This window comes from Amblyomma maculatum, chromosome 4, assembly GCF_055883805.1.
Source record: "Amblyomma maculatum isolate TAMU_Amacu chromosome 4, ASM5588380v1, whole genome shotgun sequence".
Classification (NCBI taxonomy): Eukaryota; Metazoa; Arthropoda; class Arachnida; order Ixodida; family Ixodidae; genus Amblyomma; species Amblyomma maculatum.
In genome coordinates, this window is record NC_139347.1 from 192,508,492 (window position 1) to 192,580,580 (window position 72,089).

Genomic DNA, 72,089 nt, shown 5'->3' on the forward strand with positions numbered 1-72,089 from the left:
ACATGGAAACAATTTTAGATAGTAATTATTTTCCAACAAATCATCAGATCACAATGGTCAAAAATATCACAAACTATACTTTTATTAATTTACAATACTGTTGAGAGCCCAACAGACAGTGAAAATTATATCATGGACATGAGTGCAAACAAACACCGTGTTGTGGGAATGGTTTTGTCATTGTCAGAGAGTACCAAGCAAAGGTATGGTTTTTACAATGGGAGCGCACAAAAAATAGCATCTGCATTTTTCTTGACCGGTAAGCACACACATTTTGTACCAATTTCATTGATGCTCCACGTACTCAGACCCCGTGAAAGTCCTCGGGCTCTGTAAACACCTATGTCAACAGACCACAGCGTTGCATCATGAAAGTAACATCGGCATAGTGCTGCCCGAAAATAAGGACGTCACCTTCAGCTGCTATAAAATTTCTTATTAGGACAAAATTTCCACCCGTTATCCTCACACAGCTGTTTTTTGGCTTTGTAGAAAACACTTTTTTCCCAATCGTAGTCTTACTGAATCGCTGCCCCCGGAATGTTTCAGGGACTAGTCCATTCATGTGAATATTGGACAGCTTGATGCCATCACTTCTAGGAGTCACTGGTTGCTTGAACTGCTTTAGTTCAGCTGCTCGCATAAAAATTTGTTCCGTAAGAAGGGCATGGCCTCTGGCCAGTCGCTTCAGCTTTCCTAGAAAAGCTTCAAAAGGAAAGGCTGAAAATATGGCAATGTGGCAAAACCATCGCACATCATCTTCCAGATGCGAGAGGCTATGTATGCTAACATTTTAGATGCCACTGCCATAAAGCTTACCTGCCTCTGTAACGAAGCTAAGTAGCAGCTGCTCAGCATATTCACACAGGTATACAAAGATCGGGTGAGGCCAGTATTGTGATGGTAGAACTTAGCTTCAAAAAGTGCGTGTAAAATGGATGAGCAAGGTGTTGCTTCAGAACAATGGGGCCAAAGTAAACAAGGAAATTTCTATACTCGGATGCCTTCCAAAATTCTAGAACACTCAGGGTCCTTGGAATGCGCTAAAGCTCCTGTGGAGTGTTGACAGCCAAAGTAACTAAGTTCTCAGAAATGGCCCTACGTGCACTCAAAGGCAGCATTGACACTGATGGGGCAGTTGATGTCCAATACTGCACTAGAAGTCTTTTCATAACTCTTAAGCAAACCAAACGCATATAGTCTAGTGGGAACCAGTCTGATGCCCAGCTTGAGCAATGGTGATGTGCGATTGTGATGATCAGGCTGTGTCATGTTGAAGTTTTCACCTGTACGCGGAGGGGCCAACACATCAGGAGATATACCTTTCCTATGCTCTACAGAGTACATGCCTTTTTGCATGTACTTTTCACTTGCATAGTATGCTGCATGTCTCTTGGTACATTTAAGGAATGCCTGCGCAGGCATGTCGCAAACAAATGCATGAACAATCACTAGGGAACACAGCTTCACCATGGTGCAGTCCAAGCTCTAAAAGTGAACACTCTCGGGTTTTGAGTCCCCCATGTAGAGGGCTGCAAGGAAAGGCTCATTTCGCGAGCTTTCTTCGGCCCGCACAACCACAGGCCAGAACTGTTTCGACGAACTCCTAGATAAGGGCACACCATCGACGTTCATCGTCAGGGAAATCACTGAAGCGCTCACTGATATGGCTCCACTTTCTAGTTGCTGAATGAGGTTTCCAGTGACGCCAAAAAAGCAGTAAGTGCCACTTCCCATGCTGGTGACTACTGGCATGAGGCGTCCGCAGCAGTGTTCTGGCATCAGAAGGGAGGTCTGGGTGGTGCGGCTGCAGAATTTTCAGAAGCTTAGTGATGTGGGCGGCAAAAATGTTGTTATCTACAGCCCATGAACGAAGTGGGTCGTGCAAAGCCGGAGCTAAATCCACCTCACTCTCGCTTGACGAAAAATCGCGGAGCTCACTGCTGCATGAATACTGCTGTAGAATTTGTTCTTGAGACTCGGCAACTTCGCCAGTTGGCGGTGGATCAACGGGGCACAATGGAGAAACCAATTCTTCATCGTCATTGCTATAACTGGACTCACTGCTGTGAAACACCACCCTCTCAAAATGTTCCTCGGCAGTAGCTAAGTTTCAGCTTCTAAGGGACTGCTGTACAGTAGGGCTATCAGATTGGCAAAGTGCTGCTATTTTGGTTGCCCTGCGTCAGAATTTCTGTCTTCTTCCAACATCAATGATACACCACTATGTCCTCTCCATCGCCGATAGACACAGCTTTACTCGCAAACACGAGCGGTACGCATCATGGTGCACTGAAGGTCATCGACGAATGAGCAGTATGATCACTTGCTTCAGCTACGCACAAGTATCGGGGTTATAACAGCGCAAAGCTGATACAACATGATAAGGCGTGTTCAGGAGAAAAAAGCCACTTTTCCGCGCTGCTACACAAGCATTACCCATGAGATGTGAACACACACTGGCTGGGCTTGAGCTTGGCTCGACTACATCTCGTTTGTGTGCCATACATTGCTTGTCTTGGCCAACGAAAGCGTTTACGTAATAAATAACCATAAATAAACAATTTTTGCAAAGAAAAAAACTTTCACGCAGTAAATTATTAAGCTTGAACATTAGCACAAATTAACAAATATTTATTTCATATTATTTTGCTGCGTTCAGGCAGTTCAGGCTTGGTTCAGGCGGCACCACATTCAATATGGCGGGACAAAAGAAACACGGCGGCATGGCTCTTGTGGGGCTTTATGGAGCTTTTTCGCACGTTATGCCTTGTCTTGCCACTTGCCTGTGCTCGTGTGCATTTTGACTTTGAGTGCCTTCGTGCAGACTTCGCAGCCGCATTTCACGTGCGAACTCAATCTTCCGACTGCATGCACTGTTCATCGCTCACAGGTGAGTTGCTATTGCTTTGGTGACCTCCCTTTTAGCTTGTAGGCATATCTCAGACTGCCGCATCTGGAACCACATTGGATGCGCCACGCGTTTTCTGTTTATTCCTTGCTGCTTTGTTAATCATGAATTTCTTTGTCATTAACGACTGGCCATACATTTTCGCAGCAGAACAGTGCTGCGCTGCCCCGCATCACAGATGTTCAGCAGAGCTGCTTGTGTTCTGATCAGGAGACAAATGCTGAAATTATTTTGCCTCTTTGGCGGTGTGGTCACCGTGACAGTGTCACGCTAACGCCTAAGTTGTCACGCCCGTGGCAAGAGCCGCATCATTAGGTCTGTGTGACCGATTAGTGTCATTAATCGTTTGCTCGAAGTGTGACTAAAAATTCATCTAGTTTGATAGCCCACAGGCCGCCGGTTGGGGCCACCAGCCAGCCATCTCGCTAACTAACTTGCTCAGTGTATGTATGCGCCCTTTGTCATTCCGGTTTAGCATTTTGGCGCTTTCTGTGTGTGTGTGTGTGTGTGTGTGTGTGTGTGTGTGTGTGTGTGTGTGTGTGTGTGTGTGTGTGTGTGTGTGTGTGTGTGTGTGTGTGTGTGTGTGTGTGTGTGTGTGTGTGTGTGTGTGTGTGTGTGTGTGTGTGTGTGTGTGTGTGTGTGTGTGTGTGTGTGTGTGTGTGTGTGTGTGTGTGTGTGTGTGTGTGTGTGTGTGTGTGTGTGTGTGTGTGTGTGTGTGTGTGTGTGTGTGTGTGTGTGTGTGTGTGTGTGTGTGTGTGTGTGTGTGTGTGTGTGTGTGTGTGTGTGTGTGTGTGTGTGTGTGTGTGTGTGTGTGTGTGTGTGTGTGTGTGTGTGTGTGTGTGTGTGTGTGTGTGTGTGTGTGTGTGTGTGTGTGTGTGTGTGTGTGTGTGTGTGTGTGTGTGTGTGTGTGTGTGTGTGTGTGTGTGTGTGTGTGTGTGTGTGTGCGCGCGTGTGTGTGTGCGTGTGCGTGTGCGTGTGCGTGTGTGTGTGTGTGTGTGTGTGTGTGTGTGTGTGTGTGTGTGTGTGTGTGTGTGTGTGTGTGTGTGTGTGTGTGTGTGTGTGTGTGTGTGTGTGTGTGTGTGTGTGTGTGTGTGTGTGTGTGTGTGTGTGTGTGTGTGTGTGTGTGTGTGTGTGTGTGTGTCATCTGCGTGGACTGAACATAGTTGGAAGTTAAGTATGCTGAAATTCTTCGCCACGACTGTGTTGCGCTGTTTTTACTTTAGAGATCAGCAGTAAACTTCTTGTTGATGAAAATTTCTTGCACATGCCGAGTAGGAGATAGTGTTTGCAGCGATTTAATTTCCTGAAACGCCAGCAATAAGTGTGCAAAGAAAACTAGTTTCAATGGCATGCATCTCGCTCAGCTGCTGGCAAAATACACACTGACCATAAATTGACCCTCATTGATTGGAAACTTGAGCAGTGAAGTGCAACTCATTAGTGTCTCTTCAACAGAGGCACTTAGAAAATAATGCCTTTGACTTGGCACTAGTGCTTGTTATGCTAACTGCGCTGTATTCTTGCAGGATGTTCTACATCGTCGAATTCAGCAGTGCGGACGGAGTTGCTGCCGTCCCCAAAATTCTGGGTGTGGAATGGGGAAGCATTATGGCTGCCATACCAAACCCCGTCTCGTTGCCCAAGCGCTATAAAAGACTGCGAGGAGCCTGGAAAAGAATGGATTGCACACAAATGCCGAATCTTAGGCGAGACTAGTACGTCATTTTTTTTTTTTGTCACAAGATAGTATTGTGATTATAGGGTACTGTTGGAGCTTTAGGTTCTTGGTTGTGGCAGTGTATAAAGGCAACGATGCACATAAGTTAAGCACTGCCAGAGGGGAGAACTTTTGAGCCAAAATGGTGAAATAATCACACATCATCTTAATTCAATGACTCTTATCAGTAATCGTGTTTGTTGCTCATTGGCTCAAGGTTCCTGTTATAGTGATATTGTTATGCTCTTATTTCAGTAATATTGTTGCTAAGCAGTTGTGAACGTTGCCTTTTCACAGGTCTGCTTACTATTTTAATTCAGTTTCCCTTTAGCCGTGTCACTCAATCTTTCTACACTGAACTCTTTGCTTGCAGCAACATATGCTGACGCAAAAAGAAGAGAGAAGAAAGCTGAAGAGGTGTCAGATTTGACAGCTGATGAGGAACGGCTGACAAAAAGGCCGAGAAAGCCCACCAAGAAGACGTTGTATGGAAGTACGAGTCCAGTTTTGCTGCTAAAATGTTTTTGCCTGATATGTTTACACTTTCTATATTAATCATGCATATTCCATTTGCTTTGCTGCTATATTTGTGAATGTTACTTTAGCAAGCCACTATTGAAATAACTGAATTGAAACATTTTTAACTGCAGTGTCGGATGAAGACGGCAGCAACGTCCCAACAAAAAAAAAAGGAAACAGAAGGCTCTTTTTGTTTGTGAGGAAAGTGAAAGCGATGAAAGCTGCGATAATCATCGCCTACCATCTACAGTTCCTACACAACAAGCCAAGCAACTACCATTCGTTGGCCGTCCTCCACCGAGACCAGCACAAGCAGAAAGCGGCATCCAAGGTAAAAACTTGCCTTGTGCCTGTAGTGGGTGTTGTAAGCAACATTTTACTGTGTAGTGCATGTTATAGCTCTATATTTGTGGTTTTATTCTGGCACAAATATATATTTGGCTAGTTTTTAAATTCTGGCCAGCAGTCCATTTTTGCTGCTGCGTTCTAATGTATTTTCTAATTTTTTTTCTTTTGCTCATTTAAGGGCTTCTGAAGAACCTTGTGCAAAAGGTGTGGATTCGTTGAGTCGTATAATAGATTGAGATGCACAATTCAATGTATTCATAAGCGTGTTCACAGTTCATAACAGATGTAATGGGTTTTGTTAATTTGTAGTAAATATCAGTGTGTGTCTAGGTTTACTGCCCTAAGTCTGTGATATTGTTTTGTTTGCGCAGTGGCCCTCCGGCAGTCTTGCCTGTTGGGCAAGGAAGTGGACATGAGACATGACATTGGCGACCATTTTCGCTACGCACCAGCACGCTGCAAAAAAACGGTAGGTCTGTTATGCTGTGTACGGAAGCTGGACTATCATTTAGTCTACTTGTGCATCAAGCTGTGCAAAAACTGGACTTGTCACAGTCACTTAGCTTACCAGCATATCATATGGAACAGCATAGGCAAAACCTATGGGACATAAAAGTAAACTTCTGGGATATAGTGTAAGGCCATCAATGTTGCATCAGCTGTAATTTTGATGGTTTTAAAAGCGGAAATTCAGTGGGTGTCCTGGTGTTCTTTATTTTTGTACTATCTGTCCAATAAATATTGGCACGCTCCACACACAAGTAATTCTGGTCCTGCAAATTTAGTTTTAGATGTCTGATTACTTTGTAAGTGCTGTCTTGAATTTTGGCTGAATAATAATCTTTTTTGTGTTTTTGTTCTTTTAATTTAGTGGCCTAATTCAGGAATGGATGACCTGGCAGCTATGTGATTGCTCGTTTCTTCATGGAATTGCTGACTCAACAGATGTACAATCATGCCAAATAAATTGTGTAAATGATCTCACATGTGCACCTGACGTAATTTTTGCACTGGCTGTGTCATTCAAGTGACCGGTCAGCAGACCACGATTACTGCGTAACTGCCTTTTGGTGTGTGCCTTGTCGACATATAAGCATACATTAGTCACTTCAGGAAGGCAGAATGCACTCATGCACGATTCATCAGCTATGGCTGCACCTTGTCTAGTAGGAACAGATGGTGCGGGTTATGTAGCTTTTGCCTAGAAGCTCCTTGAGGAAGGTACCGCATGCATTGTTTAGAATACATTAAGGCAATGTACAGGCAACGTTTCTTTCGTCATTTTTTGTTGGTATAACGTTGAAATAACATAACGTCAACGTTTTCAGAACGTTGTAGAAACATTAGTGCATAACGTTATCTGGTGATCAAAAATAGTGACATTAGCAACAATCAGGCAACGTTGCTCTCTGACATTTGTGGCCATTCAGATAACGTTCCAGTGACATTTTGCGTTACCTGGGAATGCACGTCATGTGAAACCTTGAAAGGGGCAGATACAGCATGCGAATCCTAATACGTGTTTACCGCGGCGTCTTGTATCTCTCCGGCCTAACCGCTAGGTAGTTTGTGGTGAAACTGCACACGGAGCTTTGATATTGCGGTAACTTTTATTTGCTCGCAGTAAGTTAAATAAGGGTGCTTAATTCGTTGCTGCTGCGTACAATGCGAACCCGCAATCTGCGCCAGTATCAGGGGCCGAAAGCTGCCAACGCCGGCACATGATACCATGGGTTCGCGCATCGCGCACGGCCGAGCCAGGTAGGTAAAATTAATTGTCTTAGCTAATTTACTATACGACAAAAGTTCATACGCTACATACTTACTACGTGACAAAACAAGTTTGATGCAATCTAGTCAACAGTTGAAGCGGTAGGATTTTAAAAGCCGCCATCGTATTGATACATCAAAATAATGACTAACTCATTGCACCCGTGAAACCGTCGTTTATCTGTGCGCTGTATTCAGGCTAGTAAACACATTACTTACCAGCGTATGTTGTCGCCGTGACTCGATCCGAGGTGCGTATTTTGGTTTGGTGGACACGGGAACGGAGCGGTTGCCTCCGAAGTTTTGCTGCACTACGTACGGCGCGGTGCACTGGGGCACGGCATTTAAGGCACCTACCTAATGCTGGAGACCGGTAAGCCGATTTCGAAGTCCATTTCGCATAGGAGACACAAGAAACGAGAACATACACAGGTGGAAAGCGCCCCGCAGGGAACTGAAACGAGGTCTCCGCGCGCAACCGCGCCGTGGTTACCGTGGTTACCGCGGTGCCCGCGTGTCACCGGAAGTGCAAGGAAAAAAACTTTCAAAAAATGTTTCTGTCTACAAAACATTCTAATTTTCTTTCCTGATTACTAAAAGTTAAGCGTATTACAATTATTTTGGCATGCGTGGTAGTTTTATGGATGCGTGACGTCGCAAAGAAGCAGATCAATAGTCAATCGAAAACGCGTGTACGTAGACGCGTTGCACGGAGGAGGCGAGGAACCGCAAAAGTGGAAGGAAAGAGAGCGCCAACTTTCGAATAGGATTGCGGGACCTGTGCTGCGCGTAGACGTGTTTTATTACGTTCAGATGTGTATCACAGCATAACCTAGCGACAGAGATAGTTTGCGAGCAATGCTCGGGAGGTGTTTGTGGGCCCCTTTAAAGCTACCAGTGAACTTTTGTCAGTAGTGTATAGTGAGCGATAATCATAGTGGCAGTTAGTGACAGTGATGATGACACAGATGACTGTAATGTCATAACATGGTGACGTCACCAGTCGTGATGTTAAGTAATGCTTGGTGTAACGTAATCATGTCGTCACGTCCGCTCTTGTGTAATACTCGGAACTGACGTCATCGGTGCGCTACATCCAGTCATGACGTCATTCGCTCATATACAAAGCTGACCTCGCCTGGCGTCTGATCCTGACATCCATGCTGCGTCATTCATTTGGCGCTTCCTCGAACGCCACATCAAGCAAAGGGGTCAAGGGTGCTGCTGACGACTTACCCCCTTAACAGCCCAGTCAAATCTGTGTCTCCAAGGGATGTAAAATGGTCTATAGAAGAAGACGCAGTAAAGCAGGAATCAGCGGTGTTCCAAATTGCTTTAGAGGAATGAAAAGGCGCAGTATCGATCACAATTATTGGGCGAACACCTGACCGCACCTTAAGGGAAGGGAGTAAGGCGGAGTGGAAAAAAATGAAAGATGGCTTAGCTCTGCTGTGCCTCGATATACGTAGCGAAAAGCAGTGACTACCGCGGGATCAGAAGAAATAATTTCTCCAGTCTTCTGCGCCGTTCGCTAGCAGCTAAACTCTCCTTAATGCGGTGCTTTAGGATATCCTTGGCTTCAATGTTGAGCGCGTCTTAGGTAAGGCGCAGCATCTGTCACTCGCGAATGGCAAGAAGCGCCGCCGGGTGGCGTTGGAGCGCACTCGCTCTCGCTTGGTCCTCATAGCTGACGGCAGATGGGTGACGTTACATCATTGACGTCACCCTAATTGAGTGACTTAACTATTTGAGTCTTTGGTACTTTCAAAGTGCGCGCCAATCGCAGTATCTGTCACTCGCGGAATCCCACTACCATCCTCACGGTAGACAAGCGGAATTATTAATAGTGTTTCATGACCCGGGGCACAGCGGTAAAGCGCTCGGCTGGGGATCCACGAGATGGGGGTTCGATTGCCGGATGGAAGCTATTTTTTTTTTTAAGGAGGAGTCGCACGCCTCTTAGGCGTTGCTAGGCAACGCCAGCAGAGTTTGTCGAGGGGGCTGCGCAGCTGGCCTTGGCTGTGACGTCACGGCATACGGCATACGCGAAGCTCGGTTCTGACCCTCGTAGTAAAGCTTTTCGCTTCAAAAATAATGAGGTGCCGTAGTGGAGGGCTTCGGACCACCACGAAATACAGGCTTTCGTCTCATCGCACTTTAATAGTTTGGTTTGGTTTGTGGGATTTAACGTCCCAAAGCGACTAAGGCTATGAGAGACGCCGCAGTGGAGGTCTTCGGAAATTTCGACCACCTGGGGTTCTTTAACGTGCACCGACATCGCACAGCACACGGACAGTATTCCAGTATACGCTCCCGCAGGGAGCCCTGAGGGAGCATATACGGGAACACTACACTTTCGGGGCCCAAAGTGCGCCCTGGAATTTTGTTGCGAAAGCAACCTTACACCAGGTTTCAGCTCGTCGCGTATGCCGGGCTTGCCGGGGCCATGACTACGAATTACCTTAAACAGCCGCGCATAACAACCGCTTAGCCGAGCTCCGCCAGATGGGGCCGCAGTCGGCGCCGCTGCCGCTCGCTCCCGCCAGATATGTGCTCCGCGGGCAGAGAAGAGGCGGAGTCTGGTCGTTATGGAGAGCGCTAAAGGGAGGCAATAACGACAGAAAGAAGCTAGAAACAGACGACGCGCTCAATAGACAGCAGAAGAACGCGCTGCGCGACTCGAGAAGCGTCGTAATGAAGATGCAGCTAGAAGAAGTCGTTCTACTTCCCACAGTGACTCTACGACGACAGCGGAAGTATTTGGGTTGAGTTCCCAAGAGCGTCGGAATGAGACGAAATCCAAGCGACGTGCCGAAGAAACGAAGGAAGAATGTACAAGAAGTCTTGAGAAACGGCGGGCCGACGCTGCAGCTAAACGAGCCGATAGTGCGTCAGAAGAAGCCAGTCATAACAGTAACTAAACCCTCAAGAGAGAGCGTGCCGAAGAAACGGATCAAAAGCGGGTTGCATTTCTAGAGAAAATAACGAAGCGGTCTTCGGCCGCTGCCAGTTTAATCGTTGAGTCTGGAGACGTCGAAGATCGTAGACGTGCTGACCATGCTTCGCCTTCAATTGATATAGCCATAGTTGCCGTTATGAGACACCCACCAAAAGAACATTGACGTTGACTCCAACTAACCACATCCGCCGGGGTGGCGCAGAAACAGCACACAACCAGCCGCTGCTCAGTTCATTCATTTCCAGGCTTCTAGCCACGCTCGACTCGATAGGATGTACATATCTCTTGATCTGGTGCCTGTATGCCACGAATACCACGTTAAGCCGGTATCGTTCAGCGATCACGGCTTGGTCACCGTCACTATCGCTGGGAACAAAACTAAAAGTCAAGGATTTGACTGGCAAATGTGGAAGTTAAACTCAAAATTATTATCTGATGACAGTTTGCAAGCCGACGTTGAAAGGCATATAGCAAATATGAATGAGAAAGGCGTAACAAAGTTAGGGGCTAAATGGGAGGTTTTTAAACAGAATGTCAAAATGACAGCATTGGAAAGATCGACCGCTATAGCCAGACAAGAAAGGGCCGAAGAAAGGTCCCTTCACGTGAATCTACAGCGTCTAATCGATGTGGAAAGCAATAACCCCGGTTTGTTCATAGACGACATACGAGCCCTTAAGGGCAAGCTTGAACTACTCGACGCTGACCGACATCGCGGTGCCCTTGTCAGAGCTAGAGCCGAACTGCTGATAAGGGGGAAGGTCCGACAAAAAGGGCGTTAGGCACAGAAAAGTGGCATGCTCGAAGGAAGCAGATAGATGAAATTGAATACCAAGGGACCATTACCAACGAAAAGAAAGAAATCCAGCAAGCTTTCTTCGAGCATTATCGTCAGCAGTTCGCACGGCGTGCAGTTGATATTGAGAGTTTCAAGAGAGTTTATTTACCTTTAATGCCACAACTCGACGAAAAGACGACACGTGTGCTAGAGACCCCCATCACGGAGGACGAAGTGAAATGCGCTATTGGGAATTTGAACCCCGGCAAATCGCCTGGGCCTGATGGACTTAGCGCTGCATTTTATAAAGCTTTCCAGGATTTTCTCTCGCCGGTACTGAAAATAGTGTATAATGAAGCATATGAGCTTAATGTGCTGCCGCCGTCCTTTGCATCTTCTCATACTGTGCTAATTCCCAAAACGGAGGACCGAGGTCAATTACGCAGTGTTACCTCTTACCGACCGATTAGTTTAACCAATGTCGACTATAAAATTTTTATGAAAATACTAGCTAAAAGACTGCAAACAGTTATTAAAGATATTGTTGGAGACCACCAAACATGCGGTATTAAAGACAGGTCCATTTTTACGAACATTCACATCGCGAGGGCCATTCTTGAATGTTGCGATGCTGGTGGACTTGGAGTAGCAATGCTCCAAATAGATCTTGAAAAGGCTTTTGATAGAGTGCCCCACGACTTGCTTTTGTGTATATTAGACTATGTCAAGGTCGGATGCGTCATCAGAGAAGGAGTGGCTATGGCTTACAGTGCTTGTACAACTAGGCTAATTGTGAACAAATCTGTCGGTGACAGTATTGCTGTCCAACGCTCAGTTCGTCAAGGCTGCCCCCTTTCACCTCTTCTCTTTTGTATCTATCTTGAACCTTTATGTTTAAGCATTATCAAGCATGAGAAAATGCGGGGCTTCAAGCTGCATCAAGCAGAAGTGAAGCTTTTGGCTTATGCCGATGATGTCGCGATGTTTTGTGTAGACTACGAAAGCATCGTAGAAGTTGTGAAAACTAAAAGATTTTTGCGCTGTAAGCGGCAGTGCTGTTAACTGGGGCAAGTGCCTGGGCTTCTGGCACGGTGACTGGCCAGCGACCCCAGGCATTTTTGCTAACATGAAATTTGTTACCAACCCTGTCAGCTACCTTGGTGCCCCTCTTGAATCGTATCGGGACAGTGACCCATACTGGAAAAACCAAGTCGGTAAATTGAAAGATAGAGTGGACAAATGGAATGGATGGCAGTGGTCGGTGTTTGCTAAGGCCACGATTTGTAATTTGTTTTTAGTGACAAAAGTTTGGTATGTGCTTCAAGTGTTATATTGTTCAAGAGCTAATGTCCAAAAGATGCATCGTATCTTTGCCGTCTTTGTGTGGGGGTCTTCGTGGGAACGGACAAGTCGGACAAATATCTTCTGCCGGATGAAGGACGGCGGGCTTGGTTTGGCACATCTGTTTCTGCGCCAGTTAGTCAATCGTTTCATGTTTTTGAGGAATGTAAAAATTCCATTTCTTCGTACGGTTTGTCAGTTACGCCTGGGTCAAGCTCTCCCGGGAATTGTCGTTTCTTCTGACCGCATGTCAGGAGGTGTCCACGGGTATCTAAGGGAAGTGGTCTTGGCGTACAGGTTATTGATGGTGCGGTTTACTTTAGACTATTTGTGGAGTGTAAACCGGAAAAAACTGTATAAAGACTTGTGCGATGTGGTGCTTCCAGAACAGTTGTACAGAGCTGTGTACTCGTCCACAGGGGGCAAAAATGTTCTTAAAAGAGTGAAGAGGATGATGGTGCCGGCAGGGGTGAAAACGTTCTTTTTTAGGCTCCACACTGGAACATTGGAGGTAAAGAAATGGAAGGAACAGAAAGGGCTTTTTGTACCCTGGGGTGTCCACTGCATAATATGCAGGAAAGAGGAGACGATTGAACATGTGTTTCTCGAATGCTGGGATGCCGTATTTTTATGGGACGTGCTCCAGAGGACGCTCAAAAAGGAACTACCCATAAGCCCACACGGTATCCGATTCTTGCCAGTAGAAGCGAACAATGATACACCGTTGGATCTTTTGATGCTACTGGCTCTCCACAGCATATGGAAAAGCAGAATGGCTGTAGAGCACGGTGACGTCGATGCACGTTCAGCGAGACAGCTCTTTAGAGAGAGCATACGGGCATATGTGGACGAACAGAAAGCTTTAAAACTAGAGCCAGAATGGTTAGTTAGTTTTGAAGGGTTGTCACATATGAGGGATTTTTAATCCGACAACTTCAGCTAAGGAAGGATGAAGCTTTAAGTCAATGCTTGATCTTTTATTTTGTCATGTTATTGATGTCACATGTGTCTTTTTTCTGTACGTCCTCGGTCAGGAAATAAAGGAAAAAAAAGCCGGGGTGGCGCAGTGGTTACGGCACTAGACTACTATTCCAAAGGAGGCGGGATCGAATCCCGGCCTCAGCGGCCAATTTTCTATGGAGGCAAAAAGCAAGGCGCCCGCATGCTGTTCGATGTCAATTCAGGTTTAAGAGCCCCTGGTAGTCGAAATTCCCAGTATCCTCCAATAGGGCATCTCTCATAGCCTGAGTTGCTTTGGGACGTTAAACCCCACAAACCAACCAATCAACTAACCACAAGCGTAGCCATGCAGCTGTTGCTTTCGCGGCTCGACCAGGCTTAACCAGAACTAAACCGAGCCTAACTTTTTCTAGGTTTTGCGATTAGGAAGGCGCTGTACACTTTTGGATCAAAACCTACACTTAATCAGGTGAAGTTCACACCACTTTAAATAGTCAGTAATAATATTAATAATAATAATAATAATAATAACCGCGGCATTATTATGAAACCCCAGCAAACTGCACACAAATAAATTAACTTCCCAAGGAGTTAGCAAGGAAAATTTGAGGAAACAAATATTTAATTGGCTTTAGCAGAATTGTAGCATAACGTTTCAGAAATATGTCTAAACGAATTTATGAACCTTATGCTGTTGCGAACTCTAATAAACGCACCTATATGTTTCAAAAATGCAGATGGTTCTTCTTGTGTCATGTTTCAGTTATTAGCTCCCAAAATGTACCCAAGCATTTTCATGGAGGGTTAATTTTTTTTTTTCTGAAATATCATCTTACTGGAACTCGCAGCGTATAGTGAACAGGTTTAGTATAATAAGAGTTCTTATAATGTAACCAGGGAAGTCTTGAGCTCAGAAGCTAAAATAAAACTTTCTCTAGCCATCCTTGCGACATTAGTGATGCGGGCTCCTCGCCTAAAACCAAGCCAATGGCAAAATATAGTTGGTGCAGTACTATGTATCACAATTCATGGTCCAAACGATGTGTATTTTAGGGTGTGCACCTTGCCACCTTTAACTACTCTGTAGAGAACACGGGGGGGGGGGGGGGGGGGGGTCAATGGTGCTATAACAATTCACTTCCAGTGGTGTCGTTGAATCAATTATCAAGTCAAGTAGGTGCAAGTATAAAAGGAGCAAGAGAATATTGAAGCTGACGAAACATATAGGACAACGAAAAGCACAGCGCTATGTTTCACGACTGTTTGCCTTTTAATAGTATTTTAAATGCCTTTTTACAGTTTAATGTTGCAATTGTGTCAGACGTATGTCATCGAAGGGGAAATACAGCCAAATGGGCCGAGAAACGTGCGAATACACCGTATTTACCGGAAAGCTACTCACAGAGTGCTCACCGGGGCAAGAATTCCCGAGGGGTTCGCTAGAGAATGAGTTTACGGTATCCAATAGCTGCGACACAAATATATATACGGAGAGAGAGGCGACACAGCACGGCCGGCTTTTCGACAGTATCATGTATCACTCTCCCCTTCTTGAGGTAATTACGCTATTCTGCGCAATACAAACTTTGCAACCAGTTTGCATGAACGCAAACTCAAGGCATCTGCGATCTGCGTGTGACAGCTAGGGAAAGGCAAGCGGAACGATGAGTCAAGAAATAATTGTAGCACTGGTTCAGTGAAATGCACTGCTAATTAACACTCACTATTAAGCGCAGTCGAACCTCATCGAAACCACATATATTTTATATGTAAAAATTTTTGCGCAAAAAAGAACACAAAGGACCAAGAAGAACACGTAAGACTTTTGACGAGCGCTAGTCAAACGTCTTATATGTTCTTCTTTGTCCTTTGTGTTCTTTTTTTGCGCAAAATTTTTTACTTAATGGATCACCAACTAGCCCGGCAACATGCTCTCCTCAACATATATTTTAAAGTGAGTGCGCGTTCCTCTCCTCCCTCTGGCTCCCCCAACCAGCTTCATAAGCTTTTCGGAAGCAAAAGCCTACCGCTGAGTCTAAAAACAAAATTGTTCTGCTGCTAGTTGCCATCGAGCAATTAGGGGCAACAAGCATGATGATGGGAGGCTTGAAGGATGATCGCGGCACACCTACTGATGGCAAAATAACACGAGGTCTTTCCCTGCAGAAATAACAGAACACGGCCATAACGTGGTCCCATTCCTCGGAGACACCTGTATACACGAGACTTCAACTGTGGACTCCATAAAAACGTTCATCAGTCAGATTGCGATCTCGCCCTCCCTTTGGAATGCCCTAAGAAATTATGCCCGCACCTGATGAGCCCGAGCTGCGGTCAGTAGATCGATCACCTAGAGGCGAGCGGCTACCCTGCGCATCTGATCTGCTTTGTGCAGTGACAGAGGGCATCCTCATAAACCAGAAAATGTATGGAAAGCAGGAGCAGCTGAACGAAAGCAAAACAAAAAGGTAGTGGAATCTATGCCATATATTCATGCGTTGTCTTCCAATCTTAGATTATGTCTTCCTAAAATACATGCAGGCTATCTACGGTCGTGAAATCATTGGGAAACCGTACTGTCGGTTGTCAGACATAGGTTAATTGTGCTAACGGCATAGTGTATAAGATTTCCTTATCGCAAGGTCGCTACTTCGTTGGGCAGAGCGGACGTTGCGTGAATGGGCGACTGCAAGAGCATGTAAGGAACGTCCGTTAAAAGCGTGAAACACTGTGGATACATTATCGTGACTGTGATGTCAATAGGGGCAGCCACTAGGCTCCAGAGCTTAACAATGTTGTAATTATTGACAGCCATCCAATGGATACCACGCGGGAGATAGTGGAAACGTTAGAAATTGATAGGATAGGCTTGGGCTCTGTCAGCATGCCATCAATATCTCTCGCAAAACGAAATGGAGTATCTGTCCCACGCGAGGTGACTTTGATTGCTATCAAAATTCTGTTCGTAACGCTATTTTGCTATATATGCCAACAGTCCTAATACCGTTTAGTTGGAAGTTAGCGCTCGTGCTTGTTCTTTCTTGTACCCGTCTTAGGCGCAATTGTGCTCGCTAGTTTTGAAGCATATAGTAAGGAACACTATGATTTAAAAAACAAAAGCGACAGCGATGATGCCCATGGCTGCGCTCGTGCGAAGACTAAGGTCATGCAGTAGAAGAAGAGAACTACTCACGCACAATACATTTCAGAGGTTCAAGATTACGTTGGCGATGCGGTACTTTAAGCCGTTCGCGCTAGGCCGACGGGCATCCTGTAGCTGACAGCAGGATTAGGTAAGCATCTGCCTTTTTTCCTGCAGTAGTTGAGGGTATAGCCGCAGCCAGGTTCGAAAGTGTGAAATCTGATGCAGATGTAACGAACGCAAATAGAAAGACAGAGGTGAATTAATTGAGAGGTTTTTCACTGCATGCAGGAAGCCAAAATGATAATGCACCGGACTGTATGCCGAGTTAGCATTGCTTGAAGACGCGTGTTGTTGCTGGCATTCTGTTACGCTACTATCTGTAGGCTTTCCCGAGCCGAACACAGCGGTCGCCATAGTGAGCACGTTTGTCGCGTTACTGGTCAAGTAGCCTACCGGAAGCTTTCCGCAATAATCTTAGAAGGTCATCAGAGTAGTTCAGATGACAATCGCTGAAGTTATGAGAAAAATAGAGGAAACAATTACTTTATGGGCTGAGAATTCGATGATGAAAAGTCCGCAGCTCGTTTAGCCTGCTTCTCTTCCTCCCTCATTGGGGCTCGCCGCATACGATGAGCCCGCCCAGTGGCCGATATCAATCTTCAGCGACATGTTTCCGGGGTCACTCTGTACGATTTCGATGTTTTTCAACCACGGTACACACATGCGGCGTTCACCGTGTCTCAATTCCCAAACCAACAGGCCGAACTTCCTAGACACGCTTGAACGCAGCATACCTAAGCAGACACTGAGCCCTCCACCGCGCTGAGCCATGTCACGTGAATGGCACAGCTGCAAGCATACCTGCCACCTCGACCAGCTAAGCGATCTCATGACGTCACACAGCCCGTCAACCAATCAGCTATTGGCCGCATCACATGGTCTCCTGACGCTGCGCCTCTCTCAGTCAGCGGGAATTAGTGACAAAGAACAGCGCATTTTTTCCTCGATGAGGATTTCAATGCTATTGCATTAAACCTAGCTGCGGCGTAGCACTGCCAGGGTACATCCCTTCTCATCCTTTCCTCTGTCCCGTATGCTGGCGTAGCTTTCCGCATTGAAACGTTCGTCGAAGAAACTCAAAGCATGAATGCCTTGTCATGGGCTTTGTACTACGTTGATGTTCCAGCTCTGATACTGTCTTTTTTATTTCAGCTATAACTGGTCGCATGCTAGACGCGCAAACTGGAACCCGTTGGGCTGCTGTTTGCTGCTACCACCGCATGGCTCTATTTCTGTTCCCCCGCTGCCCATCGCTCCTGCCCAGCGTGGGCACGCTCTACCAATGTTTCCTGGCCATGGTGCTGGTCAGCTGTGCAGTGCTGCTCGCATTCCAGGCCAAGCTGCAGGTGGCCCATAGAAAAGCAGCCCTTCCTCTCTGGATGCGGCAGCCGGCGCCCTCCGAGCACCGCAACGGACGCGAGAGTAGGACAGAGAGGGCACAGAGGATCATGGAGCGCCATATATTCAGGTCTGTTGTCCAAAAGGAACGCTCAAGGCTGAATGGTGTTTGTCGTGTTTTAAAGCTCTCAGTCGCCTTGTGTTAGCGGATTCTAGTCGATTATGGTAGATCATAACAAAAAGTTCGCTTTCAGTCTGTTGAACCTTTGGCAGGATAATACTGTGGGGCAAAAGGAAGTACAGAACACCATTGCCCTTTGTTAACAGGCGTACGTCGAGAAGAAAGAGCGTCAGGGTTACTGTAAAGTTCAGCTCAGTTATAAAATATTTACAACTACTGATTGATATCTCCAAGGAATAATTGGGACTGAAAACACTGTCCTCATTTGTACTAAGTATATTGGGTATGACACCATGTTCTGTTGTCCCTGGGAACTATGCGCCCAGGGCTTGTGCGGAACCATCATAGTACCAAGCGAATCAAGCCGAGCTTTGGATATTCTAATTTAGATATCGACTGATGGGTAACTCAGCACTTTAGCACCAAAATATACTGATCTGGAATGACTGGTCATATATTGCTTCCGAAAAGCCGAACGAAGCATTAGTCGAAGAACAGCATAATCACATTGTTGTTGGGCTTGTTCTCGACAAGGTTTTCGACAAGATAATTAACGGTCGCTGTACTCAAGCTGATGAAATCAGCTCTCAACTAATAATACACGGGAAAACGACTTCATGCATACTTTATATGTCCAGTTGTCGAATGATATCACAATAACCTCGTCAAAGAGAAGGACAGAAGCTGCAACAATACCGCACGTATACTTTGTATTGTAATGTATTATCTGGACCGGCCCTTTTTTATCGAAGGAGAGAAAGAGAGATAACTTGCACCCGTCAAAAGATTGGCGAGGATCCGATGCAGCGCAGCTGTGTCCCAGCCATATCGCCCCCCTCAGCCGTCGATCTGGATCTCTTGGATCTGAGCAGCAGCGAGACGGATGACTTCACGTTGCCCTTTTTCGTCCTGTTTGAGAAGTAGTGCCTCCCAGAACTCATCTGTTCAGTCAAGTTCCACAAATCTAGGACACCTCAGTTATGCATATATGGACCATGTCCGCTATGCCCTCGCTACGTTTGCACCTGGGGCTAAACATTTCAGGGTGCCACATGCTATAAAGCTGAGGGTTCGGGAATACTCCTGTTTGTAACTTTACGCCACATAACTTCCTCGCTTTTGGTGAGTTGCTTGCAGGCTTTTGGAAATATTTATTTGCGTAATTTTATTGATTTAGAATATCTTGGTATGTATTAAGACCATCATCGAACTGTAGGAGCTCCTCACCACGGAAGGGGTACGGGGTTATGTATATGACGTCACTACGATCCCAGAAGGCAACTTATCATCGGGCCAGTACGTGCGCTTTCTCGTTCCCCCTCAACCTCTGGTGCGCTGGTGTCCAAATGAGGGTGACCTACTCTGCCCGTGGTGGGCTACTGATGGTGGCTCTTGCTGCTAGGGCCGAAATGCGGCCTGCGTCAAAGTTTCTAATCGCTGATTTTGAGTCGAAAGAATTTAGCAAGCCTGGACCAGACACCATTAGGGTCTTCTGGGCGTTTTTTCTATTTACACTAATTGCAGCTTCCATTCTGTCTTCCAACTCATTCGAAGTCGCGTGAGGTTCCGTGCTCGAGGCTGGCACGCTTGTGCGGGTATCTCGCGAGCTAGAGATAAAAACGCAGTCTGAAAGCCATCGATCGGCGTTAACTTCGAAATCACTAGTCCGTATGTTCAGAGCCTAGCAAAATCCCCATTGCGTGTTCGCAAACTGGCCGCTTCGCGGGGCCACGGCGCCCTCTCTGTCTCTCCTTGGAAAGTACACCGGCTTCCGAGACAGTACCCACCCCATCGATATCTCCGAGGCAACCAGCAAACACCGCGGCAGATGCTTTTGCTCGTTTAAGAGCTTTAAATGAACTTAAACCACCGCCAATTCTTTTTTCTCCCTTCTCTTCAAGCAAGTTGAGGCGGCTATTATTTACCTGCATCAGATCACCCACCATTTTCTTTCTTTATTGTGTCGAACTCCTTGGTCGCAAAATTAGTAACTTGGCTTGCATATTGTTTCCACAAGCGTAGTCTAGGGCATACGGTCGCTATCCGCACTCTTGTCTTTACAAACAGAAGATAATTAAGAGCAAAGCGCAGGAGCCCGCACGTCTAGAGCCTGCGAAAATGAACCTTAAAGCGAGAGTAAATATATGAGACACGGCGAGATAGCCACTATGGTTCCGGGAGCCACTGGACAAACTCTCTGGCGGTTTCTTCGCCAAAGACGCCTGTGAGTAAATACCGTGTTCGTGTTGATGCGTGCATGGTGAGGAAGAGGCAGAATGCTATAAAAAATGCTGTTACACTCATAAAAGAATGTTTTCAGGGACCACTATGCGGCCGACCACCAACACGATGAAAACGCGGACTTTTCAAGCTTAAAGAGCCACAACAAGTTGCCGTGGTTCTTCATCAACGGCAGCGAGTGGCCGCGCCCTTCGAGCAAGCTGTCGCGGGTGGCCGGCGTGTGGCCCGACCCGAAGGCGCCGCATGACGACCGCATCGTGGCGCAGCTCATGTACCTGCCACCCGGATACAAGTCGGAACCTAATAGCACCAGTGAGTTGTCACACTATTTCACTGTTATCAGAAAGAGAAATAACCTATCAATCAAAGCATGTTTTACGCGAAGCGTACTAGGCCTGTTGCGCCAGAAAACCATCGCTGCACACCAGTTTGAGAGGGAGCTTGCAAGGACGAGTCAAATTCTTTCTGCGCAAACGTTTGGGTGGCACCGTCATCCGATACGACAGCCACTGGAACTACAGACCTGATACGTGTTTGCCAGGGTAGATGGCTCCTCCGCGTTCTAGTGCATCTTCATAAAACTACGCGTCAAGGTCGAGCCGAAAGAGATGCCGGAAAAAAGATAGACGCCTGGAATGGATTGTATATGATAATTATAGGGATGGTTGATAACGTGACTGGTTGACTGATTGATTAGTGAATAGTGAATGAAACCAGCGTGCTGTAGACAAATAATGTAATGTGTGTGTCGCTTTATTGGAGCACATGCGATGGCCTATGGCTGGTATACTATAGTGCGAAAACATTGTCTGACATTGTACCGGACGTGTGAAATAGGGCTGGGTATTCGTTTGAGGAATATGTCTCGTGATGGTGCTGCCCGACACCAAGAGAGAAGTCATAAGACTGATGCTAAAAAGATATAGAAGAACGCTCGTATGAGGCAGCTAGACAAATGAAGCGAAGACGGGATGCCGAGGTACGAACTTCAGAAATAAAAGCCAGGCGTTGTAAGGTGCGGAGGAAGCCGAGCTAAAACGTCAGCGAGGATCCGACGATTATAACCTCATGTCTGAAGCTGTGTTGCTTCTTAAAGCCAAAGATGAGGAGATGAAATGTTATATGATAAGCAAAGTAGAGGGTGTGATTAAAGTAGCATCACAGTAGCAATATATGAGGCAATGAGTGTGCACTATATCGCATCTGCTCTTAAAACGAAGCCTAAGCGAAAGTTTTTAAACAGCCCCTTAAACGAAAATGCAAACGAAAGTAAACAAACCTGATGTGCTAATTTTATATTCAATATTTTTAGTATCCTTCCGTCTATTCCTTTGTGTTCCGTTGGTGGTGCCCACGTTTCAGAGCGCTTTATCATGCCCTTCATCTCAAGCAGAAGGCATGTTATACGTCTTCAGATGGTACTGGACATCATTTTCTCTTCCTTCCTTTTTTACGATATTTTGAAACAAAAAACATACTAATACATATGAACATAAGGGAATAATCTATGACCGAGAAAACTGCGTTCCTTTCTTGACTCTTATTGCTTAATAATGGCTGCTCAATGGAACAGATGAGCCTCTTTCCATTGCGCGGCTGTGGCTGGATACATAATACATTTATTCGTTTTTTCCTGTTGCCCTCACATGTATTCCCTTACTAATGCGTGACAGGGTTGCGCGCGTGTTTTAAGCCACTTGACGTGCTCTTTCTTAAGGAAAACATTTTACTCTTGATCAGTCATTAATTTCTATTTATGTCAATACCTGTGTCGAATACACGTGTCTCGCAAACCTTCACTGCTGTCGGTCCTGTGACCCTTTGTTCCATGCAGCTTTTCTCACTATATACGTGCGAATATTAATCGAACATGGGTAAACTTGCCTGGTTGGTCAGCATATTTCGTGCTGATTGATTTATTGTAACATTTCCTACTCTCTTCTATCAACTCTGCTCTCTCAAATACGCTGCTGTGTTTGCCGCAACACTAGAATTTTTCATCCTGTACAGACCTTACAAGATATGGGATGTGTCCATAAACTGCAATATTGCCAAGAAACTTTGTAACATATTAGTATGCTCGAGCTGGGGATATTGAGCCTAATGACGGCATGACCAGCCCACCAGCAGTACCGCTTTCACTTCATGATCCTAGGGCGTGCGTGAAAGACACCTTTTTTCCATATAAGATGTGTTGCATGTAGTTGTCGTGTGGGCTGGTGCTTATTGTCTGGGGCTCCACCCGCACGACAATCAGGCAATTTGCAGCAGTTATAAAAGCCACATTTTGGCATTTTTCAAGTCACGCGCAATTAGAAGCACGGGTACCAGGCCGCGCCATTGCTGGTTTCGATTAGAGGAAACGGGTGGGGATACCCGCGAGGCTTTGGAACACGACCCCACCATATCCCGAAGCAAAAGCAGCTGTTCTTCCTACAGGCTACGTTTGCGGTCCACTTCACTAGTGAAGCACAAAAGCCCCAGCCGTCATTCGATCCCGCGAACTCCCCCTCAGCATCCGAGCGCAAACGCTGCCAAAGGATAGCGGTGCGAGAACTGAAGCTCGTTTTATGAAGGTGCGAGCCGTGTGAAATGAAAAACCTTGTGCACACACTAGCACCAAGGAACATTTCATCCAGTCACCTTTAATGCATCTCCTTTCGAACTGCCCTAACCGATGTAGGCACCTGGTTCCTTCATGTGCCAGTTCCCCCTCCCTTCCCTTCCCCCCTCTCCGCTTTAAAAGACTATGCATTGCGAAATCTTTGCCGTCACTCGAGGCTACGTTGTAAACACCTCCCGTGCCACATTTCACAATGCAAGCGGGCGCACGCACTCACGTATACCCACGAATGCATTGTACATCATCACTGATTCATACCTGTCACTCTGAAGACTGTCATCGTATTTCGCATTCTTGCCAGTGGTTGTTACGATAGCACCATCGAGTTCGTTGCTATATTTCGTCATGCGCTCCCGTTGGTGCGATAACAAGTCTGGATGCAGCTGTTTTCACTGCTGTCTGCATGCATTCAGATTAGATTAGGATGACATTTATGAAACGAAATATTTTATGTTTTGATGTATGCGCAGGTACCCGAAAGGTGTGTTGAAAAAACATTTGCCCTTTGGCAGCCTGCCTACCTGTCCATGGGCAGTCCGTTAAGAATTATCTAACGCTGAAAATTTCTCTCCTGTCCGTATTGGCACCAGATATATCGTGTGGACCATTGCGCAGCAACTTTGTGAAAATTTAATTTCGGTATATATTCGTATGCACCATTTAACACGCCTGCAGACACACCTCTAAAGACCATCGTCCTGGAAGGCAGCTGGTACGACTTCCTTGGCGGTCAAATGCTGTTCTTAAGGGACCGATGTCCCGTGAGCAGATGCCGACTATACCGCGGGAAAGCACCTGAAGGCGCTAATGTTGACGCCATCGTATTCAAAGACGGCTACATAAGCGATTCCCAGCCCATGGATGAAAAATACGGAAATCAGGTGGTGCGAATCCTTTACCTGCTCGAAAACCCTATGAGAATGCCCATCGAAATTGGGGCCATGGCCATCGACTGGATGGCCACATACAGGTGAGTGTGGCTCCTAGGCCTGTTTCTATCTTCTGCAATGATTAGGGAGGCTTTCCGGTATTTAAGGCTTCGTTGGCCCTAGTGACCTAGTACTGCGTGACGTAATAAGGTCAGGCTCATTATCCTGATGAAATGAGCTTTGTTACTCTGGAGGCAATCAAAGCTTGCTCAGTATAGCGTCTTAGATTTACATGACATTTTTTTATACATAAACCTGTGTGCATCGCCTGCAGAAACCGAGTAGTGGAATATTTCACCCCTGCCGTAAAAGGAGTGACAGGCATCGCACAAGATTCCGACTGTGGAGAGACAGGTTGTGCAGTTCTGTTTGTTTTGCTTTGTTTCTTTTTTGTTTGCACGTACACATGGACGTATGGGCCCTATGTAAGCTCGAAATGCGACGTTATAGTCTTGAATTTATTTTTTTTCTGGCTGCACTCGAAGCTTTGAAGGAAAGTGTGGTTTGTGCTAAAGATTTGCCCCGTTGAGTAGTGTCAGTCAAGTATTAACGCGCCCCCCTCTCCCCCCCCCCCCCCCCCGCCCGATATCTCCCGAAGCGCACCTGACAGAGTGCGGCACTTGATTTATCACATGTTGCGAACATTCTTTGCATGCTGTAACAGAGTTCAACGGGCCTTTTCCCGCTAGAGCTGAAATGGTGACTTCCGTATTGTTCTTACTTCAGCCCTGAAACCTTATGTGACTGACACAAGCCATGTATATGCGTTTTTAGTAAGCATGCATGGGATGTGGCTGATTGCAGGTTACAGCCCGAGAACACTCATAAGAAATGAACAAAATACACGGCACACAACACTAAGTTATTATCGAACGATTACCCACAACGGCTCTCAACAATAACAGAAAAAAAAGGAAACTAGTAACATTTTACATCCCCTTCCTCTCCACCATCCTATTACATTTTTTTTTTCATTTTGTTGGCATTCACACGTATCAAGTCCTGGTTATAGGCCCAAACTAGTCAGTCCCGATAATTGTTTCTATGCCGACATACATTTGGCAGCAGCTGTGGTGCAGAGGTAGAAAATTCGTCTCACGTCATTTGAATCCAGGGAGAGCGCGAAAAAGAAAACTGCAAACAATCAACGCGATACTTAACGTGGCGTACGTGTTGACATCCCCTTCATGGATCACTGCCTTGTCGTGGCGGAGAGGCTTGCGAAACTCGATGAAGTCGTAAGCTCCGCTGTGTAGGGCCACCCAAGATAGACAGGTCACGGCAGAGAGTTCTGACAAAATGTGATTCACTGGAGAAGGTAATGGCAACCCACTCCAGTATTTCCTGCCAAGAAAACCCTATGGCCAGTCACAATACCATTAATGATATGGCGCCGGAAGATGACCCCCAAGTTGGAAAGCGTCCCACATGTTACTGGGGATGAACAAAGGGCGATTCCTAGTAGCTCCAGGACGAATGAAGCGGCTGGGCTAAAGCCAAAAGGACGCTCAGTTGTGGATGTGTCGGGAAGCGACCGGAAAGTACGATGTTGCAAGGAGATATATCGCATAGCAACATGGAATGTAAGATCTATGACGCAAGGTAAACTGGATGTCGTCAAGCGAGAAATGGACAGATTGAACATTGATATTTTGGGTATCAGCGAGCTCAAGTGGACCGGAATGGGAGAATTTAACTCCGGCGACCATTATGTCTTTTATTGTGGGCACGAATCCAAGAGAAGGAATGGGGTCGCTCTCATAGTAAACAGAAGAATGGGCAAAGCAGTGCTAGGGTACAACCCTAAAAACGACCGAATGATTTCACTTCGGATCCAAGGTAACCCTCTCACCATAACATTTATCAAAGTCTATGCACCGACCACTACTGCTGAGGAAGCTGACGTTGAGAGATTTTATGCGGACCTACAATGCCTTTTAGACCGCACCCCATCATCAGACGTCGTTTTCCCGGAGTCCCCGAGTCTCCGTGCGCCCAATATCGGCGGGTTCGCGTCGCAGTCCAATGTTTCCCTGATTAACTCCATGCTCATGGTCATAGGAATTCCGTGTATGACTCCCTTGCCCGAGCCGTCCGGCATCGGAGCATTTTTGTCTCCACTGTCTTCCTTCTGAATGTCAGTTTCTTGGCGTCTTGGTACTTCACAGCCCTGTCCTCGCTCGCTGATGCAACGAGGATGGTTTGTTGCGTCACGTTTATCGAGACCACGTCTTCCTTCATAAGCACCTTCGGATCCACCCCTGCTTCTTGCGTTAGTGCGTCTGCAACTTCCGCTTCTTCCACGTTGCCCCAGCTCGCCGTTATGCCGCCTCTCGGTCTGAGGAGCAGCTTTACAGCGCCTTTCGATACGTCGATCGTTTTCTTTTCGACCGCTTTCTCCGCCAACTTCTTCCCTAGTTTGGGTCTAAATTTCACTAGGCTGTGTTGCTGATGCGCACTTCCATCGCCCCCCTCTACTCCTGCACGTACCTTTTTCCTTCTCATCTATACCAGCCGGTTTGAAAACCTCACTTTTCTGCTTCATCTTCTGGTGCCGTCCAGTCGACGCAATTCTGCTCTCGTCCCTTCTCGTCATCTCGGCCAGTTCCGGCGTCTTACGTGCGTCAAGGAGTCCCCGACCACGCTGCAGCTGCGATTGAGTGACGTCATGGTTGTCACGGGACTAGGGAGAGGCGAGCGCGCTGCTGCGGCTTAGTGGCGTCATGGCTGTCATGGGGTTTGTCCTCGATTTAATGTCAAACACGAGCGCACGGCGAAGAAGTTACGGAGGGGAGTAGTAAGAGCTTTCGCTTTTAAAGAAAAAAGGCCATCAATGAATTCACGGTAAAAAAGGGGAATTTAGAAATTCGCTGCACAACGAATATCCCGCTTTAAACGAAAACGAAAAGCAGTCAATGGTAATCGCACAGATATTTTTACCAAATGCGCAATAGAAGTCCGAGATGGGGTAACGACAGGATACCGGTAAGCCATTTCAGGAGACGACAAAGCATAAAGGGTTCTAGCGCCACAGATAAAATAGAACTGCAGAATTGTTGAAGTTAATAAGCGCAGCCTATATAATTAAGTATGTTATGCCAAGATTCGAACATGCTGACAAGTTTAGAGGTAGCCTATACGTTGTCAGTAGGCAGCTATGCCTAGATAGATTACACCTAGAATCGGGTAAGTGAGCTACGAAATAAAGAGGCTAAGGTCACTGCCAATATGAACAAGATAGTTAAGGTAACCGAAGAGTTTCACACCTGTCTGTTCAGTAGCCGAAGCAGTCAGGATAGTAACGGAAGTAGCAGCACAAATGAATTACGCATGTAGCGGGTAACGGAAAAGGTGCTAAAGAAAGCATTAGAAGCAATGTGCAAGTGAAGGTACCTGGTGAGGACCTTCAAATTTATTTCAAGATGGTAGGTATAGATTGCACTAAAAAAAAAAAACTAGCCAACTCGCATATGCAATGTCTCACAAACACGCGCATAACGAAATCTTAGAAGAATGGTAATATTATCTACGCCATATATGAAGAGAGGCATCCAGGATATGAAACATTTGACCACTCAGCTTAGTGCACATTTTCGACTGACTAAGGTAATCACTAATGGAATCAGGGACTACATCACACTTCAATCTACCAAAGGACCAGGCTGGCTGTCTTAAAAACTTCTAAAAAAACAGTGCAATTACACTACGAATCAGGCTGGGAAAAAATGCGTAAATTATGACCAACTCTTCATAAACCCTTCGTATACCACGGAACCGTATTTTACTCAGTCGAAAAATCAGGAGTAACGCAGATATTACGAATCCAGGGTTCGGAAAATGTATGTGTAAAATTACTGGAAGAGTATTCATAGGAGGATGTGGGCAAATACTACACCATGGTGGCCAAATACTGTTCTGGTGAAGGAGTGTATTTCCGCAGGAGTCCACCAGATAGGTGGCACACCAAGCTTGTTTGTGCAATTCCATCGGCACGCGTTTTTTTGTTGTTGTTTTTTTAATCCCGTGGGGAATTGCGCGGCACCACGATTCGAGCCACGGTCTTCTTGCACGCGACGCGGATGTTCTACTCCTGCGCCACCGCTACTGGAATATATGTGTAAAGGCTGAACAGACATCGCAGTCCTTTATAGGGAACGTAAGGACATGATCTTTCAGGTACTATTCACCGAGCGTTTACAATGGCTATTTCAAGATCCTCATTGGTAATAATCGAATAAAATTTAACGGAGAATTCCTCAGTAAACTTCATTTTGCTACAGAGGAATTTCAATGAGTATTGAATTAACTATACCGGCAAATAATAATGGTCAGTCCAAACAATTGCGGAGAATTGTAGTAACGTTCAACAAAATATTAAGATAACAACACTTTAAGAAGAGATAAGCACAACTACGGCAATACGAATGGAGTTCATTTATGACACCTTAGCAGTATCCTTCAAGAGCCATATCTTACCGGCACTTACTTGGAGTGCAGCAGCGCGGAGGCTAACTAAAAGAACTGAACTTGAGGGCCACGCAGCGAGTCGTGGAAATAAATATTGCAGATATAACCTTAAGAGACAGAAATAAAAGAGATTGGGGCCAATGAGTATACCAAACTGAATGACTTTCTGGTTGGAATCAAGTATTAATGAGCAGAGCATCTAATACCGATTGTCGCTAAGAGATAGCAAACTTGATTCAAGGAAAAGAGCGTAGCAGGTGGCGGGAGAGGAAAGTGTTAGGAAGTTTGCGGTGACGATGTGGACGAATTTAGCACATGGGCAATATTAAATAAAAAACCAACATGGAATAGACATGGGGCAGACAAACATGGTAGCGATGATGCACTCAGTGTCACTCATGACCGGAAAAAACGTTTCTTGCCTTCTTTTCGTTCTTTGTTTGCGTGCATGTGTCCTGCCTTTTTTATTTTCCTTTTTTTTTTTCTGAGCGCAGAAAGGATTCTGACATCGTGACGCCGTACGATAAATTTGTGCTTTTCGACCCGCTTGTGAAGACAGTCAGGCAACGCCGTGACTACACCCAGAACAAGACCAAGATGGTCGCCTGGTTCGTCTCCAACTGCATCACTGAGAACAACCGCCTCCGGTACGCGCACGATCTGCAGAAACACATTCAGGTACCACGAACAGAGGACCAAGTTCATGGCCTCCCCTAAAACCATCTAACGTAGGCCGTACACTGGCAAGTTCGGCAAGTAGTTTGCATGCAAGGATGGTTTTTCGCGGGCCTTAAGATGACATGCAATATTCATAGCCGAAGCTAGGAATGAATCAGGCTCGCGAAAGGACAACTCTATAGTTATGATGCTAACTGGTTGAGAGGTCATAGCGTCTTCTGACGTTTTCTAATTTGCATCCCGGAACAAATGTCCAAAGTTGTGAAACAACGTGAAATCCGGCGCGGTGCATGTTGTTCTTGATGAGCGGATGGAATGAACGAGAAACGTGCTGCGGACTGCCAATTGGAATAGTACATTAAGCCGCACATATCTCACAAGTTTGTTGAATGGGAAGACGGAGAGGTCGGCCGGAAAGTTGAACACCTGGCCTCCTACTCTGCACCAGGCAAGGGGAAAGGAGAAAGAAGGTCGTGATGGCTGATGATGTGATGAGAAGAGGTATGACATAAATATACAGGCACAGACATTTGTCCTACAAGCGCGAGTCGAGTCCCGTGCGCTGATTACTTGCCTGTAGAGATTTCCACTCGTCCCACCACGCGCCCAGTAGTAAATCCGCCGAAACAGAGGCAGTACGATTCTAATTACAGGGGCTGGTTTGAAAGCTTGCAGAATCATCAAACCGTGTTGCGTCTACTAACTCCACTTCAGGGCCTATCTCACTGGTCTCTAGCTTGTCCTGTCTTCCGTCTATCTTCCGCCAGCTGTTCTATCTCACAAAACCTCCCAATCTGGCACGCCACTTTCCTGCCTGCCTTCTCGGCTTTGCACTGCTTCCATCTGTGTCGACTGCCCTACCACGATAGGCCACCGGTTATCGTTCTCTGGCTTAAGTCCATTCTTCTTAATTTCAGGTTTCGCGAAATCGCGTTTGTCTAAACCCTGTCGTTATCTCGTTGAGCTTTTCACCTCTCCTAAGCACCTGCTTAAGCTGCCTAAATTAAACGGCCTATGAATTGATATTCTTCCTTCAGCAAAGAATAACAGCGATTTCTTCAATAAAAGTACCCTGGCCACCTGTGGCACCAATTCCTCAGAAAACACTCCCGCCGCGGAATGGAAAAATAGTGATGTCCTTTGAACTACAGGCACAAGCTGATGTAGTTGATCAAAGGCTCTTAACAAGGTTCATATTCTGCGTAAGTCTGAAAATAGCCCCCCACCTAACCGTCGAAGTTCCCGAGAAAAAAACACAGCTATATCACCAAACGACAAACAAAAAAAAGAAAAAAAAAAGATAGACCGCTGCCGTGCAGTTGAAACATAGTCGTGGTTATTACGTGTTTGGAAGAAGTCAAATTTCTGTAAGCAGGCTTATCTGCAAAAAATTCTTAAATCTTTTTTCTACAAAAAAGAAAGTATCTCGTTTACAGTATCATTTTCGCACCCTCATTGTCCCAACAAGGGTGAGCTGATAACAGACGCGGTAGACAAATCACTATTCTTCATCTAAAAGTAAAGTGTTTGCGCTCAGAAAAAAGAAAGATGAAAAACCTCGGTAAAAATAAGAGCTATGTTTTATTTAAGGGCTATATTTAAAACATAAAGTGGCAAAATTGCAATGTAAACTTAAAATTTTTTACATATAAATTACAAACCAACCGCGATAGCAGAGTGCTTATAGAGCGGTCGGCCTCTCATTTGGAGTTCTCGAGTTGGAACCCGGCCGCGGCAGCCGCGTTTCAATAATGGCGAAACACGAAAGGAGCCCACATGCTGTGCGATATGAGCACACTAAAAATCCCCAGGTGCATGAAGTTTTTCTGTAGCATGAAGTTTTCTACTACGGCACCCCTTTTTTTTTTTCCCCTCTCCCTTCCTTCTTTACCTTACGGCGTTTCTGATGTGTCAACTGAAAAGAGAGGAGTTACCGCGCCTTTCATTTCCTAAAAACCATTTTTTTTTTCATTTTCATCGAAGCCCCAGCGCCGGAGTTCCCGGGTTCGATCCCGACATCCAGCGGCTGCATTTAGATGGAGGCGAAACAACAGGCGTCTGTACGATCCGCACGTTAAAGATCCCCAGGTAGTCGAAATTACTCCGTCGCCCTCCACGACGGTTCCTCTTTATCTCTTTCCACTTTTGCTCCCACTTACCTCCCTTCCCTTACGGCGTGGTTCAGATGTTCACAGAAACAAGTGTGACAGATACGGCGCCTTTCCTTCCCTGTGAACCAATCATTATCATTTTTATCGAATATGAAATTAGAAAAGTTGGAACTAAAATTACTGTTTCGGTGAGGAAATAATATAATTCTAACTTATTACAGTCAGTCTTTATATTGAAGCTTTAAGAAATGTATTTCTGTGAATTAAATATTAACTTGTTAGTGAAAGAATGAACCTTTCTGTATCGAACTGGCGCACGCGCTTGGTCACCTTTGATTGTTATTTTAAGGCGAAATAATCAATATAAGAAGTGTAATATTGTACCATGCGCTGACGACGAAGACGCGCAGAGGTGTGAGAGGACGAAGAAGTGCGATAGTTCCAAGACCGAGCTCTAAAGCTGTTTCTGGACTCTGAGCCTGCCCCGGGCGCAACTGTGAGGGGCCTCGTTTACGCGACCATATTGAGGACTCACTTATCTTGACTGCCTTATTTTCGGCCAATATTCAAGTCTCCCTGCCGCCCTATCCAGCTTCAAGATGTCAGGCAGATGGATTCTCCTATTCTGCAGAGTCTGACGAATGCTACGGGTTGTATTAAAATGTCTCGAATCACTCGTCATTCTTTCCCACATAACGAGCACGTCTTGTGCTGCAGTGCATACTCGGTCGCTAACAATCGAATCTGTCCTGTCATTTTTTTATTTAAAACATAGCGCAGGTATATCACGTACAAGCAGAAAAGGTCAGCACAGTTGTTCTGCAGTCCGCAAAGCAACGAAAAAGATACAAGAATGCATTACACAGTGGTGCGCTGACAATGCATTGAAAACGAAACATACAGTGAAAATTCACCTTTCCGCTTTCTCCTTGGCCGGTGTGGCCAACTTCTAGCGACCGTTTTGTTTTCATTGTCCGCGTAATTTCATTCTGTCAGCCTGTACTCACTGCCTCTCCTGTTTGGCCTTCGTAATTTTGATAGGCCATGTGCTCCCGTTTTAAAATTCGGGCAGCACGTACTTTGTTGTGAGCATCCCTGTTTTCTTTCTAAACCATTGTGTTCGAAATAAAAAAAAGAATAGCCAAAGCGCCAGCCCTTCTTACGGAGTGAGTTTCATTGCCCTCTCAGGGAGGCTCATAATAGCAGATTTCGCTGTAAGTTTAATGCTCTTCGCAAACACCATTCAGATTTTTGTACATCTGTTTCAAAGTACAGGCCCTCAAAAAAAAAAACGCTTCTGCTGAAACAAACGACACCACTTCTTAAGGCAAACACTGCTGCTGGTAAATATTTACAACTCGCCGCACAACCCATTAGGTATTTCACGCTGCACAGTTGGTTGCGGGCATCGTCAACAGGAGAGTAGGAGAGTAATGTAAGTTGCATTAACAATTTATTGCAGTGCAACACGTAACAAGACGACAGAGATCTGCGTTCACTGAGCGCAAACCTTCAACATACCGTTCACCGTAAAGCTGCTTCCGAGTTATGAACTTTCGCATCGCGCAACTATTTATTGCCCCACTTGTATCGTTCTCTGCAAACGGTATAAGTTCCGATGCTGCAGCGATCAGTTGATTAGAGTTGATTACAACTGAAATGCACGCAGAAAGCAGCCGCGAGGCCCCTCAGTGAAACATACATTCCTTTTTTTTTAAAGGCAGCAACTATTGTTTGCTGCAAACAAAAATGCCTTGGTCGAGTGGTAGAGTCACAGAGTCCCAAGCGAAAGTTCCGCGATTCAACACTGCGATGTTTTCGTTTTTCTTTTAAGGATACCTGTTCCTTGAAAGAGGAGTTCATCAGTTCCTACAGACGCTGAGGCTCCACTGTTGCTTACAAAGAGTACACCGCTTATAGAACAAAAATGTTAGAGAGAGATAGAGAGAGAGAGAGAAGCGTGCCTGTATGTGCTAGAGCAGTGGAATCCTTCACTTTCGTGGAAACAAATTGGAAAGCATTAAACGGCCAAACGGCGAAAGCCTCCTGGTATGCTCAAAAAAGTAGACGCATCCCGAGAAGTAGCGTTCAGTGCCTCTGACTTCTTTGAAGGCGCTCCTCTCGACTAATTCCTCCGCAGGTGGATATCTACGGAAATTGCGGGTCGCTGAATTGCTCGCGACATGCGACCGAGATGTGCTACCAGATGGTCGAGAGAGACTACTTCTTCTACCTGGCTTTCGAAAACGCCAACTGCAAGGATTACATCACTGAGAAATTCTTCAACGCCCTCAGGTACGGCAGCTACCCGTTATGATAAAATGCATTTCGAAGCGATGCGCCCAAATTAAATGTCGGCGGCCTGCTGTATCGTACTTATGCCGTAGTGTATTATGTGGGGATGCCTAACGTTGCAGTTGAGCTTAGCGGTTTTGCAACTGACAGAGCAAAGACGACGATAAGGTTTGCCAAGTCGCGATCTCAGAAGTGAGCGCTAAATATCTCTTTCGGTAAGATGCTCGGCTAGGCATGGTAACGGCTCGACTGGAGCAGGCAAGTTGTAAGATGAGATGGGCTCTTTTGGCGTTGGTGTAACTCGGACGTCCATGAGCGAAGGCATATGAGCGGTGCAAGTCTTTTCAAAAACGCCATAGACGAAATCACGTGCAGTCTTTGTCAGAAGTTAAGAGCCCAGGTGGAGTGCTTCCAAGCCGTGTTGTAGAGTCCATGTAGCATTCACAGAGGAACTTTCCGTCCGAAAGGATAGGACGCAAAAACACGATATGGCTGAGAAGGGAAACCCTTGGGCTCTAAACATTTGACAAAGACTTGCATATTTCGGGCGTGCTGGCTGGGCGCACTGTATGGGGGTCACCTTGGTGAGAGGCACATGTGTCAGGAATTGGGAATTGACAAACAGCTATTTGTTGTCGTCAGTTATTGAGTTACTGCAGTACAATCGCACATTTAGACAGGCAGCTATAGTGCCCTGTCTGCCTTTGCAGGGCCATAAAGAGGACGTTGTGCGAGGCAAGGTGCAGGAAGGCTATCCGCGATGCAGTTAATACAGCGCTATTCAGGACGTACGTGTGCGATTCCGAGTTTCAAAGAATCGTGAGCAGAGGGGTGTACAGAAAAAATAAATAAAAGTAGTGAGCGAAAAAGCGCGTAAGCTTAGGTCGGAACAAATAAACGACAGTGTCATACTACCATTAACGCAAAGTGTAATCAGCGAGATCACCAGAGTGATCATTCAGGGCAGCGGACGAGCTCAGGGAATGCTGGCACGCGATGATGGTGTTGGTGTGCCCTCACTCGTAAGAACGACATTGCCAGTAGACCAAATGACGGCTCAGCATTTCTTTTCAGTGGCATTATAGTGAGATTCAGCTTCATTCAGGCGACGGCTAGCGTCGACAATAAGCATACTGGCTCAATCGAGTAATAACAGCGTTTATTCTTCATGTCACCGCCACCAGCGTTTATTTCTGCTGGTGCGCCAGGGTAAAAAAGCGTAGTATCGGACAGAAGACTGCAAACATGAGCCAAAATGTACCAAATGCTCCGTTCCATAGGAACCTGCATGAAGTTTGTCAGAATCTTGTTTTTGAAGACACCTTGTACAAATGCAGTCAAAGATCTTAACAGGGACGCAGCACTTCACTTCCGTTGTACCCCATAGTCACACGAACTGAATGTGGAACAGATGGGAATTTTTTTTTCCGGATACTGCGATATTGCCGCGAGATAAAACGATAACATTATCAATTTATCCCGCTGAAAACAGTGTCCGTTATCCCCTCGAACAAATGTAGCTGGGGCGTTGCAGCGGCTCAAAAGCATGGTGTCAAACTGACACAAGTCCTCTTGCGCGATCGTCGAACGTGGCTTTCAGGGATGTAGGCTTCACCTATCGTAATACTGCTCGTGCGTAGCCAGAACAAAATACAATAAACGCGGAAAAACTGCGCTCTCTTGCCAGTCGTCGCCAGTAGTAGTAGTAGTAGTAGTAGTAGTAGTAGTAGTAGTAGTAGTAGTAGTAGTAGTAGTAGTAGTAGTAGTAGTAGTAGTAGTAGTAGTAGTAGTAGTAGTAGTAGTAGTAGTAGTAGTAGTAGTAGTAGTAGTAGTAGTAGTAGTAGTAGTAGTAGTAGTAGTAGTAGTAGTAGTAGTAGTAGTAGTAGTAGTAGTAGTAGTAGTAGTAGTAGTAGTAGTAGTAGTAGTAGTAGTAGTAGTAGTAGTAGTAGTAGTAGTAGTAGTAGTAGTAGTAGTAGTAGTAGTAGTAGTAGTAGTAGTAGTAGTAGTAGTAGTAGTAGTAGTAGTAGTAGTAGTAGTAGTAGTAGTAGTAGTAGTAGTAGTAGTAGTAGTAGTAGTAGTAGTAGTAGTAGTAGTAGTAGTAGTAGTAGTAGTAGTAGTAGTAGTAGTAGTAGTAGTAGTAGTAGTAGTAGTAGTAGTAGTAGTAGTAGTAGTAGTAGTAGTAGTAGTAGTAGTAGTAGTAGTAGTAGTAGTAGTAGTAGTAGTAGTAGTAGTAGTAGTAGTAGTAGTAGTAGTAGTAGTAGTAGTAGTAGTAGTAGTAGTAGTAGTAGTAGTAGTAGTAGTAGTAGTAGTAGTAGTAGTAGTAGTAGTAGTAGTAGTAGTAGTAGTAGTAGTAGTAGTAGTAGTAGTAGTAGTAGTAGTAGTAGTAGTAGTAGTAGTAGTAGTAGTAGTAGTAGTAGTAGTAGTAGTAGTAGTAGTAGTAGTAGTAGTAGTAGTAGTAGTAGTAGTAGTAGTAGTAGTAGTAGTAGTAGTAGTAGTAGTAGTAGTAGTAGTAGTAGTAGTAGTAGTAGTAGTAGTAGTAGTAGTAGTAGTAGTAGTAGTAGTAGTAGTAGTAGTAGTAGTAGTAGTAGTAGTAGTAGTAGTAGTAGTAGTAGTAGTAGTAGTAGTAGTAGTAGTAGTAGTAGTAGTAGTAGTAGTAGTAGTAGTAGTAGTAGTAGTAGTAGTAGTAGTAGTAGTAGTAGTAGTAGTAGTAGTAGTAGTAGTAGTAGTAGTAGTAGTAGTAGTAGTAGTAGTAGTAGTAGTAGTAGTAGTAGTAGTAGTAGTAGTAGTAGTAGTAGTAGTAGTAGTAGTAGTAGTAGTAGTAGTAGTAGTAGTAGTAGTAGTAGTAGTAGTAGTAGTAGTAGTAGTAGTAGTAGTAGTAGTAGTAGTAGTAGTAGTAGTAGTAGTAGTAGTAGTAGTAGTAGTAGTAGTAGTAGTAGTAGTAGTAGTAGTAGTAGTAGTAGTAGTAGTAGTAGTAGTAGTAGTAGTAGTAGTAGTAGTAGTAGTAGTAGTAGTAGTAGTAGTAGTAGTAGTAGTAGTAGTAGTAGTAGTAGTAGTAGTAGTAGTAGTAGTAGTAGTAGTAGTAGTAGTAGTAGTAGTAGTAGTAGTAGTAGTAGTAGTAGTAGTAGTAGTAGTAGTAGTAGTAGTAGTAGTAGTAGTAGTAGTAGTAGTAGTAGTAGTAGTAGTAGTAGTAGTAGTAGTAGTAGTAGTAGTAGTAGTATAAAACTTTATTCCGCAAAATGGGAAGGGGTTCAGGGGTTGGGGTCTTGAGCTGCAGGTGGTGTTCCTAAGTACAGGATCCCATTGGTTCTTGCTGCCTATTCGGCCGGCTCCCACTGCTAGACTGGCGGATTTGTAATTTTGGGCTCTATCAGGCACGTCCGACTGCCCCATGTGGAGTGGTATAGAGGGTGGCTATCTCTCCGCACCACACGCATTCTGGAGCGTATTGCGTAGGCCAAATCTTACTGTATATGTAGCGACTTGGGTATGAGTTTGTTTGTAGCCGTCTCCAGGTAGTTTCTTGATGTCTTGTGAGTGTCTTGTGTGGAAGCGGGTATTTACTGCGCCCTAACTTCCAAAACATGGTGAGCTCTCCGTAGCTGTTTGGAGTAGTGTTGGTCTTCCCCTTGTCGTCGCTCGCTCGGTTTGTGTAACCTCAAACTATCGCGTCGACTTGGCCTTTTGCCTCCACTCCTCCGTGCCCAGGTGCACATACCACATTCTGCTTGTTTTTGAGTTCTGTCGCCTCCCTGAGGAAGATGCCGGCCGGCCTGCTTATCCTTCCCCTTCGGAAGCTTCTGCATGCGGCCTGTGAGTCTGTTACTATTGTATAGCTCTTGTTGTTTCTGTTTGCTTCCGTGATGGCTAAAGCTATTGCCACCTCCTCCGCCGTGTTTATATTCCCGGTCCTAATTGGCATGCTGGATATTTCTTTTCCCTGGTTGTTAACTACGGCTACGACCGTCACTTTTCTGTCTCTGTACGTGGAAGCATCCACAAAGAGGACGTTTGATTTCTTTTCCAGGCTTCGGCCTAGAGCTCTTGCCCTAGCCTTTCTCCTCCCAGTGTTGTGTCAGAACTGCTACTGTAAATATCGGCAATGTCTGGTCTCAAGGGAAAAACGCACCAAAAAAGGGAACGCCGCAAGGGTCAATCATATCCCCTTTACTATTCAACATCGCCATGATCTCACTGGCGGAAACACTAGGCAAGATCCAAGATGTAGCTCACATCATATACACGGATGATATCATGGTATGGACCACTAAAGGGTCCACCGAAGAGACAGAACAAAACTTGCAGGAGACGGCAGATTTCATCGTGGATTTCGAAAGGAACAGCGGCATGGAATGCTCACAGAAGAAGTCGGAATTTATCCAAATACACTCAAGGAGATTTAAACCTGATAAGATAAAGCTATTGTTAAACGGAAAACCATAAAGGAAACGGACAAACTCCGGGTCCTAGGTATGTGGCTTCAAAACTACGGGAAACGAGACCACACGATCAAAACATTAACCAAAATAACGAACCAACTATGCGGAATGATCCGCAGGATAACGAATAAAAGAATGGGCTAAAGGAAGCCGACGCAATCAGAATAGTCACTGCCCTAGTGATACCACGACTGACGTACAGCTTGCCATACCACAAACTAAACCAAGAGGAAATCGATCAAATTGACGCCCAAATTAGGAAAGCATATAAGATCATCGAAGCAAAATATCATGTAACTATAAGTATTCGACACCTATAACAAACACAGCGAAGCGGCCACATTGTTTCACAAAGTCAGGCTAGCACAATCCAAGGAAGGAAGGCACCTACTAACGAGATTTGGCCACCGAGACGCAATAAGAGAGATATAAAATTCGACTGACATACCACAAAAGATTAGGGAAACGTTCGTGGTCAGCGCTATACCAAAAAACATGAGCCCCCTACACAATCGTCCACAATGAGAAATGCATTGATGAGGCCATTCATCACTCGTGTAGCCGTGTCGGGTAGACGGCAATTAGTGCAGACCTGGATAGAACGGCTCATTTCATCCATCTCGACAGAGGCCTGCTGCCCGCAGGAAAACTGTGGGGAACCTCGCCGAATTATAATAATGACATCGCCTTGCTAAGCAACTCGGGGGATGAACTGCAAATAATGATTAATGACCTAGACAGAAAAAGTAGAAAGGTAGGATTGAAAATCGATATGCAGAAGACTAAGGTAATGTTCAACAGCCTTGGGAAGGAACAGCAGTTTACATTAGGTAGCGAAATACTGGAAGTAGTAGGCGAATATGTCTACTTAGGACAGCTAGTAACCGCAGATCCGGACCATGAAAAGGAAATAACAAGAAGAATAAGATTGGGATGGAGCGCATTCGGCAAGCACTCGCAGATTATGACTACCAGCTTACCGGCATCGCTCAAGAGGAAAGTATACAACAGTTGCATCTTGCCTGTACTCACCTATGGTTCTGAAACGTGGAGGCTAACCAAGAGCGTTCTACTTAAGTTGAGGACAACCCAGAGGGCTATGGAACGAAAAATGGTAGGGGTAACATTAAGAGATAGAAAGTGTGCAGAGTGGGTCAGAGAAATAACTGAAGTTACTGACATTCTAGTGGAAATTAAGAAGAAGAAATGGACATGGGCGGGACATGTAGGGCGAAGAGAGGATAACCGATGGTCGCTGAGGGTAACAAACTGGATTCCAAGGGAAGGAAAGCGTAGCAGGGGGGGGGGGGGGGCAGAAAGTTAGGTGGGCGGATGAGATCAAGAAGTTCGCAGGGGTCAAGTGGATGCAGCTAGCACAGAACCGCGCTAAGTGGAGAAATATGGGAGAGGCCTTCGCCCTGCAGTGGGTATAATCAGGCTGATGATGATGATGATGACTCAAATAGTTAATTAAGTCTCTCAATTAGGGTTACTTCAAGGATGCGACATCACGCAACCGAAAATAGTGCCGAAAAAGGGCATACGAAGGCATTGGCGCGCACTTTGAAAAACGTGGAGGTGGTGAAGGGTGGCTGATCCTGGACCTGATGGGGCTGGGACAGGTAAGTCACCGCCGCTTGCGGCGGGGGCTGGCCTGCCAACGATACTTGTCTGTTGTAAGCCGTCATTGCACCCGCCACTGCTTCAGTGGTGGACGACGGCTGTTGTTGCGGCGCGCCTTTCTCTTCCTCTTTTTTTTTCTTCTCTATTCTCTCTTCTGTCTGCACGAGGCAGCGGAGGTGGCTCTGCTACAGAGGCAGTACCAGGCCCGTGCTTTTTGTTTTCCTCCTTCCTACAGTCACAACAACAATTTGAAAATACCGAAGACTAAAATGGATAAACAAGAATTGAATTTATATGACGTAGAGAATGCGACGTCACGCGACCGGAAATGAAGCCGAAAAAGGGCATAGGAAGGGCATGTCACGCAAATTGAAAGTACTAAACACTAAAATGGGTAAACAAGAAGTCAATTAAGCAACTAGAAGCAACCACAAGCAAGTAACAGCAGCATCCGTGCTTTCGCATTACTCAAATACAGATTCTGCAGTGCTCTTTAATTTTTAAACCGACGACAACCTTACACTGGCGAGAGGTTGTTTTCAACGACACGAGGAATGCAAGGGGCCCGTTGTGATTCCATCAATACATCAGCCTACACGGCACTTTCACCAGAATCCCTTGATGGGGCTGGGACAGGTAGGTCACCGTCGCTTGCGGCGGGGCTGGCTTGCCACAGAAGTTTTATCTGTTGTCAGCCGTCATTGCACCCGCCCTCGTTTCGGTGGTGGACGACGGCTGTTGTTACGGCGCACGTCTTCCTCTCCCTCTTCCTTTTCTTTCTTCTCTATTTTGTCTTCTGTCTGCACGAGGCAGCGGAGGTGGCTCAGCTACAGAGCCAGTAGAAGGCCCGTGCATTTTCTTTTCCTTCTTCCTACAGCCACAACAACAGCGTTAAGCCAGGTAAATGAAAATGTCAGAGGTAATTAGGACAGAGAGTACTGTTGTAATGTCGGTTTATTCGCTGCATCAAACCGTCAACGGGCCCCGCCGCGCTGATGCAGTGGTAAGACGCCCGACCACTGTGCCCAAGTACCCGTGTTCGATCCCGACCGCCGGCGGCTGCGTTTCGATGGAGGCAAAACGAGGAGGCGTCCGTGTGCTGTGCGGTGTCAGCGCTCGTTAAAGATCCCCAGGTGGTCGAAATTACTCCAGCCCTCCACTACGGCTACTCTTTCTCTCTTTCCATTTTGACTCCCCCTTCCTCCCTTCTCTTGCGGCTTGGTTCAGGTGTCCATAGCAACAAGTGTGACCATAGCCTCCTTTATACTATGGGCCTGTCAACGCGCCGCGCGAACAAAAGAGCGGCGCCGTCGAGTAAAGTTGCACGGTCCCCTCGCTGAGGGCGCCGCTGACGTAGGGGTCGAGGCGCACGGGTCGCACGGGTACGTATGTCGGCGCGGGGCGGGAGCGCTGTTATTCGCTAGCGGGATAACTGTTCCTAAGCATGAGTCGTGCATATTCAGCATATTTACTTGTAAGGCCGACATCCACTAAGCCTAACAAGTGATCATGATACTTGTTAGGCAATAACACCAACGCTATATGACATTTTATGTCAGGCAGTTTCAAGAAATTGCGCATGGCTCGAAAAACTGCATGACTGCTCCGCTAGCACCAATGGTAATAGAAAAATTACAATGTTAGTCTACGCTGCAATAAAACAAAATTTAAGAAGAGAGGCGCCAGCATTTATTTACACATTTCACAACAGCAATTGTGCTTCAAGAGTACCATGTAGAAGGGGTGTGATGAATAGCTGCCACAAGTAGGGAAAAAAGTTCACGGTGACTGCTGTCACTGATAGCACTTACGAATACAGCTTGATTTACAGATGATTGGAACAACTGCATCGCAGTATGCCATTGAGATCTGCAAGGAGAACAATTTTGGTATCAGCTGTTACTTTCAATGATTCAGCGCGTCGTACAAACGTTTTTTTTTTTTTTAACTAGAAAAACAAGGAAAGACAAATATACGCGTTGCATCTTTCTGTTTCGATCACTCCAAAATAATCGTCACAATAGGCACAGCTCGTGTTTTTATTTTTTCACGGAATTGCGCAGTTAGCGAAACAAAAAATACTGCACTGGAGCACACATGTAACATACCACATCGACGAGATAGCCAGGGAGGGAGTTCGCATCGCAGTCCAGAAAATACACGTGCACATTTAATATTATTATTACCTTACTGACGCGTAACAAACACACTTCTGGTGCTGTCATTATTTCTCACAGGCCTTAATGCGGTTGGGTGCGAGAAAGGAAACTAATATAGGCTTTGCAAGATTTGGTTTAACTCACTTTAATGTAGTCATCTTCACAATAGGTAAATCTTGTGTTTCTATTTTATCACAAATTTTCGTAATTAGCGTATACTGCAAAAAAAAAAAGCTTCGCAGGAGCACACTAACACACTACGCAGACGAGCTAGGCAGGGAAGCAGTTAGCATTGCAGTCCAGAAAGCACAGGTGCGCATCTAACGTTACTATTGCAGTATTGACGCTTAATAAACACATTGGTGCTGTCACTATTGTTTACAAGCCTCAAAGCAGCTGAATACTACGCAGCAATCGCCGGAAGGACAAAGCAAAGCTGGCACTTACCTGTTGGTGCAATGCTGTATTCCTGCAGCACCCGAAGGCAGAGAAAAGTAGAAGCATGACCTTGCACACAGCAGAACAGTCCACGAAACAGCGAGACAGTGGCAGCGCGTGGCTATCCGGACCGCTTTGCAACACGGCGCATCCGGCACACTCACGACGCACCTGGCACTCGCCTGGCGAAAGTGACCCTACGTCGCTGTCGCCATCTCTCGGCAGCCAGCGGCGTAACTTGTCAACGGAGGAGGAGCGGCGGCGACGGCCGCGGAGCGCGGAGTTGACAGGCACAGAGTGTAAAAAGGAGGCTATGGTGTGACAGATACTGCGCCTTTCCTTTCCCGTGCACCAATTGAAAAATGAAAACTAGGAACCAAAGACATTTTGTAGCAAGAGCTATAGCGTGTTGCACAATTAGAGGCGCGATGTAGAATGCTTCTCCTAGCTAAACCCCGGAATCCTCGCAGTTCAAATTTTGCCCAGAAATGGTATTTTGTTGCTAGTATTTTTTAATAGCAAATTTTTTTGGGGTACTTGCCTGATTCGATCAAAAGAAGTCAGATGTTCTCATCTTATGCGGCGGCGATGACGCCAGACGAGCCGCTGACCCAGTGATGGTACTGGTGGCGCCACCTCATGCTGCTTACAACAACTCAAACCTTCTGCCACAAAAGGTTGGCCCCCTCTTTTCCTGCTACAGAGTTGTTGTAGCAGCATGAGGTGGCGCCACCAGTACTATCGCTGGGGCAGCGGTTCGTCTGGCGTCGTCGCCGCCGCATAAGATGGGAACATTTGACTTCTTTTGATCGAATCAGTCAAGTACCCCAAACAAATTTGGTATTAAAAAATACTAGCGACAATATGCCCTTCCTGTGCAAAATTTTAACTGCGAGGATTCCACGGTTTAGCTGGGAGAAGCATTCTACATCGCGCTTCGAATTGTGCAACGTGCTGTACACTGGCCGCACTCTCGCTGCCTTCGCGTGATTCTGCGGCGACCGTACTGTGCATGCTCGAAGAGCGAATGATGTCACTGCTCGCCGTTCGCCGCAGCTGCGAGGAGCCGGGTGTATTACTCTATCGGCGCTGCTACTAGTACAGTTGAATCCCGCCACAACGAATACCGCCACAACGAAATTTCCGCGACAACGAATAATTTTTTATTCCCCGCGAGTATCCTATAAGAATTAATGGCCTAAATTTATCTGCACAACGAACCATTTTTGCAGAGCGTTTCCGCTTCAACGAAATTTTCGCGTTCAAAATCGAAACCGAAACTAGTTTTATTGGCGAGAAGTCCAAGTCAAATCCAAAGCCACATTAAGCATGAAATCACGTGATTGCAGTTCCGCCATTTTGGCTTTGTGTCGTGGTCGCGTTGTTCACTCGCTGCCTTTCTCTTCGACAACGACGAGTTTTCATCCGCAGGACACGATGGCAACGCAAGTGAAAAAACGCAAAACTCTTTCCCTTGAGCAAAAAGCTCAAATAATCGCCCAAGCAGAAAGCGGAAGGAAGAAAGCGGCAATTGCTGAAGACTTCGGAATTCCTGCAAGTTCGCTGTCAACGATTCTAGGCAATAAGGACAGCGTGAGAATGGCACTTGCTTCAGGCACATCCTCGAAGCACAAAAAGGTGACGCGGCCCCTCCATGAAGAGTTGGACAAAGCAGTGCATGCGTGGTTTGTGGAAGCACGAGCCAGCAACGTCCCCCTGTCCGGAAGCATCGTCCAGCAGAAAGCCTTGAACTATGCATGCCTACTTGGCATTGATGATTTTAAAGCCAGCATTGGCTGGCTAAACCGTTTCAAGGCCCGCCATAACATCGTTGGAAAAGTGTTGTGCGGCGAGTCAATGTCAGCAGACGTGGACGGAGCAGCTGCTTGGAAGGCGAGTAACATGGCCGGAATTTTAAGCAACTTCGCGCCTGCAGACATTTACAACGCCGACGAGACCGGGCTATTCTACGAGATGTTGCCGGCTAGGACGCTCGACTTCAAGGGGCAGCGCTGTCACGGCGGCAAACACAGCAAAAAACGCATCACAGTGCTGCTTTGCACAAACATGGATGGCTCGGACAAGCGTCCGCCGTTAGTCATAGGCAAAAGTGCCAAGCCGCGCTGTTTTAAGGGAACTCGTAGCCTACCTGTGCAGTACAAGGCGAACAACAAGTCATGGATGACCCGCGCTATTTTCACCGAGTGGATGATGGCATTCGACCGCGACATGAAGCGGCAGGACCGTAAAGTTTGCTTGCTTTTGGACAATTGTTCAGCGCATCACTCCGACGAAGTCAAGCTCACTAACACGGAGCTGAGGTTTTTCCCTCCCAATTGCACGTCTGTCTTACAGCCTCTCGATCAGGGCGTGATTCTTAGCCTGAAGCGCGCTTACCGCGGGAGGTTAATTCAGCGGCTGCTTTTTAACACTGAAACCGGTCGAGACACGAAGGTGGACTTGTACGTGGCACTGCAGATTATGTCTGCTGCCTGGAGCACACTGGGGCGCTCAGTAATTGTGAACTGTTTCAGGCACGCCGGATTTGCCGAAGGTCGACCCGTACACTCTGCTGGCCTAACACCAGGCGTTACAGACGACGACGAAGAGGCGTCACCGGCTCCGGGGATCGCGGCCGCCTGGAAAACGCTGGGAGAAATAGGAACCGTGCCGCCTAATCTCGAGCTCGACGAATACATCGGCGCTGACGCTTGTGTTGTTGTTCACGAAGATGTGAGTGATGAGCAGATCATAAAAGCTGCCCGGAATGATAAGGACTCTTCCGATGAAGAAGACGACGACGTACAGGAAGCGCCGGCTGCGGCAACCGCCGTACAGGTGATGGACGCTTTTGATGTCATCAGGAATTTCGTTGCTGTCCGAGACGACGATGTTGCAATGGGTTTGCTGACCGAGTGCGAAAATCGCGTGACGGCGTTGCTCGCCGTGAAGCGTAAGCAAACCAAGCTTACAGATTTTTGGCATTAAACGCCTTTGCTGCTGCTTGGGCAATTCTTTCTGCGTTTCACGTCAAATTTTTGCGATAACGAATTTCCGCGAGAACGAATTTTTTTTCGTGCACCGTGAATTTTGTTATAGCGGGATTCAACTGTAGAGCAGAAGCGGCGCGCTCTACTGCGCATGTGCGGAGAGATAGCGTCACGCGTATAAACGTGGGGCAGTGGACGCTGGTGGGGAGGTGGTAAAGAGTGGCAGGTCCTGGCCCTACGGGGCTGGGACGGTAGGTCAACGCCCCTTGCGGCGGGGGCTAGCCAACCACCGAAGTTTTATCTGTTGTAGTCATTGCACCCGCCACCGCTTAGGTGGTGGACGACGGCCGTTGTTGCGGCGCGCGTCTTTCTCCCCCTTTTCTTTCTTCTCTATTTTTTTTTCTATTCTGTCCGCACGAGGCAGCGGAGGTGGCTCAGCTACAGAGCCAGTAGCAGGCCCGTGTATTTTCTTTTCCTTCTTCTTTTAGTCGCAACAAACAACAAACAAGCCTAGGGGGGTGGCTGCTCCTGGTCCTTAGGGGCTGGGATTGGTAGGTCACATTCGAATGCGGCGGGGGCTAGCCTGCCACCAAATTTTATCTGTTGTAGGCCGTTACTGCACCGGCTACCGTTTCGGTGATGGACGACGGCTGTTGCGATGCGCGTCTTACTCTTCCTCTTCTTTCTCTTCTGTATTTTCTCTTCAGTCCGCACGAGGCAGCGGAGGTGGCTCAGCTACAGAGCCAGCAGCAGGCCCGTGCATTTTCTTTTCCTTCCTCCAGCCGCAACAACAGCCTATCCCAAAGTTCTCCATGGAGAGCGATGCTCTCAGGCAACATTTAAGCGGCACAAGAGATTGGAAAATGTCAACTTGTAGGACGCCGGGGTTGTCGCCAGGCAGTTGGCCGTTGAACGTAGGAAAAACGAATAGAAGAAGGCTAAGCGTGTGGCAGAGACACCGGAGCAAAGAGAAAAATGCCTAGCCAAGAAAATTCGTCAGTTAGCGGAGCGGCGTGCCCTGTATTCGCAGCGGGTCGATGACAACAGGACAACGTGAAGAAACACAAAAAGAACGCCTTGCCAAGCGACAATGCAAAGATGCAGAGCGCAATAATAATAATAATAAATTGGTGTAATACTATTAGTAATAATTAATTGGTGTAATAACAATAACAATAATAATAAACTGGTTCACAGGAAAGGAAAGGCGCAGTATCTCTCACACGCTGTGTGGACACTGACCCGCGCTGTAATGCAAGAGAGGAAGATTGGAGATAAAGTGGGAAGAAAAAGGAGCCGTAGTGGAGGGCTACACAGTAATTTAAACCACCTGGTAATCATTACCACGCACTGACATCCCATATCACTCGGAAGTGTCTCCGTTTCGTCTCCACCGAAAAGCAGCCGCCGGCAGAGCGTAAAAAGCGGGGCATATCTAGCAATGCTAGAATGAGAGTAAGAAGGCGAAGAGAGGAGTGGAGATGCCCGAACAAAGAGAGAGACTGCTTTCCAAACAGTGATGCCGGACTGCCGAGCGTAATAGATGGAGCATAGCCGTCGAGATGGGGCCCATGCAAGTATTCAGTCAACGGGAACCAACAGAAGAGGATCTGACTCTCATTGCTAAACATAGATTACTGCTACAAGCTCAGCGAGAGAAACATATATTCTGGCGTAGCTCAGCAAAGCCACTGCCAATTTATTTCTAGAATAAACTTTTATGAGAGAGCAATGTTATCGATGGGAAGTTATACAGAGAAGCAATCGCCTGACGTCATGACGGCCGGCAGTTTGCTTCAGTGAAAAATAAAGAGCACTGCAGAATCTGCATGCTGCTCTTGGTTGCTTCTGGTTGTTTCTAGTTGCTTTATTCACTTCGTGTTTACCCATTTTAGTCTTTGGTACTTTCAAATAGTACGCCAATCCCTTCCTATGCCCTTTTTCGGCTCTATTTCCGGTTGCGTGACGTCACATCCTCTAAGTCACAATAATTCATATGTCTTGTTTACCCATTTTAGTCTTCGATATTTTAAATTGCACGCCAATCTCTTCCTATGCCCTTTTCTGGCTTTACTTTCGGTTACAGGACGTCACATTATTTCACTTGTTTACTCTGTTGTGACCGAGCTAATTTATTGCTCAGAAGTGTGTCTGTGTTCGCTCCACGGGCATCTCCGCAAGCTTCGTCTGTAGATGTCCGACGCCCGGTCTGCACGCACGCCTCAACAACCGCTGCCATCACCTATGGCCTTTCCGAAGCACCGATTTGGTCGCTTTGTGAAGAAACGACCTGACTTCCCAAGAAGAGCCTGGCTTGTTAATGGCCTACAGAGGGGCGGCGGCGGAGCAAGAAACCTTCATCGGAGCAGCGCGGTGTTGGGTTACGGTACTCGATTTTGGACAAAAGCGGAGGAAGAAGCCATCGTCGGCTTCGCGTGGGGTCTGGCCTGCTGGATGAAGTGTTTGCCGCTGAAGGGGAGACCCACAGGGCGCCGGACCGAACGGACAAAAGCAGAGGCGACTTTACTCTCAGCCGTGAGGAGAGAACGACGGGCGGTCGCTTGTGAACTGGCGAAGTGTGTGGTGCAAGAATGTGCGGGACGGGGATCGGTGATACAGTGCGCAAACTATCACCTCGCGCTTTTCGATTGGCCCGTGTCGAATAAGAACCAATTCCCTCCCTAGGAACCTAGGGAGACCCAAGAGAATTAAACCTGGTGTCTGACATCGGGAGAGGGCTTCCTTCGGAAATCGCCAGTGTACAGATGTAAATAAACTACTTGTATTCGGCTCTAATGAAAGCTCCACGTCTCCGCGGTTCCTCGACGCCTCGCCGATCAACGCTACCCTCGGCTCCGGCCCTGTGCGTGCGGCATCGCGACAACCCACTTTAGTGTTCGGTACTTAACAATTGCGCGCCAAACCCTTCCTAAGCACTTTTCGGCTCTACTTCCGGTTGCGTGACGTCACATCTTCGACGTCACCTAACACTTATTTAGTTTAGTATTTGATACATTCAAATGTGGCGCCAAGTCATTGGTTAATGAGACCATTTTCGTTTTTACTTTAACATTTTTTTGTTTCTTTTTATTACCTAATTACCCTTAGGCCTAATTATTTTTTGGACACAACATTATGCCACCCTCTATCTATTGACACCATTCAAAAAACATCTACCACTTCTCAATTACAACTGCTGCGGGCATGATTTTGCTTGACGCGGCCTGCGGAAACGGACTGCCGACATAGCTTGCGGACGCGGTTTACCGACAGAAATCTGTGAACATAGCGAAGTAATGCTTTTGCCTTAATTAGAGGAAAGGTAAATCACGAAAACAGTTACCATCAAATGGTTCGAGGGCAGAAGAGAAGAACTATGCGGCCACTTCGCCAGCCTAAAGTGCACTAGGCGAAAACCTTTGCCGCGTCGCTGTTGCTATGCGCAGCTGCGCATGCTAGGGAGCCTAAGTGTTGCGCCGTGGCGCCCGGCGCAACATGCAGGCTCCCAGCGCATGCGCTTCGGCGCCGCCACCTGTCGCCGAGGAGCGAGGTGGTTCAGCGCCGTTTGCCTAGGACCGATTTATTTATAGGAAGGGAAAGACGCAGTAACTGTCTCACCTGTTTTCTGTGGACACCGCAATTGCGCCGTAAGGGAAGGGAGGAAGGTAGGAGTGAAAGTGACAAGAGAGGAAAAGGAGCCGTAGTGGAGGGCTACGGAGTAATTTCGACCACCTGCAGATCTTTAACGTGCGCTGACATCGCACAGCACACGGACGCCTCTTCATTTCGCCTCCATCAAAACGCAGAAGCCGAGGTCGGGTTCGAACCCGGGTACTCCGGTACAGTAGTCGGGCGTCTTACCACTGCACCACCCCGGCGGGGCCCGTTTGCTTAGGACCTTGCCGTTGTCGTTCCTCTCTACCAGGGTGGCAACTACCTAATGTTATTATCACCAGCGGTTTTGTAGCGAAAGCTCCATTGGCCACGAACGAGGAGTTTCGCGTGGCGGGAGGCACCGAGCCGTTGCCTAGAAACCGCCGTGGCGGACGCCGCGCGCTCGCCGCGCCATCTGGCAATCAAGAAGCAACCAGAAGATGTCTCGTCCTTAATGCAGCAACAGCATAGCTAGACATAGTGAGTTTAGTTCAGTCCTTCAGTCGTGTCCAACTCTTCGTAACCCTATGGACCATGTCACGCCACGCTTTCCGGTCTCTCACTATCTTCCTAACCTCACATAACGTCATCTGCTGCGCCTCGAGGATGTCATCTAACCATCGCGTTCGCTGCCTACCCAACGCAGACACACACAGAAACTCAGAAACATCTACAACGTGCCATACACAGCTTTCAGGGCAACACAACTCAGCTAGCGCAGAAGTTGCGGGACCGATACTTGTGCACTACCCAGGACCCCCGCGGACCGGCGCACTCATGCAGGTTCGGAGAACGCTGAGCTGGATCAGCCGTTCCAGCTCCACGATCTGCGGGCGGCCCTGGCAAAAATGAAACGTGGCCAAGCCCCGGGTCGGGACAAAATTACAGTCAAATTACTAGCCAGCTTACCCGATCCGGCCTACCAGTCCTTATTGGATTACATCAATTCAATTTGGCTTGGGGACGCGCCACTCCCCATCTATTGGAAAACTGCTCTGGTCACTTTCATTCCAAAAGCTGGCAAGACTATCAACACGGACAACCTTCGCCCCATTTCTCTAATCTCGTGTGCGGGCAAACTAATGGAGACGATGGTGCGTGATAGGTTGTCCGAGTTCATGGAAAATCAACCCATCTTCGCAGACTCCGTGTTCGGATTTCGCCCGTACAGGTCCGCACAGGATGTTTTGCTACAATTTAATCGGCACGTTCATGACCCGGTCGACTGCCCTCTCAACGACAGGGTCATACTCGCCTTAGACTTGAAAGGAGCCTTCGACAACGTTACTCATGAGGTAATACTCACTCATCTTTCACAAACCGGTTGCGGACGCAACGCGTTCGGATACATTCGGCAATTTTTGACAGATTGCCAATCCTACATTAAAAATCCAGGACACCGAACATGGCCCGTTCCAACTTGGAACCAGAGGAACACCACAGGGTGCAGTGCTGTCTCCTCTCTTTTTCAATCTGGCTATGATGCACCTGCCGGCCCAGTTGGGTGCTGTCGCTGGTGTGCAGCATGCGCTGTATGCCGATGACATCACCTTGTGGGCCACGCAAGGTTCTCTTGGAGATATTGAGGCCAACCTGCAGCAAGCGGCAACCATAGTGGACCGTTATGCTCGCCGCTGCGGCCTTCAATGCTCCCCTCAAAATTCTGAATTTGTACACATACGCCCCTCACCAAAGTGTACGGCCAAAATTGAGCTCTTTTTATCGACAGGATGAATTCCTGAACACACAGAGGTCCGGGTACTGGGGCTCTTCATTCATGAATATACACGGTCGGACACTACCTTGGCGAAACTCTGTAAGGTGGGGGACCAGGTGGGCCGCATGGTCCGCCGGGTTTCTAACAAACGTGGGGGGTTGCGGTGCAAAGATGTCTTGCGGCTGGCGCATGCATTCATGACCAATCGAACCTTGTATTCGACTCCTTACCTCCACCTTTGGAAACAAGACGAGGATGCACTCGAAGTCGTCCTGCGCAAAATTTTTGAGAGCCCTCGATCTCCCCGTGAACACCTCCAACCAGCGTCTACTGGGCCTGGGCATGGTGAATACGTTCCGGGAGATCCTAGAGGCTTCCTTAACTAACCAATACACACGTCTTTCTAAGACACTGTCGGGTCGCCGCCTCCTTGCCCGGCTACACATCCAACACACCGCCCTTATGGAAGATCGTGTACGCCTCTCTTTCGAGTGGAGATGCGCCCTCCACGTACGCCCTCTTCCTAAAAACATGATACGTGAAGACCACAATGGCCGGCGCCTGGCGCGGGCGGAAGCCCTGGGCCGCATTATGGGTCGAAACCCGGAATTTACTACGTGGACGCCTCTGGCCCCCACCATGGGGGATGGTACACGGCCGCAGTGGTCCACCAGTCCAAAACTGTTAACAGGCTTACATTTCGCGCCCGTGACATAACCCACGCGGAGGAGGTCGCCATTGCGCTGGCAGCTACCCACACTAATTCTAAAACAATTATCTCCGACTCGTTAGGGGCCTGGCGGAACGTCGAGCAAGGCTGGGCGCCATACTTAGCCTACCGACTACTTCAAAATTGCACCTATACAGGGGACTCCGCTTACCGGAAAATAGTGTGGGTTCCTGCTCATATGGGTCTCGAGGGGAATGAGGCAGCCGACGCCGCCGCCCGCGGGCTCTCTTTTCTTTCTGGGCTTCCCATCTCGACCCCCTAGATCAGGATCTCGAATTCGAACCCGCGTATTCTTTTAAAGACATTGTTCGTTATTGTCAATCTTGTCATAGCCTTTACCCTCGCCCGAGTAAAGGTCTACCTAACACGTAGGAGCGGCTTTTACTCCGTCTGTATACCAACACTCTGCTGTGCCCGGCAGCACTAAAACATTTTAATCCCTCCTTCACGGGCAGTTGTCCGCACTGTGCGGAGAAGTCTTCGGACATCGAACACATGGTGTTGGCTTGCCCATCCAGCCCAGCTATTCCTCCTCACCCCAACCCCACTCGGGAGGACTGGGAGGTGACCCTGCTCGGCTGCTATGACCTGCAGGCCCAAAAAGCTTTGGTCGAGCGCGCCCGGCAGCGGCCGACGCCACTGGGGGACCCCACCTAGTATCTGTAAGGGCTGGATGTTCAAATATCCGGCCCATGCATACATCCACCCCTTTTAAATCAATAAACGTTTGTCACCACTACCACCTACCCCTTCTCCGGCGACCCTCAACCATTCCCAACATCAAATCTTTCTCCAGCGACTCCTCTCTTCTCGTCAGATGACCAAAGTAGCTGAGCTTTAACTTTAGATTTTGACCCTCCAATGAGCAGTCAGGGTTTATGGTCGACAATATCGACTGATTTGATCTTCTGGCAGTCCAAGGAAGTCTCAAGAGTCTCCGCCAGCACCCCAATTCAAACGCATCAATTCTTCCGCGGTCAGCCTTTTTCAAAGTCCAACTCTCGCATCCATACATCACAACTGGAAAGACCATAGCACGAGTTATACGGATCTTGGTTGGCAGACTAATGTATCTGCTCTTTACTAGGCGGTCAAGGCTAACCATGGCTCTCTTTCCCAGAAGCAGGCGTCTCCTAATATTATGGCTGCAGTCTCCCTCCGGGGTAATCTGGGGGCCCAAGAAGAGAAAATCTGTCACAGCTTCCACTTCTTGTCCCTTGATGCTCCAGGACTTGATAGGGCACGACGCCATGATCTTTGTCTTTTTAATGTTCAGTTTAAGCCCAAACTTCTCACTCTCTTCTTGTACGCGCATCAGAAGTCTCTTGAGTTCCACTTCACTTTCTGCCATTAAAGTGGTATCATCTGCATATCTAAGGTTGTTGATACGTTTTCCAGCAATCTTCACTCCAGCTGAAGACTCGTCCAGACATAGTGAGTAGCACATCTTAATTCTTATTCTCAAGCGTGAGGATGATAGTAGTGAGGATGATAGGCTAGTCAACGGCACATTTCGGACGAGCGTGTACTCAGCATTGGACAGGATTGGGGAGAGGTTTGGATTGAATTGGACAAGATTGGTTGGACTATATTTCACTTGAATGAACTATACTTGATTGGACTGGATTTGATTATACTGGATTCGTTTGTATTGAATTAGATTAGACTGGATTGGATCGTATTATCCTGGATTAGGTGGGATTAGATTGGATTGGATTGGAGAGGAGTAGGCAGCCCAGCGCCAGGCACACATGCTTCCGCTACATATATCCTAACCTAGCTGAGCTAATTCATGGTCATTTTTTCTTCTTCCAGCCTTTGGATGTAATGGACGCACGGTCACCTTAAAAAAGAATGTCAGTAACTTCGGGACATAGCGGACCGGATCCGGGTAGAAAATGACTTCTCACAAGAGGACAAGTACACACAGGAGCGAAGCTCACGGAAAATGACTTCCCTGGCGGGTTGCTAGGGCGATTCCAAAGAGTTTGCTCGTAGTATCATGCGGTAGTTAGCCCATACTTCGGTGCCTTTGTTTCTCGCTTGCGGATCTCAATTTCCGTACATGCGTATGGCTCTACAGCGTCCGTTCTCGTCTATCTCCTGTGGTCCCCTGCAGGCACAATGTGGTCCCGGTGGTGATGGGTGCCTCCCGCGACGAGTATCGCGCCGCGGCCCCGTACCACTCGTACATCCACGTGGAGGACTTTGCGTCGCCCAAGGAGCTGGCCGAGTACCTGCTGCTGCTCAGCCGGAACCGGAAGCTGTACAACGAGTACTTCCGGTGGAAAGGCACCGGGGAGTTCGTCAATACCTACTTCTGGTGCCGCCTGTGCGCCATGTTGCACGCGCCACCGCGTCCGCACAGGCGCAGCTCCGAGGACGTGTACCAGTGGTGGAACTCCGGTGCATGCAGGGAAGGATACGAGCCGTTCCCTCCAGCAGCAATTTGATTCACTCAAGCCCTTGCGCGCGGATTACATCTCTGTTGCGCCACTTACTGCGGATTTATGCTAAATTAATCATATATATGTTACTCAATAGTTTCAAAGTGTATCAAAGTGTTTTATTTCAGACAACAACAGTTACAGTTGTCTAGGGGACAGAGCGAAAGGCAAATAAGTGCCTGACGAAGAGTCTGCCCTCTTATTGCTCCAACTCAGGAGCACAAGACATTCAAAGCAGAAGGCACACACTCATTACATAATTCATAATCAGACATGATGAAACGCCTTTATGGTGACGAATAAGTATGCTTCTGCGTGTTTTTGTGGTCGAAACGAAGCAAGGGTGCGGATCTTCACAAAACTTGTGAGTAGATACCATTTGTGTTTCGTAGGCTTGCCTCCTATTTTGATGCCTTCTGCATTTATTCTCCGCCTTGCTGCCACTTCTCCCCCCCCCCCCCCCCCCTTAAACCCTCTGTGCTCGCTCCGCGTTCAATTCAATTTTTATTTTTATTTTTCCTTATGCACATGGTGAGGGCCGAAGTAAAAACGCTAGAAAGGCTTGACATGCCCTCGGTACTATTGTTTTTCTTGTGACTGTAGGAGGAAGGAAAAGAAAATGCACGGGCCTACTACCAACGTTAATAGAACTAAGATTCTATTAGCGTTGCCTGCTACTGGAGATAAAATACGTTGGCAGGCTAGCCCCCGCCGCAAGCGGCGGTGACCTACCTGTCCCAGCCCCATCAGGGCCAGGATCAGGAAACCTTCACCACCTCCCCATATCTACATTGCGGGACAGCAGGCCTTAAGCAAGTAACATTGCTTAAGCAAGTAACATCGTGAAATGCAGACAGTCGTTGTCAAAAACGGATGGCGCCTCAGTAGAGATAAAAACCAAACATGAAAGTGAAGCGCACATAACAAAATTACACAAAACAAAAACACATCCCTCATGTGGGCGAACCCTCTGCCCGAGGGGCACACTAACTGACTCGAGGCGGGTCGTGTAAACATAGGGGTTTATTCCTCGCATGTCCGGCAATCAGGAGTGTCGTCGTCGGTAGCCAGCAGCAGGAGCACCCGCACTGAAGACGATGCCTGCCAGCAAGAGAGAAAGGCTACGGCCTGCGCTCCCCTTTATAGCCCCGCGCCGGGACCGGTTATCCTGGCGCGAGCAAGGAGAGTAAAATGATAAAAGGGGCGGCGCATCGGTAGACGCGGGAAAAGCGCTCCCTTCAAATGTGGCTGGCGCGGTCGCCACACTCTTCAATATTGATAGGTTCGGTCGGGCTAGTAGAAGCGTTCGCACATCCCAATTACTGTATTCGGAGGTCATGAACTCTTGAACTTCGCAAAACTGTGCATGCAGTCACGTAACATCAAACGCATGAAAGCGATGTCACGTTGGTTTCTGTTAAGTGGAGCCTTCTCCACCCCACAGCAAATGCGGAGAGGTCGGCTCGTGTGCGAAAAAAAAAAGACTGCAAAATCTGCACTGGAGAAATGCGTAGGCCTGAGCGTTGATGTGTTGTCCGCGAGATGTGTCAGTGGGATTCCGCTATACTGCGCCTTTCCTTTCCTGTAAACGTATAGAACGCCGGAGTACTCTGATGCGTTCAGCGGATCACTTGGTTGTGTTCAACAAGGGGCGCACGACCTACCGTGTCGAGCAGCAACGCTCAGGCTTTCACATTTCTGTACTGCTGACTCTAGAAAATTTTCAGACTGGATTTGGTTGATTACCTCTCGTTCCATACTTTTTAACCATTCCCCCCTATATGTGTACGCAAGTCAGGTCCTTTCCCGCTCTTTAATTCAGGTATGCCTAATTTTCCGCCACCGAAAGTTAGGCCTACATCACCGGAAGGAGAAGCACTGCGCGACCCCATTTAGACGTCGCCATTTCTCCGGAAACGAAGGGGTCGACCGTCTAGCCCGAGGCTTAACCAACCGGGAGACTGGAGATATAACGGGAACGGACGCGCCTGTCGAGGCGCCGCGCACATATGCGGAGATAACAAACTTTTATCGCGAGCTAAGATGCACGTACCCCGCCCCTCACCCAGACCTCGACCGGGTGCAAGCCACGACACAGACGCCTACAAACAAAAGCCATTCTTAGCCCCTACCGATTATCGTTAATTACGAACGAAGAAGTCAACCCTGCATGCCGGCACTGCGGTGACGGGACGCAGGCCACTCAAGACCATATACTGTGGGAATGCGCCAGCAATCCCCCTCCAAAGACACTCTTGCCAGCTCCCTCAGCGGAGGAATGGGACAAGCTGTTGGCCAGCCCAACAAAAACTACGCAACAGGCCCACGTCACGCGAGCTCAAGAGGTCGCTCCCGACTGGAGGCCACCCTAGACTCGCCCCAGCCCGAAATAATTCCTTTCATTTTGTGGCAATAAAAGTTACCACCACCCCTCCCGGCTATTTCGGCGCCTGGTTAAGTTCATCATCATCAGCCTGACTATACCAACTGCAGGGCGAAGGCCTCTCCCATATGTCTCCACTTAACCCGGTTCTGTGCTAGCTGCATCACTTGACCCCTGCAAACGTCTTAATCCCATCCGCCCACCTAACTTTCTGCCGCCCCCTGCTACGCGTTCCTTCCCTTGGAATCCAGTTTGTTACCCCAAGCGACCATCGGTTATCCTCTCTTCGCACTACATGTCCTGCCCATGTCCATTACTTCTTAATCTCCACTAGAATGTCGGTAACTTGAGTTATTTCTCTGACCCACTCTGCACGCTTCCTATATATCTTAATGTTACCCCTACCATTTTTCGTTCCATAGCCCTCTGAGTTGTCCTCAACTTAAGTAGAACTCTCTTGGTTAGCCTCCACGTTTCAGCCCCATAGGTGAGTACAGGTAAGATGAAACTGTTATATACTTCCCTCTTGAGCGATACCGGTAAACTGCTAGTCATAATCTGCGAGTGCTTGCCAAATGCGCTCCATCCCAATCTTATTCTTCTTGTTATTTCTTTTTCATGGTCCGGATCTACGGTTACTACCTGTCCTAAGTAGACATATTCGCCCACTACTTCCAGTACTTCGCTACCTAATATAAACTGCTGTTGCTTCCCGAGGCTGTTGAACATTACCTTAGTCTTGTGCATATTGATGTTTAAGCCTACCTTTCTGCTTTTCCTGTCTAGGTCATCAATCATTATTTGCAGTTCATCCCCCGAGTTGCTTAGCAAGGCAATGTCATCAACAAATCGCAGATTACAGAGATATTCTCCATCTACCATTATCCCTAACTGCTCCCATTCCAAGTCTCTGAATAATTCCTCTAAGCAAGTATTCAGAGACTTGGTTAACTTAATTGCTTTAATTACCTAATTAACCCACATGCACCAAATTACATCCTCAGCGAGAGTGTTTGGCCCTCTACCTTTATGCGAAGCATATTAACGTAGGTTTCGGGCCTTCGCGCGACGCCCGGCGGTGGCCACCATTCACCCTGAAGTGGGGTCACGTGACATGACGTCACGTGATGACGTCACATCGGCTGCAGATGGGGCCTCATATCGCGCCGTCAGACGTCGCCCGGCGGAGGCCTCCACGCTTCGGTTCGCGCCGTCGCGCGCGACGCCGCGGCGGCGCCACCATCGCTGCATCACGTGATATGTGACGTCACGCCAGGGATCAAGCGGCGCGCGCCCGCTGTCGCGTCAGTCTCTGCCCGCACCCGCGCCAGCGTCTTTGCGCTTGGCGTGTATGCGGTCAAGATGCCTACGACAATTAACCTAAAACCACGTCTCCGTTACTTAGCCCCATCCACACTGAGGCAACTGCTTAACATGCTTCACATCCACTGGGCTTAACCTTGATAAGCCTCCAAATTTTTTTTTTATAATTCGCTTCTTTAGCACGGAATCATGCCAATTCTGGTGACACGAAACTGCCAACATACCTACTTATTGATTAGGCATTAATAATGAAAATTATAGTGAGGACTATAGTTCACTCAGTGGCAACTCAAGAAGATGGGGCTGGAACAGGTTGGAACAAAAATGGCTGGAAAACAAGCGAGACAGTTACCGCGCCTTTCCCTTCCTATCAATCAATCAATTAGGCTGTTATGTCTGCACGAACCCCGCCGTGGTGGTGCAGTGGTAAGACGCCCGACTACTCTACCGGAGTACCCGAGCTCGAACCCGACCTCAGCGGGTGCGTTTCGATCGAGGCGAAACGAAGAGGCGCCCGTGTGCTGTGTGGTGTCAGCGCACGTTAAAGATCCCCGGGTGGTCGAAATTACTCCGCAGCCCTCCACTCCGGCTCCTCTTTCTCTCTCTTTCTGCTTTCACTCCCACCTTCCTCCCTTCCCTTACGGCGCGGTTAAGGTGTCCACAGAAAACAAGTTAGACAGTTACCGCGCCTTTCCCTTCCTATAAATCAATCAATCAATCAGCGGAGGTGGCTTAGCTACAGAGCCAGTATCAGGCCCGTGCATTTTCTTTTGCTTCTTCCTACAGCCACAACAACAACTCAAAACTTTAAAAGTAAAAAAAACAAAAATAGCAATTAATAAACACGCTAAATGAATTAAATACAAAGTGAAATATTTTAAAATAAAAACAGTATAACATAAAAGTAAAAATTACAACGTCACTGCAGAAACTGCTTTCGCATTCTTCCAATGTACTTTCTGCAGTGACTTCTTTTTTCCGTATTTCAGAGAGTCTGTGTGAAAAACAGTTCGGCATATATTATCTTTTCGATGTTCGCCCCAGGCGTAAAAAATATTAGAGGGTATCTCAGGTATCGTTTAGCTCCCCTTCCTTTCCTATCATTTACCTCTCATCGTCTGCCTGACCTTCGCGGATCAGCTTGTTCTCGTTGTTAAATAGCTAAGCGCATTCACTCATTTCCACTATAAGAAAATTTGAAAGAGCGCTAACATACACAACCTCAAAAGATAGGTGAGTGACGAGACACAAGCGCTCGTGTATTGTCGGTCGTCTATCTTTTGTGCTTGTGTTTCAAAATGCACCAAATCGCCCACAAAAGAAGTGTTAATTTACTCATTTCCAGTTAGTTTCAGCCATCACAAGTCACTGGCCGTTCCGTAGTCATGTTGACTCATGCCTAGTCATTGTAGTCATTACCACTCATAGCTAAGCATATTACTCATTTCAGTAAGTTGCGGCCATTACAAGTCACTATTTGACAAATTGACTGTTCCGTAGTCACGCTGTCATGGCTAGCCATTGTAATCATTACCGCTCATACCTAAACATGTTTACTCATTTCCTGTCAGTTGCGGTCATAAGCCGTTTGACATATTGGTCGTACCGTATTCATTTTAGCCATGTTATGAACATTTTACTAGTCATAATTATTATTCATTAACTCTATCGATATCTATATCGTATAACTTGTATTCATTACCGATCACCATCAATCGTTTCATTGCTAACTTCCTTCCTCATACATCTTTTATTAGCAAGTGACAGATCAGCGCACAGATCCCATGCACAGTTCCGATGCCCAGATCCCGCGCACAACTCTCACGCACGGGATTTCGTTCCATGAGCCTACAAAGGCTTTCGCCCTAATAAGGGGACACTTAAGCCATACAAGCTCCGCCGTTAAGGGTATGACGCGATAGCGTTCCGCGCATACACAGGCGATACCTTTTTTTTTCACTTGTAGTGTCGCACCAACGCTCGGTGTCTGTTTCAAAGAAGACGAGCGTATGTAAAAAGGCGCGTGCTAAAAAGAAGACGTCAAACAAAGAAGACGACGCAAGAGACTGTCCTGCTAGTTAAACGTTCGACGGGGACATCGACCTGAGACTGAACGTACTCTTACATTTGGTGGAGGCTGCTCTTCGTTCCTGGTGCCAGTTCCTGGCCCTACGGGGTTGGGACGGTAGGCCAACGCTGTTCGCTGCGGGGGCTAACCTAAAGTATATATAAACGTTGGGCTAGACAGCCACCGAATTTTTATCTGTAGTTTGCCGTCATTGCACCCGCCACCGCTTCGATGGTGGTGGACGACGGCTGTTGTTGCGGCGCGCGTCTTTCTCTCCCTCTTCTTTTTTTCTTCGCTATTTTCTCTTATGTCCGCACGAGGCAGCGGAGGTGGCGCAGTTACAGAGCCAGTAGCAGGCCCGTGCATTTTTTTTCCCTTCTTCCTACAGCCACAACAATAACAACAACTCCTTTCACGCTGGAGCTTCGCAGTCGCACACTCGCTACGCCATCCGCTGTGTCTGAGGCAACAAGCGAGACCGCTACACCATGCTCGACTGCTCCCACCGCTCCGCCTACCATCCTGTGCTCTGGTGGGCTTCGCCAGCGCGACCCCAGATTCTTCAGTGGCGCAAGATGTGGATGATTGGCTCTCCTCATATGGACGCGTAAGCACATACAACAAGTGGGACGATACCACCAAGTTAGCTAACGTCCTCTTCAACCTGACAGATGTAGCTAATTTATGATTTCGCAACCACGAACCCGACCTGCCCACCTGGTCGGCCCTTAAAACGAGCTTTTCCGAGGTGTTCGGGCGCCCCGCCGTGCGCATACTCCGCGCCGAACAACTCCTCGAAGCCCGCGCTCAGCTTCATGAGGAAACATTCACCAGCTACATAGAGGACATTGTGGATCTTTGTAAACGTGTTAATCCTTCTATGTCCGAAGCTGACAAAATCACCAAGATCCTGAAGGGAATCTCCGACGATGCGTTTCATATGTTGACGGCCAGAAACCCGCAAACCGTCGTCGAAGTGGTTCATTTTTGTCAAAGTTACAACATCCTCAAGAGGCAACGAGCTTCTACTCGACGTTCTGTCATGAACGATCGGTTATTTCCGCCACCGACAGCATGCGGCCTCGCATCTGAACCGCCTTCAGAGATCAAGGCTTTTATACGGGAGGAAGTGGCTCACTAACTGTCGCTCTTCCCTGCTTCTACCGCAACCACCCCATCGCTAGATCCTGCACTTCGACGCACCATCCAGGAGCAAGTTGCAGAAGTTTTACCGCCAAGCTCTCAACTTACGCCTGTGACCGCCCGGCTAACGTACGCCGCTGACACCGCCAGACCACCACCGTGCCCTGTCGCGTATGCTGCGCCGTTACCACCACCACCACCACCTCCGCCCCGCCCTTATCTGCCTCCTCGACACCCGGCCTACAATCCATGGTGAACCTCCGATAACCGCGCAACCTGTTATACATGTGGCGTTCCTGGCCACATCGCCCGGCTTTACCGCCAGCGCGAGCAGTCGTACCGCAGTGGCCTCCGCTTATACAGTTCCAACTACAGTTACAAATATGAACCTTCCTCTCCCCCTCTTGCTACTGGCCCCTCTACGGACTCATTTTATTCTGACCACTCCTCCCGCCGATCACCGTCTCCCCGCCGTCGTTCCCTCTCGCCGCTGCGCCGTCACTCTCCTGCTGGCCCGGAGGAAAACTCCCTTCTCTGTGGTCACGGACCATCACGCACTCTGCTGGTTGTCCACCCTTAAAGACCGATCCGGCCGTCTTGCTCGTTGGGGGCTACGCTTACAAGAGTACTACATTTAGGTCACATACCGGTCTGGCCGTAAGCATTCTGATGCCGACGCCCTGTCTAGGTCACCTCTTCAATGCGGCTCTGACTCGACAGATATCACCGTAGGTGACTCAGCTAGAAATTGCCGACATGTCCAATGCACAAAGGCAAGACCCTTGGATCGCTTCTCTTCTCACGCTTCTATCTACACTTTCTCTGCGCCCAGCTTCTCGAACGCTTCGTCGCCAAGCTCGTCATTTTGCCATCCGCGACGGCCTGCTTTATCGCCGAAATTACCTCTCCGACGGACGCAAGTGGCTCCTTGTCATTCCTCGGCACCTGCGTTCGGAAATATGCGCCGCTTTTCACTCCGATCCTCAGTGTGCCCACGCCGAAGTGTTGAAAACTTACACTCGTCTTCGCCTCCACTATTACTGGCGGGGTATGTACCGCTTCGTGCGTCATTACATCCGCGCATGCCAGGAATGCCCTCCACACCACTCCACCATTCAAATACAGCCCTTGCCCTGCCCCAGCCGGCCATTCGACCGTGTGGGTATTGATCTTTACGGGCCACTGCCAGTCACTTCAGCTGGTAACCGTTGAGTCATCGTGGCTGTTGACCACCTTACCCGCTACGCAGAGACATCCTCTATTTTCGGCGTCGGCGCCAGACGTTGCGTCTTTCGTCTTGCACCACATTGTTCTGCGCTACGGCTCACCTAAAGAATTGCTCAGTGACCGTGGCCGTGTTTTAGAGCGCAGCTCTTTGGCGCTCGTTCCTGGGTTTCGCGTCGGCGTCGGCCTCGTAACCAGCGCCTCCCCACTTTCATCCCCCCAGTTCGAGCCGGCGCTTGGCAACCGAAGCCTCGCAGGAAGCGCGGAGCAGCCGGAGAACACAAGGAAAGGAAGGGGGGTGGAGGGGTCGCCGGAGGAAGCGCTAGCAGCGACTGTCTGATGCCGCTGCCGCCGCTAGCGAGTCAAGACAACGTGACCGCGTAGATAATAATAATAATTGGTTCACAGGAAGGGAAAGGCGCAGTATCTGTCACACGAGTTTGTAGACTACTGAACCGCGCCGTAAGGGAAGGGAGGAAGGTGGGAGTTAATTACAAAGAGGAGCCGTAGTGGAGGGCTACGGAGTAATTTCGACCACTTGGGGATCTTTAACGTGCGCTGACATCGCACAGCACACGGACGCCTCTTCGTTTCGCCTCCATCGAAACGCAGCCGCCGAGGTCGGGTTCGAACCCGGGTATTCCGGACAGTAGTCGGGCGTCTGCCACTGTACCACCCCGGCGGGGCATGACCGCGTAGAAAAACTGATTTATTTTTTATAGGAATGGTAAGACGCGGTAACTGGCTCACTTGTTTTTTGTGGACACCGCAACCAAGCCGTAAGGGAAGAGAGGAAGGCGAGAGTGAAAGTGGAAAGAGAGAAAGAGGAGTCGTAGTGAAGGGCTGCGGATTAATTTCGACCACATGGGAATCTTTAACGTGCGCTGACATCGCACAGCACACGGACGCCTCTTCGTATCCCGTTCCTCTCGCTCGTAACGCGTCCCACGGCTGTGACAACCTCGCGAGGCACTTGTATAGATCTCGTCTTTGAGAATCAAGCATTGGTGTACCAAGTCGAACATATATCAGTCTATTTCTCCGACCACAAAGCTTCCTTCATGACTGTCAAGAACTGTTAGTGGAGTCTTTGTTAAAGGAATACGTGTGAAAAATAAAAAAAAAAATTCTGTGATAGCGCATGCATGTGTTGCTCGATTTCTTTGCCTCAATCTATCGAAAAGGTGAAACAGCTTATTTGCTGCGCTCAAATTTCGCATTAGGAAGTAACGTAATCTTCGGTAATTTTTTTTTCCGAGACCGTTGAAGCCCTTCTTAAGCAGTGCCGCATTGTCCACCTCTCTACCTCGGCTTACCACCCGCAAACAAATGGCATGACGGAACGTTTTAACCGCACCTTGAGTGACATGCTGGCCATGTATGTCGCGTCCGACCACTCAAACTAGGACCGGATTCTCCCGTTCGTTCACGTGCGCTTACAATACTGCAATACAAAGCACGACCGGCTTCTCCCCCTTTTTCCTTCCATAAGGCCGTGAACCCACCTCAATTACTTGGAAGAAAGTTTCGTAGGGAGGGCGGAGGAGGTGAAGGGAACCCAAAGCCACACGAGGGAGTCTGTGGTGCATGAAGGAGCTGGACAACTCGGTGCGCGAAGGAACTGCTGGTGACCTTGGTTCTGGGTTGTCAATGATCGAGCCAACTGGCGACATTCTTCTGCATATGCCGCCTCTTCAGAGACTGTGGTCGATTATTTATTTATTTATTTATTTATTTATTTATTTATTTATTTATTTATTTATTTATTTATTTATTTATTCAAATACCTCACGGGCTCCGATTGGAGTATTATGTGAGGGGGGTTACATAACTGGGGTGCGAAACAGAAGCATGTAGAAGATGGTTATTTTAACATCGTTATGTTCAAAACGTTAACATTATACAATGGCAAACACAAGAAAAGAGAACAAAATTTGAAAAGCACACTATAGAACACACTTCAGTAACAGCACACTTCAGAACAAAATGTTGCTTATTTTTTCTTTGAAAATAACATAATCTGAAGTGTGAACAATGTTATCAGGAAGACTATTCCAATAAATGATGGCACGGGGCAGGGCTGATGAGTTGAATGCAGTGGTTCTTCCCGAAAGACGTTTAAAAGTGGGGGGATTATGCAATCGGTGAGATGTGCGGGCCGGTTTTGTGAGAGGTAGTGTGAAGGAATGATGGCTATAAACAATTTTATGGAAGAGATAGATAAGTGCTATTGTTCTGCGAGATTCTAAGGATGGAAGGGATAACGACGCCTTAATGTTAGTTATACTGGAATGTCGGCAATAGTTGCGAGAAATGAAACGAGCGGCACGATTTTGTACGCGCTCTAGGGAATGAATTAAGTAATGTTGGTGGGGTGACCAAATGGAAGATGCGTATTCAAGTTGTGGGCGAACAAATGTTTGATATGCCAACTGCCGCGTGGAAGAAGGTGCACCTCTGAGGTTACGTTTTAAATAACCTAATGTACGGTTAGCTTTGGCAGTAATGTTTTCTATGTGGGTCTTCCATGAGAGATTTGGTAAAAAGTGCACGCCAAGGTACTTGTATGAGGACGCAAGGGTGACTGGACTGTGATTAAGCAAGTAAGTGAAACGGTGAATAGTCTGTTTACGGCTAAATGTCATTAATTGGCATTTATCAGTCTTAAGGGACATTTGCCATGATGCGCACCAGTTATTAATGCGGTGTAGATCTTCTTGAAGGACGATGTGGTCATTAGCAGAGCGGATTTTGCGATAAATGACGCAATCGTCAGCAAACATTCTGAGTGTTGAGGTGATGCTTAACGGTAAGTCATTGATGAAAATCAGAAACAGTAAAGGGCCTATTACACTACCTTGCGGTACGCCTGATGTTACATCAATTAGAGGGGACGAATTGTTATCAACAGAAGTGAATTGTTTACGAAATGATAAAAAGTTTCTTATCCAAGAAATTGTTAATGAATCAAGGTGCAAGAACGAGAGTTTCGCGATTAAACGACAGTGTGGAACGCGGTCGAAGGCTTTAGCATAGTCGAGGAATATGCAGTCGATTTGAAGATTTTCGTCCATACCGTGAAACAGCTCATTAGTAAACTCGAGTAGTTGTGTCTCACATGATAACCCTTTTCTGAACCCGTGTTGTTGTGGAAAAAAGAAACCGTTGCCTTCTAAATGTAGTGCCGTGTTAGATGCAATGATGTGCTCGAGAAGTTTGCAAGATATACATGTCAGCGATATCGGGCGATAGTTAGCAACATTAGTTCGGTCACCAGATTTGAAAATTGGAATGACTTTTCCAATTTTCCACTCGAATGGTATCTCTCCTGTTGAAAGGGATTGGCGAAATATATGAGTGAGTATGACGCTGGAATGAGCCACGGTATGTTTCAAAATTTTTGAATTAATCCCATCAACACCACATGAAGTACTTACTTTTAGATTGTTAATCAATGTCGCAACACCATCAACAGTAATGTCTATTGGGCTCATGTAATCATAGTCATATTCAGGTGCCGATGGAATATTGGAATAGTCTTCCTTCGTGAACATATTGGCGAAAAAGTTATTGAAGGTCTGAGGGCGTTCATCTGGAGCAATGGGATCTCCAGCCTCATTTATCAATGTAAAATCTGAAAAAGTTTCGAAGGTGATAATGTTTTCCAAAATTTTTTTGGATTGTTCTTAAGGAGGGATGGCAAATCGTGAGCCATGAACTTATGCTTAGCTTTCCGTATGGCCAAGCAGTATTCTTTATCGGCATTTTTATGTTTTTCCCGTGATTCGGGTGTTCTCAGCCGTTGAGCTGTTTTGAAAAGTCGTTTTTTTTTTTTGTTCATCAGCGTACGAAGATTCTTGTGGTACCACGGCTTAGATGAGTTAGCACGGAAACATATGCGGGGTATATAGGTGTTCATTAACTGCGTGAGTTTATCTTTGAACTGACGCCAGTTTTCGTTAACAGATTGATCAGGAAGGAATTGCAGAAAGGAATCGCAGAAGGTTTGCAAGCCGAGGTTAATGGCATCGTAGTTCGCTCTGCTATAGTCGAAGATGTATTTCTGAGGTTGGTTGCGTGGGCGGGATGGCATTTTTATAGTGAAATGGAGCAGTTTGTGATCACTGAAACCATCCGTGAGGGAGATTGGGCTAACATTGTCGGGAGCCGATGTGAAAACAAGGTCTAAAATGTTAAGGCCGCGCGTAGATTTAGAAACAAGTTGAGTTAAAGAAAAGTCTAATGTTAGTTCAACGAAATTAACCGGGACCTGTGCCGATGCAGTTAAGGTATTCCAGTTGATATTCGGGTAATTGAAATCACCGAATAAATAAATGTCGGCCTTTGGGAAGTTGCTTCTAATATCTGAGAGGTTAGCATACAGATTTGCTACGAAAGTTTCTGAGCTATCTGGTGGTCAGTAGCATATACCAAGAAGGGACTTAAGAGATGAGGACGTGATGCTGCAAACCCATAAAATTTCTAGAGGGGACGAAATGTTTACACGAAAGGAAGGAATGTGATTTTTTATGGCGATCATCACGCCACCACCCCTTTTATTAGTTCTGTCATTCCGGTAAATAACAAAATCGGGTGATTCGGGTAAGACTTCGTCGTCAGTTATATCCGAGTGCAGGCTCGTTTCTGTTAAAGTTATGATGTCAGGCTTATTATCTTCTAGATACGAGTAGAGTTCGGTGCGCTTTGGGAGGATGCTACGTATGTTAGTAAATGATATGGAAAGCGAAGGGATGACGCCGTATGAAGGCTCTGAATGATAGTCTGCCTTGTGTGCAACCGCTCTTCGTTTTTGCTATTGGGTGCATTGTTTGACAGTGTCGGAAGCAGCGTCGTACATATACACATGATTGTTGATGCGCAGTTTATCAACTTTAAGTTTAAACGACCCGCCATCCGATTTTGCGAAATCTAACAGTTTTTTCCTAGCCAGGCGGAGTTGCCAGGGCGATAAGAGAGTACGGTATTCATACCCGGGAGAAAAAGGAGGCATCCTGCCGACTCATGGCGTCGACACAACAGGCGGGTCATAACAGGGCTTGAGGCGGTCAACGTGCACTGTTTCACGCCCACGCTGAAGCATATCTGGTGTCGGTACAAGCTGTTCTATTACGTAGTTCACCGGAGAGGTATGGCAAATAACCCGATATGGACCATTTGTAGTGTCGCACCAACGCTCGGTGACTGTTGCAAAGAATACGAGCGTATGTAAAAAGACGCGTGCAAAAAAAAAGACGACGTCAGACAAAGAAGACGACGCAAAAGACTGTCCTGCTAGTTAAACGTTCGACGGGGACATCGACCTGAGAACCTGAGACTGAACGTACTCTTACACACTTTATATTTTTATCTTATTGCCTGCCAGGCGATGACACCTGGACGTCACAATAATAATTGGTTCACAAGAAGGGCTGCCCCGCCACGGTGGTGCAGTACAGAATATTACGCCGGAAACCCACATCGGTAATATTCTGTATGTGTAAAATCTGATTTTGAAGTTGGCAATAAAGAAACAAAAGCAGTGGTGGTGCTCATGCGTCCGAGGGTAATGAGAACAACTCAGCGTCTCAGGCCTTGGACGAGATGTCGTGTCAAGCTTCGGACAAGGAGCCAACCGCAGACGATCCACCAATCGTTCCCGAACACCCAGCGAATGTTACCGCGGATATTGTGACCCCTGTGGCCGTTGCTGTGCAACAACATCCAGACCAGGGCCAACTTCCTGTGGCTGACGGGCTCGCGGCTGCCGACGAGCCAATCTTGAAACGCTGTGCATCATCTGCCTCCGAATGCAGGGAGGAGGACGATCAAGCTGGAAACAAGCATCGTCGTCGCGGTCGAACGTCGAAACACAAAGTGCCGGCGTTCGCGGTCGAGGAGGCCTGGCGGTGGTTCGGAGGCGGCTTCGCCGTCTTCCGAGAGGCAAATGGAATTGTAGGCAAAACTATGCGCTGTCACCATGGCGGTCTCTGAAGAGATAGTGCTTGCAACTCTCAATCTACGGGGTCTTATAAAGCCCCTCAATAAACTAAAAGTAGCGCCATCTCCTCTCTCCTCCTCCGGCGGCGCCGCTCCTCCTCTCGCATTTCGACCGTGGCTCCACCTACGGGGTGCGCGACTAGCGCGCGCTCTCCGGAGCAGGCGCCCTTCACAGCCGTCTCGATCAGCGCCGCGCGCGCGCCGATCGAGGCGGCCGTGCGCCGGGTCTCACCAGGGCCTTGCATTTTGTCGCAATGTGTTCAGGTTAAAATATTACTCACTGCTGAAACATAATTACCGAATGTTGACAGGGATTTCCCGCCAGAATAGTTTCAGCTGTGAGTGTCATACACCACATATACGCGATTTCGGCGTTGGTTCAACTCGCCGTCATCTCCGTGTGTCCGTAGTTCGTCACATTTGGCCACTCAGCGGCATGCTTTATAAAATTTGTAACTAGGCGGCGGACAGGAACAATTTTGGAACAGTCTGTGTATGGTTTCTTTGCAGCGTTCACTGGATTGCGAGCTGCCGGTAAACTTGAGAAGTGTGGCAGCAGCTGTCTTCCATGTATTTTCAACTTCAGCTGCAGATCAAATTAACTATAGGCGCCGGAAGCTAGAGTCTGTGTGGAGTCTTTGCAGCGTTGATTGACTTGTGAGCTACCGGTAAACTTGGGGAGGGAGGTAACAGTTATTTTTTTTATATTTGGCGTTGAGACGGTGCCGTGTTCAGCTGCCATGGTGTGTCACCATACGTACACGATTTTGGCGTCGATTTAACTCGCCTTCACCTCCTTGAGTCCGTCAGCCGTTGACAAAAGTGCGCAACATGCTTGAAAAAAAATTAACTAGGCTGCGGAAGCTGCAGTCTGTGTGGTTTCTTTGCAGGTTGGACTGAATTGTAAGCTACTGTGAAACTTGAGAAGCGTGGTAGCAGTTTTTTTTTATATTTTGCGCTGAAACGGTTCCGTTTTCAACTGTCAGTGCGTAACACCATTTGTACGCGATGTCTGCGTTGGTTGAACTCACCTTCACCACCGTGCTTCTATCAGCCGCCGGCCAAAGAGCGCAACATGCTTGAAAAAAAAATTAAATAGCCAGCGGGAACGATTTAGTAGCAGTCCGCGTGGCAGCAAAACACACGGCGATATGTGCCGCGCGCGCGCCGCCCGCCCCGCTGGAAAGGAGGAAGCTGCACGCCCAGCAAAAAAAAAAAGCGCGCGCGCGCACGTGACGGCGCTCGGCCAATGAGAGGGTCGAACGACGAAGGAGAGCGCAGGAGAGGAGGCGGGCGGCAAACTTCACATGTTGGCGCTACTTTTAGTCTATTGAGGGGCTTTAGGGTCTTAGGTCTCGCCAGAGACAGATGCAACTTCGCCGACTTTTGCACAGCAAGCGTCTAGATATTGTGGCAGTCCAAGAGACGAAGATAGAGAGAGAGGAGGAAACCAAGAGGGCGCTACAGCCCTTTTTGGCAGATTTTAATGTCATTGTTGCGCATGCTGGGGGCTTGTCGGCAGGTTGTTTTCTGTTTCTGTGGCTGCCTTGTACTGGCCTAACTTATAATATCGACGCCGAGGGTCGGTTGATATGTTGCGATCTTCTACTCTTTAGGACGCAATGCCGGATAATCAATGTTTACGCTTTTAATACTGTGACAGAGCGCATAAATTTTTTTGACCACATAGCCAGCTTACTCGACTGTGACCGACGTCTTGTGCTAATGGGTGACTTCAACTGTGTTTGCAACCCCATAGATCGTTCTAGTCTAGACGCACGCAGTGACAGGGGTGGGGAACTTTTGTTCCGTGTTACAGACGATGCGGGACTGGTTGATACAGGGGCGTCCTGCCATGCTTTTAGATCATTCATCCACATTCAGGGGCATTCTCCCGCTCGTCTAGACCGGATCTCATGCATCTTGTACATTAGTTTCCCGCTGGCTTGTTTGCGAAACTATACCGGTTTCGTTTTCTGATCATAGCATGGTAGTAGCCCGACTCGGTGGCAATGACCATTCAAATTTTAGGCCGCAGTGGGAACTTTGGAAGTTAAACTCATCGCTGGTAAATGATCAAGAATTTATCATTCGTGTGCACTCAAAGCTCCAATCATGTTTTTCCAGAAATCTATCATTGTTCGCCGCTTGGGAAATGTTCAAGCAAGAAGTACGTGCGATAGCAACTGAACTTGGCTCAATTAAATCTTTCTACAGGAAACATCAGGAGGAGGCACTTAACAAAACCTTGTGTAACCTGTATGAGCTAGAATGTGAATTCCCTAGATCACATACGGACGAAATTGCTAGTGTCAAAAGTGAGTTAAAAAAGCATGATGCGGAACGATACAGGGGTGCCTTAATTCGATCTCGTATCAAGCGTGCTTTGCACTGCGAACGGCCGACGCGGCAAGCTTTGCTTGATGAACGTCATCATGCGACTGCAAAGCTGATTCCGGGAATTATGCGTAATGGCACATTGGTTACGAGTACGAATGAGGTTACGACCGCATTCGTGGATTATTACTCGATGTTGTTTAGTACCACTCCTCCTGTAAGAAATTCTGGCATCTCGCGTTTTATATTCCTGGTGACCCCTTTATAAGAAGATGATTGTTCTGTAATTAGTAGCTCTTTCACGCAGCAAGAGGTAGAAGTGGCAATTGATCAATTACCTCTCTCAAAAACGGCTGGTCCTGATAGCATTTCTGTCCCAGCGTCCAACAACGAACAAGCAGCGTGGAAGCAAGAAGAAGAGCGTTTATTCGAGATTGCGTGCTGGTATTTATAGCCTACAAACGGCTGCATGATAACGGCCAGAGCGCATGCGCGACTGATATATTACATCTTCCTCGGTGTAATCTTTAAAAGTCCGAGAGCACAATACGCGACACTTGTTGGAAATTCTGGTCGTAGTGAAGACGATTGGGCTGTCTCTTTTGTCGGGTGGATCGCCTTGGCATTGAGTGGGCTGTATTGTAGACTAGACTGCGACGCTTCCACGTTTTCCTGGGAAATGTCTTCGCTGCCAGAGTCATCTTCCGTTAAGTCGCTTCGGAATGGCTCACGTGTGGCTAGAAGATGTTGTCGGTTGCGTCGAAGCACTTTGTTGTCCTTTGTAAGGACGCGATAGGACCTTGGTGCTACCAGCCCCATGACTCGAGCCTTGCAGTCCCATGCATTCCCTCGTACTCTTACAACTGCATGTTTTTTAGTTCAGGCAGATTTTTCCCTTTTGAGGGCCTTTGCTGGCGTGGTTGGCGCCGGGACTTCTGTTGACTTGAGCATGACACGAAGTCTGGTAGCCGAGTGCGTAACTTTCTGCCTTGAAGAAGCTCTCCAGGGGACCGGCCTTCGGCTAGTGGAGTCGAGCGATAACCGAGAAGGCCCGACCAGAAGTCCTCGTTGAGTTCGCCAGTCTTCTTCATTATTCTTTTGACAATTTGGACTCCCTTCTCGGCGAGGCCATTGGACCGTGGGAATCGCGGACTGGACGTGACATGCTTGAAGTCGTATCTAGAGGCGAACAAAGCAAATTTATGTGATGAAAACTGAGGACCGTTGTCGGTGTAGACTTCCAACGGAATCCCATACCGTGCAAAAATTTAGCTAAGCTTAGCAATGACAGTGCATGTCGTTGTGTCAGTAAGCTTTTCGACTTCAGGGAAGTTTGAAAATGCATCGAACACGCACTGGTAGGAGTTTCCGCCGTACATAAAGATGTCAACCCCCACCCTGTACCAGGCATGGCCTGGGATCGGCCTAAGCATTACTGGTTCGGTTTTTTGTTTGTAAGCGTATTTTTGACAAACAGAACAGGTCTTCACCATGGTTTCAATGTCCGTATTCAGTCTCGGCCAGAATACCAAGCCACGGGCTCTCGCTTTGCACTTATTTATGCCTAAGTGACCTTCATGAATACGACCCAGTATTTCAGCTCTCATATTCTTCGGAATGACGACCTTTGTCCCCTTCATAATAATACCCTTAACTTCTGATAACTCAGGACCAAAAGGTTTCATCGAGCCTTCAATTTCTTTTCCATTTCTTAGTTGCCGCAACACTGTTTGCAAGTCTGGGTCAGAGGCTGTCGCTTCTGCCAGTCGATCAAACATTTTCTTGCTCACCAGCTTTAAAGTCACGCTCACTGCATGAACGTCGACATCTTCACTGAAGTCATCACGTTCGCTTGGAACGGCTGGCGACGATCTTGAAAGCATATCGGCCAGGAACAGCTGTTTGCCTGGAAAAAAGTGAAGAACGCAATCGTATCTTAGCAAGCGCAGGAAAACTCGTTGCAGTCTTGGTGGCATGTCACCAATGGCTTTCGAAGCAACTGCTATCAACAGTCTGTGGCCTGTTTCGATGGCGAACTTGCGGCCGTAA

General features: G+C 47.4%; 1 long non-coding RNA gene and 1 pseudogene across 1 annotated transcript; both read left to right on the forward strand.

Annotated features, from left to right (window-relative positions):
- Nucleotides 1-4,544: 4,544 nt before the first annotated feature.
- Nucleotides 4,545-6,500, forward strand: LOC146193913 (uncharacterized). Its single transcript, XR_014706876.1, has 5 exons — nucleotides 4,545-4,626; nucleotides 5,002-5,121; nucleotides 5,279-5,478; nucleotides 5,867-5,964; nucleotides 6,367-6,500. It is a non-coding gene; the product is annotated as an uncharacterized LOC146193913 (long non-coding RNA).
- Nucleotides 6,501-17,728: 11,228 nt separating this feature from the next.
- LOC146193914 (glycoprotein 3-alpha-L-fucosyltransferase A-like) lies at nucleotides 17,729-53,571 on the forward strand (annotated as a pseudogene).
- Nucleotides 53,572-72,089: the final 18,518 nt, after the last annotated feature.